The sequence below is a fragment of the Hordeum vulgare genome, chromosome 7H, assembly GCF_904849725.1.
Source record: "Hordeum vulgare subsp. vulgare chromosome 7H, MorexV3_pseudomolecules_assembly, whole genome shotgun sequence".
In the NCBI taxonomy this organism is placed as follows: Eukaryota; Viridiplantae; Streptophyta; class Magnoliopsida; order Poales; family Poaceae; genus Hordeum; species Hordeum vulgare.
Window position 1 is genome coordinate 376,795,427 of NC_058524.1, and position 72,089 is coordinate 376,867,515.

A 72,089-nucleotide genomic window follows, 5' to 3' on the forward strand; every position below is an offset into this window, starting at 1 on the left:
GATTAAACTAATTATGCAAAAGACTGTCAACAGGTCTAGAAAGAATTGGTCTAAGAAGCTCGATGATGCATTGTGGGCTTATAGGACTGCCTATAAGAATCCCATTGGCATTTCTCCATACAAAATGGTGTACGGTAAAGCATGTAATTTACCTCTTGAGCTAGAGCATAAAGCTTATTGGGCAATCAAAGAGCTCAACTTTGATTTCAAACTTGCCGGTGAGAAGAGGTTATTTGATATTAGCTCGCTTGATGAATGGAGAACTCAGGCATATGAGAATGCTAAGTTGTTCAAAGATAAAGTTAATAGGTGGCATGATAAGAGGATACAAAAGCGTGAGTTCAATGTAGGTGATTATGTCTTGCTATATAACTCTCGTTTAAGATTCTTTGCAGGGAAGCTTCTCTCTAAATGGGAAGGTCCCTATGTTGTTGAGAAAGTATATCGTTCCGGTGCTATCAAGATCAACAACACGGAAGGTAATTGTCCGAGAGCTGTAAATGTGCAAAGAATCAAGCATTATATCTCAGGTACTCCCATAAATGTTGAAAGCAATATCATCAATACCATAACTCCGGAGGAATACCTAAGGGATGTTTATCAGCCTGTTTCAAACTCCGAAAATGAAGAGGTGTGTGATTCGGTAAGAAAACAGACTCCAAAAAATTTCTAGTAGGAAATTTTCTCTATTTTGGAATATTTGAAAAATAAAAAAATTGGAAGTAGTCCGGAAAGTGCGAGGAGGCGACAAGCCTGCCCGGCGCGGGCCCACCCCGTGGCCGCGCCGGGAGGGCTTGTGGCCACCTCGTGCGCCTCCCGGACTCCGTTTTCGTGCGGGGTACTCCTTCTGGTCTGAAAAAAATCAATATATATACTCCCATTTGGTCTGACCCCTGCATCACGTAGATCTCCTTTGTTTCTCATTTCGAGCCTGTTTCTGTTGCAGATCTAGATCACTATGACTTCCCCAAAAGCTCCGAAGGACAAGATCTTCGAGAAGGTCATCAACCCTTACCTCACGGGAGTGCTGCAACACCCTCAATCTATCGAGATGCGTGAGGGGATGTTGCACATCCGTGATGTTGAAGGGCCCAAGAAGACCGGAAGCCTGGAGGCGAGGCTCGAAGCAATGGAGCAACAAGTCTTAAAGTGTCAGGGCATGGTGGAGCATGGACTCAACGCCAACCACATGATGATCACGGAGTTCACCAACAAGCACAGGATTGATGCCAATGACATTGCGAAGCACCTCTCCAGGCTCTATGACAGGATTGATCAACTCCAGGCCCAGATCTATGACCTGCAGAACCAAAACTGTGAGTATGAGTATAGATTTAAATCAATAAGGTTGGCTGCAGATTTGAGGATTCTGGAGACTCGTTCATCTTTCCATGATGGAGCACCTATGCCTTGGAATACGGAGGATCAAACCCAGGTTGCAACAACTCCACCACCATCACCACCAAAGGAAGACAACTGAGCATGGGTATGAGCAATCCCCTTGGCTTGTGCCAAGCTTGGGGGAGTTGCCCCGATATCGTATCACCATCACATCTTTTGCCTTTACCTTTGTTTTAGTTTGTTCCTTTTTAGTTTTCTTTTTTCCTAGTAGTTTAGAAGTCTTAGTGTTTTATCTTGAGTTTTTCTTTGTGTCACCCCCGTGTATTCGAGCTCGTGAGCCATATAATAAAGAGTGTCTTAGTTGAAGGGCTTTGCCTCTTGCCATGACCAAAAGAGTGAGAAAAGAACAAAAGCATGAAATATCATGTAATGATCTTATGGGAAGTGATGGCTTCACATGTAGAAAGAATGTTGATTGAAACTTGTTGAGGGTAGACAAACGTAGACCTTGGTAATTGTTGCAATTAATAGGAAGTGATAAAGAAGGAGAGGTTCACATATAAATATATCATCTCTGACACCATCTATGATTGTGAACACTCACTAAACTATTACATGCCTAGAAGTAGATGTTGGACAAGGAAGACAACATAATGAATTGTGTTTGCTTGGCTCCGAACAATGTTATATGATTAGAGATCCCTTAGCATGTGATGATTGCTTCCACCTCATATTAGCAAAACCTCCCGCACTAAGTAGAGATACTACTTGTGCATCCATAAACCGTCAACCCAGTTTTGCCATGAGAGTCCACCATACCTACCTATGGATTGAATAATATCCCTCAAGTAAGTGCTCATCAGTGCAACCAATAAAAATTGCTCTCTAATATGTATGATCTATTAGTGCGTGGAAAATAAGCTTTATACGAACCTGTGATGAGGAAGACATAAAAGCGACAAACTGCATAATAAAGTTCTTTATCACAGGAGGCAATATAAAGTGACGTTCCTCCGCACTAAGAGGACACGCATCCAAACCTCAAAAGCGCATGACAACCTCTGCTTCCCTCTGCGAAGGGCCTATCTTGTACCTTTAGTTTTTGTCCCTGAAAGGGTCATGGTGATCTTCACCAATTCCTTGTTTCGCCTTTATCTTGGCTAACGTCATATGCTAGGGAAAGATCTATATTCATATGTCAACTTGGAGGTAGGCATTCATGAATTATTATTGTTGACATTACCCTTGAGGTAAGTAGTTGGGAGGCAAAACTGTAAGCCCTAATCTTTCTCTATGTCCAGCTGAAACTTTGATCTCATGAGTACCACGTGAGTTGTAGCAATTGTAGAGAACAAAAGAATGATTGAGTATGTGGATTTGCTTTACAAGCTCTTATTTGACTCTTTCTGATGTTGTGATAAATTGCAATTGCTTCAATGACTAAAGTCTATCGGTTGTTACTTCTCGGTAAGGTTCTTGATCCATGCTTTACTTTGTGAAGGAATTATCACTTTAGCATGAGAGATTATATGTTGGTATGGCTATTCTGATCATGATCATGATGCATGCATGTTCGTATCTTGTTTTGTCGACACATCTCTCCCTAAACATGTGGTCATATTTATTGAGCTAGGCTTTCGCTTGAGGACAAGCGAGGTCTAAGCTTGGGGGCGTTGATACGTCCATTTTGCATCATGTTTTCATGTTGATATTTATCGCTTCTTGGGCTGTTATTTCACTTCATGGTACAATACTTATGCCTTTTCTCTCTTATTTTGCAAGGTTTACATGAAGAGGGAGAATGCCAGCAGCTTCAATTCTGGCCAGAAAGAGGAGCAAAGTTGAGATACCAACGAGGATTTTTTGCCGGATTTATAAAAAATACAGGGCCGAAGAAGCGCGAGAGGGGCGCCAGCAGGTGGCCACAAGCCTACACAGTGAGGCCACCCCCCAGGCCGCGCCAAGGGGGCTTGTGGGCAGCCTGCTGGCCCACTGGCCCCCTCTTCTGCTATATGAAGGGTTTCGCCTGGAAAAAAATCAAGGAGGAGTTTTTTCGTGGATTCACCGCCGCCACGAGGCGGAACTTGAGCAGAACCAATCTAGAGCTCCGGCAGGACGGTCCTGCCGGGGAAACTTCTCTCCCGGAGGGGGAAACCGTGGCCATCGTCATCACCAACACTCCTCTCATCGGAGGGGACTCGTCACCATCAACATCTTCATCAGCACCATCTCATCTCCAAACCCTAGTTCATCACTTGTAACCAATCTCCGTCTCGCGACTCCGATTGGTACTTGTAAGGTTGCTAGTAGTGTTGATTACTCTTTGTAGTTGATGCTAGTTGGATTATTTGGTGGAAGAGTTTATGTTTAGATCCTTGATGCTACTCATTACCTCTCAGGTCATGAATATGATTATGCTTTGTGAGTAGTTACTTTTGTTCCTGAGGACATGGGATAAGTCATGCTAATAATAGTCATGTGAATTTGGTATTCGTTCGGTAATTTGATGTGTTGTATGTTGTTTTTCCTCTAGTGGTGTTATGTGAACGTCGACTACATAACACTTCACCATTATTTTGGCCTAGAGGAAGGCATTGGGAAGTATTAAGTAGATGATGGGTTGCTAGAGTGACAGAAGCTTAAACCCTAATTTATGTGTTGCTTCGTAAGGGGCTGATTTGGATCCACTAGTTTAATGTTATGGTTAGACTTTGTCTTAATTCTTCTTTCGTAGTTGCGGATGCTTGCGAGAGCGGTTAATCATAAGTGGGATGCTTGTCCAAGTAAGGGCAGTACCCAAGCGCTGGTCCACCCACATATCAAACTATCAAAGTAACGAACGCGAATCATATGAACATGATGAAACTAGCATGACAGAAATTCCTGTGTGTCCTCGGGAGCGTTTTTCCTCCTATAAGACTTTGTCCAGGCTTGTCCCTTGCTACAAAAGGGATTGTGCCACTTTTCTGCACAATTGCTACTTTTGTTACTTGTTGCTTGCTACGAATCATCTCATCACATAATCACTTGTTATCGATAATTTCAGTGCTTGCAGATATTTCCTTGCTGAAAACCACTTGTCAGATCCTTCTGCTCCTCGTTGGGTTCGACACTCTTACTTATCGAAAGGACTTGGATTGATCCCCTATACTTGTGGTTCATCAGGTGACACGGTGATTTTAGCGACTTCGGGCCTCTCATGGTAGAGATAACAGCCCTACGTCTCGTGCTCCGGAGAGGCTTTGTTTTATCTGTCATGGACATGAGTTACATGGTATAGAGAGAGCCAGAGCTCTACGGAAAGAATGAGCCCGCATGGGAAGAAGAAGTTCGTCCCTAACTATGTGGAGGGGGTGGCTTATATAGAGTGTGCCACCCCTCTCCTCTTATGTTACAAGAAGGGGCATTGATGCCACAATGTCAGCCCGGTACACAACCTCCCCTATTGTTCGAATGCCTTGCCGACTGTTGGTATTTGCATACCCGAGTGAGTCATATGGTCGAGTGGTTGACTATCATCCGAGTCGATGTAATGTACTTGTCCGAGTGGATGTAATGTACTTGTCCGAGTGGATGTAATGTACTTGTCCGAGTGGATCCGTACCGAGTGGATTAGATGTTGTCGTGATCCAATCGGATTTTCCCTGGTAATCCTTAAACTAATAATGACGTGCCCTTGGGTAGGACGTATAGGTCAAGTCTATGACCCTACCCTAAGGCTATATCACCGTCATTAGCCCCCGAATTGATCAGGGTCTGAGTGGTGAAGGTGTCGATGTAAATCTTATAGCAGCAGACCAAACTTGAACGTGCTTCAGGGCCTTGCAGAATTATGTGTCGGTTTAAGTCTTCATCATTTGCCCTAATCGATTCCGTTGGTATTTGGTTGGAATCTGTTGAATCTATTGAACTTGAATGTTGTTGCTGGACCTGACCAAGCCGAATGTTTCTTTTTTGTATTTCTCTTCCAGTGGGGGGCACGCTCAGTGCACCCACAGGGTGTAGTCCCCGAGCCTTTGTCGGACTAGATGAGTTCGGCAGAAGGTTTAAGTCTTCCCGTGCTCGTCATGTTGAATCTGCATTATATGATTTCTAGATCAAAGTCAAGTCTCCGAGTGTATTTTTTAACTTAGGCAATACGGGGTCGCAGCTAAGTCCCCGTGTATTGGGGATATTAACTACGGTGTGACCCGCCCTATTAGGCCGGGTCACGTAAACGACGACTCTACATTCATGATCAAGATAAGCCTTGGCCCAGGGTCTGAGATGTACCGGGAGACCTTGACAAAGGGCTACCAGGCCCCATGAGCTGGATGGCAGTTCAAGGTTAAGAGAGAAGATAAGTTGCCAAGGAGGTTTCCTAGCTTGGAAGACACGACGACTTAGAGATATGGAAAGCCATGGTTTGTAACGTGGCCAGGACTTTGTAAACCCTAGGGCCTCGACCTGTATATAAAGGCGAGTCTCTAGGGCAGATAGGTTAAGTTAGAATCCATCGAGAGCTAGGTCAGGCGAGTCACGCCCTCCTTGTAATCAAATTCAGCATCAATATACACAAAGCATGACGTAGGCTTTTACCTCCACCGGAGGGGCCGAACCTGGGTAAACCTGAGTCTTGCTTTCGCTCACCTTTTTGAGTCGCCACCAAGGTGCAATGGCTTCATCACTAAGTCCTTTCATGAGGACATATACCATGAAAAAACTACGATAGCTGGCGCCCACCGTGGGGCCTGCGCACGGTGGAGTTGAGTTCTCAAAGGGAGCCCTTCCAGGGTCAAGAAGCTACGCGGTCGGCATCATGACAAAGAGCCGCCGCAGGAAGTACTACATCAACAACTCTCAGTGGGGGCCTGAGGCCGATTCAACCGAATCTGGATAGAGGGTACCCTTCGTCAAGATTCACGTCTTCATTGGCAAGATTCGGGCTCTTGTACCTGAGCCGGACACCTCCACTGACATTGTTGAGCCGGCCCGGTGCGCCCATCCCGCCAAACATCAGGTCAGGAAACACCACGCTTTCATTGGTTTTACGCAAGGAACCGACCTACCGGACGGGCCGGTGATCCAGGAGATCACCCTAGTCAATTCGAACGACGAGTCGTCCATGGGCGACACATATTCAATCTACCCTCTCCACGAAGGACAGCTCGGGGGGTTGCGCGAAGCAGCGATCTTCGAGGATGTTGAAGGACCCCACCGTGAAGTCGCCGTCTACATGGCAGGAGGAGCGACCCCTCAGCCAAACACGGCTGGTAACAACGAAACCAGCTTATCAGGAAAGACTCCAGATCAAGCTATGGCGGATCTGGTAGCAGAGATGGCAAACTCACGGCGATCACCGTGATGGCGGCGGATCAGGAAGAGGTCAACGCCGAGTTAGCAAAACTAAGGGAAGAGATGGCCAAAATCCAGCGTGACATAGAAGGAGAAGCCGCCAGGATGGCAACACAGTGGGCCCAGATCGCCACCGAGACAGAGCGGCTGAATTTGAGGGATGGCGGCTTGAAAGACAATAGCGCGCCTCCGATGCTATTCACCAGAGAAGCCAACACAACCGTTTGTCGGTCGATCTGAACCCAACTCGACTCTTTGACAGTCCACAAACCACCGGGATCGAGCCCGACCGGCCTTGGCAAGTCGCTCCGCGGGGTGATCCGGCGCAGCCGCCGCCCAACCCACAGGCGCCTTAGCCGGCGGCGGCTCATGCACCCCGCTTCCAGACATCACGGGGTCACTTCTCAAACCCCGTTGACAACGTATTAGCAACAACCCGCAACCTTGAATCTCTCCCCATTCACAAAAACTCCCCGGCTGAGGTAGAGGCAAGGAACGCCATTGAGATGCTGAAAATAGCGATACTCCAACAGGCAGAGTACTCATATAGCCGCGAGCGGCTACACTCCACGCCCCAAGCAAGTCACACTAGGAGTCGTCATGATGACCCGCCCGCAGTGTCCAGCGAACGACGACGGCTACCACAAATCAATCCGCCCGGAATACCCGACACACGGGCTCAAGAACTTGTGGATGTGGCACGAGCCGCCCGCCTGATGGAGACGCCGGCCGCGGCGGGTCAAGGTTACCCGGCTTATGCATTGCCTTCCCTCACACGGGCCGAGTCAGGTGGCAGGAACATTGGGATACCTTGTCTAACACCTGCCCTCCGCAACGAGCGTATGCCGAAAGATTTCAAAGGCTCACGTAAAGTTCCCAATTACACGCCAGATCTAGAGCCAGGGGCACGGATTGAAAGCTACGAGCTTGCGATGGATATGCTCGATGTGAGTGAGGTGGTGTGTGCCAAGTATTTTACAATGATGCTTGAAGGGACAACGCGCACTTGGCTGAAGAACCTACCGCCCAACTCCAACAACACCTGGGCCGAGTTGAAGGAACATTTTGTTAAAATTTTCAGAGGGACTTGCAAGCGCCCGATGACCATCGTCGACTTACAACACTGTGTTCAGCGCCCAGATGAATTGGCCCACCACTAAACGCGGCGAGTCGCAGAAGGCGGCTCAGGCCGTGCTGATCTTGGAGAAAAACTGTCACTATGAGCTTTTGGTGTTGAAACTTGGGCGACTTAAACGTAAGGTGCAAGACATGGGGGAATTGATGGACACTCTGACTACGTATGCCGAATCAGATGATACCAAAGATCCCGGGGAGGATAACGACAAAGTCAGCACCACCACAAGGGGCGAGTCATCCAAAGGCCACCCTAAGTTCCAGGGGCGAGGCAACCACAACCACGCGGGACAAGGTAAAAAGAGGCAGCAGGAAGGCGTCACCGATTTCGTTGCCAATACTAACGCTGGGAACGGGAACCATCGTTAGAAGAAAAGGGGATTTAGCGGGAAAAAGCCATGCAACTATCATGAGATGCTGAAGGGCCCCTGCCCACAGCACGCTACCGCGAAAGGTCCATCTACCCATTCTTGGGAATATTGTTATGTGATGCAGGAGTTCAGTGCCGAAGCACTCAAAACTGGCAAGGAGGCAGCCATGGTAGACACCCGAATAAATTCGGCGCGGGCAGCTCACACAGAAACCCATTCGGTGGTTTTCCTAACCCGGGCCCACAGGGCGGGTCACAGGCTAATGCCGGGCAGTATCAGGTCCAGAACAGTGAGCAATATAATGCGCAGGGTATTTTTCAGCAGCAGCCTCCGCAAGGCGGCTCCCAGCAGCAGAATGACAACGGCGGCTTCCAGAATAATCCTAAGCAGTTAAACGGCGGGCAATACCATGTGTTCACCAGCAGTATTTGCAAAAGGGACCAAAAGGTGGGGCACGGAGCCTTCAGCGTTATCGAGCCGGCGCTCCCTAGGTACCTCAACTGGTCTGAGCAACCCATTGTTTGGAGTAGGGAGCATCACCCGGCCTGGGTTGATAACCCTGCCGACTTAGCTTTGGTCGTGGCGCCCCAGGTTGGGGGCTATACCCTCTCCAAGGTCCTTATGGATGGAGGCAGTACCATCAACATCTTATATTTTGATACTTTTCGACGGATGAATTTCTCGGAAGGCGATTTGATGCCATCCTCCACGGTCTTCCACGACATTGTCCCGGGTAAGTCAGCGTACCCTGTTGGACAGATCAAGCTTAATGTGGCCTTTGGCACAGAGTCTAACTACAGGAGCAAGTCCCTCATGTTTGAGGTGGTCAAGATCAAGAGTCCTTACCACGCACTTTTCGATCGGCCGGCTTACGCCCGTTTCATGGCCCTCCCATGTTATGTCTACCTTAAGCTCAAGATGTCGGGCCCTAAAGGAACTATCACGATCAACGGATACTGGAGGATAGCTCAAGAATGCGAGGAGGGAGACACAGCTTATGCTGAGTTGACTTGTGCAGCTGAGGAACTCAAGTTTCATCAGGCTAATATTGACCCGACGGATATGACACCGCTCAAGAAGCCCACAATCGATTCAGATCCGCCCCTCAAGTTTAAGCCAACAGATGACACAAAGTTGGTAGATTTTGTGCCCGGCGACTCCTCTAAGCAATTCACCATTCGGCCGGGTTTGGATCCCAAATAGGAAAGCGCGCTCATCAAATTCATCTGAGAGAATTGGGACATCTTCTCATGGAAACCATCTGACATGCCGGGTGTACCGAGAGAATTCGCTAAGCACCACCTTAACATTGACCCTAAGATGAAGCCGGTTTGATAGTATCTTCACCGGTTTAACGAAGAAAGGCGTAAAGCGATTGGGGAGGAAGTCGTCCAGCTCTTGGCCGCTGGATTCATTGTCGAGGTTTTTCATCCCGAGTGGTTGGACAATCCGGTTTTGGTACTCAAGAAGAACGGTACCTTCTGCATGTGCATTGACTACACCGACCTCAACAGGGCCTGCCCAAAGGATCCTTTGGCCCTCCCTCGTATTGATCAAATCATTGACTCTACGGCGGTTTGCGAGCGACTGTGTTTCCTGGATGCTTACTCAGGATATCACCAGATCAAGATGGCTTTGGAGGATCAAGAGAAGACATCGTTTATAGCTCCCTTTGGAGCCTTTTGCTATGTGTCTATGCCGTTCGGTCTCAAGAGCGCGGGGGCGACTTGTCAACGCTGCATCCAGAATTTCCTGCACAGTCAAATTGGGCGCAATGTTCATGCCTATGTTGATGACATAGTGGTAAAATCCCAGACGAAAGAGTCACTCTTGGAGGACTGAAAGTGCGTTATATCGACTAGAGGGGGGTGAATAGGAGATTTTTAGAATTTCATCACTGAGGAAATTCCTTTTGAGAAAATTCCTCACTGATGACTAACTTACATCGGAAACAGTAAAGGATCAGGAGTGCAAAGTTTCACTACAGCAGTTTTTTAGGATGAAGAATATGAAAATAGTTTGCACAGTGTGCAGGCGCGCAGAAAACAGTTGAGGATTAACTTGCGTGAAGAATTTGGGGTTGAGGAATTTCAGAGAAAGTCTTCAGCAAATTCTTCAAACAGTGATAGTGAAAATCATCAACACACAATCTGAAGAATATAAAGAGTTGAGGAAATAGAACTCGTTTCACAGTGAAGACAGTGGTTGATGACCCAGTTCCAACTGCTGTGACAGTTGTACTTCTGGTTTCGAGCGGCTTGGTATTGAAACCAAAAGACACACATTCCTACCGTATTCTCCTTGGGCTAAGAACACACAGTCCTCGCCCAACACTAGTGGTAAGTCTTTAGGGAAGATTTCCAAACCCTCACAAACTTGGTCACCTGGTGATCCACAATTGACTGCTGGATTGCTCTAGACAATGACGCCTAACCGTCTAGAGGATACACAGTCCTCAAAGGTAAAAAGCCTTCAGTCCCACACAGGAACAACTTATTCAGTGATGCTCAATCACTTGGTATCGGTTTGTGGTTTGGTGTTTGGGGTATTTCCTCACTGATGAATTACTCTTGAAGACTCTGAGGAATTTGGGTTGCTCTTATGACAAGTGTCAGTTTCTAACGGAGCAGCCAACCAGCTAATGGTTGTGGGGGGGCTATTTATAGCCGGGAGCATCCCGACATGATTTGACATTAATGCCCTTAAATAATATGACCGTTGGTGTGGATAAGACCAATGATGTGGCGTGGCTATCGATAACGGTCGGAACCCTCAACTGTGAGAGTCCTCATGTCTCTCATATTCCTCACTTGAGGCTTTTGGTAGGATTAGGCTTGGGTTGAGTATCATGAGGAAATTCATTCCAATGTGTTAGCTCGACCCCCTTTAACAGTACGGTGTTCCTATTACTCAAGTGTGAAGAAAATAAAACAGAAAGGATAAATCTTCATGCTTCAAAATCTTCAGATTGATTTTCTTCAGGACACACCGAATTCCTCAATTTCAATATCTTCATGAGGAATATAAATTAAACGCAAATTCTTCGCGATTCAATTCTTCAGATTCAAACCAATTTCTTCAACCGAAGATATACATTTTCAGGGGTCGATATTCATCGAATATTTCAAACTCCTCAGCGACTTATAGATCATGTGTACACTCAAAAACACATTAGATACTTAACCTATAAGTCTTCAAACCACCAAAATCACTAAGGGGCACTAGATGGACTTACAATCTCCCCCTTTTTGGTGGTTAATGACAATTAGGTTAAGTCTTCAACGGGAATAAAAAAAATGAAGTGTAAATACTCATTTTAGGAATTTGAAATCAAGATTCAGAGAGACTCCCCCTGAAGATGTGCATATCTTGAGGATTTTGCTTTTCACAGCAAATGCACATTGATGATTTATATCATGGAGATCTCCCCGTGAGTCTTGTAAATCATGCATACATACGACATATAGTATGAAGAAATTGAGGATGTATGATGAAAAATGGTATCTGGCGAATTCCAGCATGCGTGCATTAAAATTTGGAGGAATAAGCATGCAGAGAAAAACGTTCAAAAGCGTCAGAGTACCATCGGGCTTAAGTTACAACTCATTACATAAACACTTCAGAAGAGCAAAGAGTTTGTAACTTAAATAAAGTTTATAAGCCCCCAAAATATCCCGCGTGAAGACTAACTCTCAAGTTTCTCCCCCTTTGTCATCAAGTGACAAAAAGGGACAAACTGAGGACGAACGCCCGTGAAGACTTTCACGGGTTGGCAGTTGATGAAGACGCGTGAGGATTCTTGGGAGCAGTCTTCCTCCTTGGACCGGTGGCAGTGTCTTGTTGTTCTTCATCGGATTCAGCAGTGCGGAATGAAGAAAAAGAACTGTTCTCAAGGTCTGGAACTGGAATTGGCCTGAATTTCTTCTTTGGTGGCCACGACCAGTCGAAGTCTCGCACAAACTCCAATTCTTCAAGTTCTGCTGGAGTCTTCAAATGAGCCAGTGTAGCCCAGGTGCGATCAAAAACCTCATGAAGATAATAATGGTTAAGCTTCATAGCATTCTACATTTCATTGAGGGTTTTCACAATGACGTTGAACTGGCGTTTGACCCACTTGTGATTCCGATCCACCTTCTGGTGAAGACTGAGAAGAATCTCTCTGGTATTCATCAGCCAAGGAGCAGCAGGACTTGGAGGATGAGTCTCAGTGTCATCCCATGAAGAATAAGCTTCGGGCTCTCTGAACTGACCATCAAGGGGCCGACTGCCTTCATCAATGACGGACTTGCCTTTTCCTTCAACAGGCTCGAAAGTCCTCTCGTTGACCCTTATAGGAGGCATATAACCAACATGGTTGTTGAAATCAGCGTGATAATTGATGCTTGACCTTGTTCTGATGAATCTCATGATCCATGGAGCATATATCTTGTGGTCAAAAGGAGACATTGCATTTTCAGCCAAAGTCCTCAAGAAGAAATCATGAATGTTGATGGGAATAACATGTATGATGTTGAAGAGGATATTCTTCATGATACCTACGACATCTTCTTCATCATCATGGCCCTTGATTGGCGCAAGAACGCTGCAGAGGATTCTGTAAACCGTCCTGGGTTCATATTTGAGCTCATGGATCAGGAACGTTGTTCTTGGTGGCTGCCCCTTATCCAAAGGCTTCATGAGGACATCCATCAGCCTATTAGGTAGCTCACGTTCATCATAAAGCTTCACGACCTTCTCTGAGGGAATTGATATTGGTAGTTCATGAAGTAGCTCATTGGTAGGAGCCTTGAAGTGTGTGGTTCGCGTCATCCAGTCTAGCACCCATGTGTTGTTGTCTGTTGGATCTCCTGAGATGTGAAGAGTTGCATAAAATTGAAGAATAAGCTCACTGTTCCAATCACAGATATCCGAGCACATTGGGAGGAGTCCAGCTTCAAAAAGGACGTTGAGGACTGGATCAAAGCATGGTATTTCTTCAAGCTCAACATGAGGAATATGCGTGTACTGGAAAATCTTGTTTCTCCACACAGCATAGAGACATAGTAGTTGAGTTGTGTCCTTGTCCAAAACTTCAGATGCCTGATGCGAGACTTGTCATATGAATTTTCTCCGATGAAGAACATGTGTTCTTAAAAGAAGGACTCCTTTTGAAACTTTGCCCGCTTGGAGAACGGCTGACGCTACATTGGCTGAAGGTTTTGCGGCTGGACTTGAGGGGAGACAACTATTGCAGATTCTGGGTTGAGGACGACAAAGGCATTGTCTGGGTCTGGTGCATTTTCCTCAGCATGGTCCTCAGGGTGAGTAATTTCATCAGCTTGAGCTTCAGGCTGAGGAACATGCACTGGTTAAGCTTCAGGATGAGGAATGTGGTCTGGTTGAGCTTCAGGCTGAGGAATGTCGTCAACTGGAGCATCATGTTAGGGGTTTTGCTCAGGAGGAGGAGGAGTTGGGTCAGCCTGATCCTCAGGTTGAGGATTTTGCTCAGGACTGTAACTTTCATCAGGCTGAGGATTTTCACTTTATTCTTCCTCAGCTTCCTTGGTGATGGAGCCAGATTCATCGGCTGGTGCAGCTGATCCTTGTGAAGTTTCTTCATGACGAATGGAAGGCTGAGGACTGTCATCAATGCGAATTTCCTCATCAGTATGTTCCTCAGATTCAGCATTCTTCATTTCCTCATCTGCCCCTTGCTCCTGGTCTTCGCTTGCGAAGGGAATTATCTCATAAGATGGAGCGTTGTTAAGAGGCACAGGATCCAGAGGAGCATTTTCTTCAAGTGCTTTGAGGCGCTTGGCCTCAGCGTCTCATGCAGACGGAGTCATTTTCTTGGTGATTTCCTTTTCAGCAGCCCTGGTCTTTTTCACGTCTGATGTAGACGGAGTCATTTTCTTCACCTTTGAAGCTTTTGGTGAAGGTGTTTTCTCATCAGAGACATTTTCATCAGCTGGCTTTGAGGCAACAGCTGGAGCAGAGTCATCAGCTGGCTTTGAAGCATCAACTGGAGCAGGGTCAGTCTCACCAGCTGGAGCAGAGTTATCAGCTGGATTTTCCTTGGTGATTTCCTCAATCGCCGGTTCATCCACACGTCTTCCTTGAGGGATTTCCTCAGCATGAGTAGTTTCATCAACTGGTTCTTCAATCAGAGGCTGAGGAGTTGGTACAGGAGGGGCAGCCTTCTTGTTGTAGTCATCAACAGCTTTAGTGGCAAATTTGATGAAGTTGCTTTTGAGACTTAGACGGTCAGAGAGTTTAGAGTACTTATCTGTCTAAGTCTTCAGTTCAACCTGTGTTGACACAAGTGCATCCGGCGTCGGGTTGAGGAGATTCTGCCTGAGGAATTTCTCCTTTTTGAGCTTGGCAACCTTGCCCTGTTTCGCTTGCTGCTCCTTCCACTTGGCCTCGTTGATGAATGTGGCCACCATGTGGCTGATGCCTGGGGGAAGCTTCAAATCATCAAGTGGAGTGTTGGGGTCCTCATACCAGATGTTGATGTAATCGAGGACTTTTGGGTCCATGGCCAGAGAAATGGAGCTACCAGAAGCTTGAGATACCCTCTCTTGCTTGTTTCTGATGATGGCTTGCAGAGTGTCATCATCAAATTCATCACTACCTTCTGATGCAGAAGGAACCATGATGATTTTGCTTGGGCTTGGTCTTGTTCCTCTCCCAGCAGACACCTTAGTCTTCAGAGGAGTCGGTGAAGACTTTGTCTCGGAGGTTGTAGCAGATGGGACTGAGGAGCTGGAGACAGTAGGCAATTTCTGCACTATCGGCTTATGTTCAGGCTTTGAAGCCTTTGGAGCTGAGGGTTTTGGTGCTGAAGGTTTTGGTGCTGATGCTGGTGCTGGTGCAGTTTTCTCTTGAGGCTTTGAAGCCTTTGGTTTTGGTGGCACAGACTTTAGTTGAGGAATTGTCGTACCAGAAGTCTCAGTTGCAGAGGAAGTGGCGGCCGTTGCAGCAGCAGCAGATTCTTCATTGAACTTCCTCACAGCAGCCTCTGCTTGCTTCTGAAGCTTTGACAAGTGTTTAGACATTTCCTAAGGATAGTCATCAATTGTCTTGAGGCTTGAGGGATGTGCTTCATGATAGTCCTCAAGTGGAGCCCGTTTTCCAGGAGGCTTCAGAGCGAATTTCTTCGCATATTTGGGAGTGACGAATCTGTACTCCTTCCACTCCTTAGCCCATCGGCATTCTATCTTTTGAAGACGGATCTTTCTCTTGGGCATATATTCATGTTGATCAGGAGTGTAGTAATCCAGGTATATATCCTCAGGGATATCTGCGACAGTGTTCTGCTCAAGTTTCTTGCCTCCCTTTTGCTTTCTTTCATCCTCCATTTTCTTCAGCTGAGGCTTTTGCTGATGAGATTGAACTCTTGAGGATTCTGGTGAGACTTGCAGATTTTCTTCAAGAAACGCTACAAATGAGTTAATTTGATGAGAACCGAGAGATTCATCAGCTGACATGTGTGTACCTGTGAACAGAGTATAGTTGCAAGGAATTTGGAGAGGTCATATGCATTCTCAGATTTGATGAAACGAAATTTTTTGACAGTTGAGGAATTTGACTAGTGGTTGAGGAATTCGTCTAAGCATACTGTTCTTGGGTTCCAAAGTTGTACAGATCCAAAAATTCACACAACTGAGGAATCTCGTGAAAATCTTAGATGCTTAGTGAAGTTCATCAATAGTTTGGTGATAGGTAGTGTTTGAGGAAAAGAAACTGATGGATTCTTGAGGAAAAACAGATTTCACATCTCAAAGGTAAAATAGTAGATCAAACCGGCTGTAAAAATAGGGTTTTTATTTATCCTAGATGGCACGCACGAAGAACAGAGAAGGGGCAGCAGTAGATGCTCTTTCGGTGCGAGTCCAATGCGTCCTAACTTGGTAGCAGAAGACGGCTACGGCGGCGGCGGATGAAGATCGTCCGGTTCCGGCGTGGTTTTGACGATGGAGAGGTCGAGGCAGTCAAGCTCTTCTTCGCCGGCGCCGAGACTTCTAGCGATGACGCTAGGGCTTGGAGCTTTGCTGTAGCAGGAGGGCGATGGAACGAAGAAGATTTTCCCGAGGGAGATGGGGACATCTATACTTATACTAATCATAGACTCCCTATAAATTCTCACATTAATTAGAAATTATGAGCCATTTATTTAGGTGGGACCAAATTATTACGGTGTAGATCTATTATTAAGTTTTCATGTTGGAAAAAATACCTAAAAATTTTGAGACGTCAGATGAAGTAGTAGAACTGAAGATCGTTATAAAAAATAGATATGAAGATTGAAGATGCGTTTTGCCTCTCTCCTAACATCACACGCCTCTCCTCCCTTTCTCACCCAGCCAAACAAAGAAAACTCAGGTAGTAAAAAATGACAGGAAGCAGTTCCGCTTCCCCATTATCTCATGACTCCCTCCTCTATGTCAGCAGAAGAAAAGAAAAAAAAATCTGATCTCACGGATGATTTGCAAGTGTTGTGCTGTAATAACCAGGGAACCTGCAGACTGTTCATTGTTGTTCCATGATGCTCGCTGACTTAACTGATATGCTGATAAGCGAATTGTTGTCTCACAAGGTGAACTATTGAGGATTAGAAGCTAATCATGACAGGACATTGGATCTTAGATATTACTCACCGGCGATAGGCAACTCCATCACTGTACTTGTCGGAGTATGCATGCACCTGACTGGTTGCATCCTGTACCACCGTTCTTGCCTCCGCATGCAGAAAAATTAAGGTAATTAAGTAAGATGGGCTTGATCTGTTATTTGTGCTATATGAGAGAATGTGTTATTTCAATTAATCTCTTCCTTTAGCAAGCATATGGCTGATGAATGGTGATGAATTAATATTTTAGAAAATCATATAGGGTGGTGTGTTGCTCAATCACCTCCGTGTAATATGTTGACTGATCATCTGATCGATTGAGGTGACAAACAGGGATGTGCGTAGTATTGTATGCTAGATGATGGGAGGCTAGATTGCGTCTCGCTTCCGCATGGACAGGTGAAAGAATTTGCACTACAGTTGCATCCAATATTTATTATTGAAAATATTGGCTCATATGATTTGCTACGACATTGGAATGTTGAAACTTTGACGCATACTGGTATAACTACAGCCGACACATTCTCATTTAATCCACGGAAATATAAGAAAATAGAAAAATGTTTCTTCTGATGCAATATATGTGTCCTTAATACCACATCCACGCTCCAACAACTCTTTGAATTTCCCCCCTTTTTGACCAAGCGAATGCCCTCCTATAATTCTTATAGAGAACACTTCTACATGAATCTTTTTCCATATTAATTTCTTCCTTTAGCACTCATATGGCTGATCACTCATATGGCTGATGAATGGTGAGGAATTAATATTTAAGAAAATCCTGTAGCGTGGTGCATTTCTCAATCACCTCCGCTTAATACATTGACTGCTCGTATGATCAACTTAGGTGACAGACATGGATGTGTGTAGTTCCGCATGCTAGATGAAGGGCGGACAGATTGTGCCGCGCTTCTGCATGGACACGTAATACGGGCTAGAGTTGTGTCAATATCTATTATTGGAAACATTGGTTCATATGATTTGCTCTGACATTGCAATACTGATACTTTAACGCATACTGGTATAACTATAGCAGACACATGTCTTATTTAATCCACGGAAATATATAAGAAAAAAGAAAAAAGATTATTTTGGTGCGATATAGTTGTCCTCAATACCACATCCTTCCTCTAAGAACTCTTTGAATTTTCTCTCTTTTTCACCAAGCGAAAATGAATGTCAACATATAATTCTTATAAAACACTTCTACATGAATATTTTCCATATTAGGGGCGCTTTTACCAATCATAACATAACATTCAGTTCATGTAAATATACTGAGTTCACGTCAGGGTCTACATAACTCATATGCATAAAAGCAACAAGAAGTTTACACACACATATCCTAAAGGCAAAACTTAGAGCCATGAAACAAACTAAGCACCATAGGGAATGGAGGGCCAATGACTTGCTCCATATGCACACACACCATTATTAGTAGCAGTCTAAGAAATTTATTTTTTAAAAAACTAAATCATTAGGGAAATCAATTAAACCAGTATGATAGATCATGTGTCCAACAATTACTAACAAATTGATGGTAAATAGTAGTACAAACTCATTTTTTCAATGTCCCATATAAGAATGTTGGATTCCGAATATTTTGGATTCCGAATATGTTTGATTCTTTATACCATGGAAATTAGGATATTTGAATAATCTGAAATAATAACTATAAACATATAAAATTTTCAATATTTACTATTTTATGCGCGCAAAATGTATAAGTCTATTTTTTACAAGACAATGAGTAAACATAGATAAAGTATCTAGCCCGTGCAGGTGCACGGGTTGACGACTAGTATTTATAGCTAGGCGGTAACTGTTGGTGCGAAAATATCGGACCAAATAGCCCTTGTCTCTATGTCTCCGCACGACACGTGTAGCCCACGACCGAAGCGGTGGATATCATGGAGATCGTGCTTATCCAAACGAGGAAAGTGGGGTTCAGTTACTGTGTATTAAAAAACATTTTTGAAGATTTGAGGATTTTGTTGCAAAATCATCAGCTGACAAGGACGCAGTGAGGATTTCGAACAAAGTTTCAAGTAGAACGTATATGAAGAATTGAATAGACTGAGTGAGAGTAGCATAGAGGGAAAGTAGGGTCCGATCACATTCACTTAGATGAAATATCAAATTGAAGAAATAGCTATAAGTGAATGTTGTTGAGGACTTGAAATCACAATCTATCTAGGTAAACGAAAATCATCAAGTGTTTTCGAAGATTTTGAATAATTTGAGGATTTTTGTGACAAAGCGTCATCATGATGAATTTCAGTTTAAAAAACGATGTTGAAGAACAACTGTTTTGAAGAAAATCAAATTTTGAAGAAATTCAGCTTTGAAGAAATTCAACTTGAGGGATTTCACGTTGGGTGGTGGCGTGACCCACCATATAAGAATGTTGATTACAGACGCCGCGTACAATTGTCGTAGGGCCCTGAGAATCAATTTCTTCGTTGATTTCTTCACAGTCAGAGTGATATTCTTCATTAGTTGAAGAAAATCGATTCATCATGTGTTGCACATCTAAGTCATCAATTTTGCATAAGTGTTAGGATGTGTGCATGTTTTTACAAAACATTTGAGGAGTCTAAGATAGTTAGCTCACACCGCAACTTGCAAAACCTTTTCTCATCCAAGGGCTTAGTGAATATATATGCCAGTTGATCATCAGTCTTCACATGGTCGATGAGGATATTGCCCTTGAGGACATAGTCCCGAAGAAAATGATGACGAATCTGGATGTGCTTGGTCTTCGAGTGATGTACTGGGTTGTATGCAATCTTGATTGCACTCTCATTGTCGGAGTAGAGAGGCACATTCTTCATGTTGATGCCGTAGTCCTTGAGGGTTTGCTTCATCCATTGCAATTGAGCACAACATGAACCAGCAGCAATGTACTCAGCTTCGGCAGTGGAGAGTGAAACGCAGTTTTGCTTCTTTGAGGACCAGCAAACAAGTGATCTTCCGAGGAAATGACATGTGCCAGAGGTTGACTTGCGATCCACACGGTCACCAGCATAGTCAGAATCAGAATATCCCACAAGATGAAGAATTGAGCCCTTGGGGTACCATAATCCTAGTGTTGGTGTGTGAGCTAAGTATCGAAGAATATGCTTCACAGCCTTATGGTGTGATCCCTTCAGTTTTGCTTGAAAACGTGCACACATGCAAACACTAAGCATTATATCTGGCCTAGATGCACATAAATACAATAAAGAGCCAATCATAGAGCGATATACCTGCTGATCGAATTCTTTACCATTTTCGTCAGTGCAGAGGTGGTCGTTGGTAGGCATTGGAGTCTTGGCACCTTTGCATTCATGCATGTCAAATTTCCTCACAACATCCTTGAGGTATTTCTCCTGTGATATGAAGATTCCATTGCATTGTTGACGAATTTGAAGACCTAAGAAGAATTTCAGCTCCCCCATCATAGACATCTGATATTCTTCACTCATAATGTAAGAAAATTCATCACTGTATCGTTTGTCACTACAGCCAAATATGATGTCATCGACATATATCTGGCACACAAATAGCTCATTATCATAGGATTTAGTGAAAAGAGTCGGATCGAGTGAACCAGGTTTGAAGCCTTTCTTCATGAGGAATTCCTTCAATGTATCATACCATGCCCGAGGGGCTTGCTTGAGACCATAGTGCGCCTTTTTGAGTCTGAAGACTTTGTCTGGATTCTTTGGATCCTCAAAACCTGGGGGCTGAGCCACATATACTTCTTCCTCAAGCTTACCATTGAGGAATGCACTTTTCACATCCATTTGATATAAGATGATGTTATGATGATTAGCATAAGCAAGTAGTATTCGAATAGCTTCAAGTCTAGCAACAGGTGCAAAAGTTTCATCGAAATCTATTCCTTCAACATGTGTGTAGCCTTGGGGTACAAATCGTGCCTTATTCCTCACCACTTGACCATCCTCATCGTGCTTGTTTCGGAAAATCCACTTGATTCCAATGATATTGTGCTTGCGAGGATCTGGTGGTTTGACGAGCTCCCATACGTCATTCAGCTTGAATTGAAGAAGTTTGTCTTGCATAGCTTGGATCCACTCCGGTTCCAGGAAAGCCTCGGCAACTTTTGAGGGTTCTGTGATAGATACAAAGGAGAAATGCCCACAAAAGTTAACAAAGTGTGAAGCTTTTGAGCGAGTGAGAGGACCTGGCGCGTTGATGTCATTGAGGATTTTGTCAAGTTCCACTTCATTTGCAATCCTCGGATGAACTGGTTGAGGATTTCGTCTGGGCTGAGGAATTGGTTCTGGAGCAATATCCTCAGGAGCATCTTCTTGATTTTCATCAGTGATGGGAATGATTTCTTCATCAATTTCCTCAGTGGGAACAATGTCTTCAGTAGCATTGAGCTTTATTGCTTCCTCAGGAGATAGCTTATCTGGATCAGAAGGCATATGCTCTCTTTGCGAGCCATTAGTTTCACCGAACTGCACATCTACAGTCTCAACAACTTTGTTGTGATAGTTGTTGAAAACTCTGTAAGTGTGCGACTCTTTTCCATAACCGAGCATAAAACCCTCATGTGCCTTAGGTGCAAATTTTGAGCTGTGGTGAGGATCTCTAATCCAACATTTTGCACCGAAGACTTTGAAATAACTTACATTGGGTTTCTTGTCTGTGAGGAGTTCATATGAGGTTTTCTTGAGGAATTTGTGAAGATATACCATGTTGATGATATGGCATGCAGTGTTGATTGCTTCAGGCCAAAAGCGACGAGGAGTGCGATATTCTTCAAGCATGGTTCTTGCCATCTCAACTAGAGTCATGTTCTTCCTTTCGACGACAGCATTCTGTTGAGGAGTATAAGGAGCAGATAATTCGTGAGTAATACCAAGTTCATCAAGATAATTATCAAGACCAGTGTTTTTGAACTCTGTTCCATTATCACTCCTGATATGTTTGATCTTGATGCCGAAGTTCGTTGAGGCCCTTGAAGAAAACCGTTTGAAGATTTCCTGCACTTCAGTTTTATATAGGATGATATGCACCCATGTATATCTGGAATAATCATCAACTATGACGAAGCCATATAAAGATGTTGCATTTGTTAGTGTGGCATAATGAGTAGGTCCAAATAGATCCATGTGAAGCAATTCAAATGGACGAGTAGTGGTCATGATAATCTTCGAGGGATGCTTGGATCCGGTCATTTTCCCAGATTCACATGCACCACAGAGGTGATCCTTGAGGAATTTGACTGATTCGATGCCGATGACATGCTTCTTCTTCGCGAGCGTGTGCAAATTCCTCATGCCTGCATGACCGAGTCTTCGATGCCACAGCCACCCTTCTGAGGTTTTTGCTAGGAAGCAAGTGGCTGGTTGAGGACCTGTAGAGAAATCAACAATGTACAAATCCCCTCTTCTGACACCTTCGAAGACTTTGGATCTGTCAGATTCCATGATGACAACACATCTATATCTACCAAAGATAACAATCATATCAACATCAGAAAGCATCGAGACTGACATGAGGTTAAATCCAAGGGATTCAACAAGCATCACGGTGTCCATGTGCCTATCCTTGGAAATAGCCACTTTGCCATGTCCAATACCTTGCTTTTAGCTTTGTCAGCATATGTGATTTTCTTCAGAGGTGATGGAGTTAGTGGCATATTCATCACAAAGTTTTTATCACCAGCCATGTGATGTGTGCAGCCACTATCAAGAACCCACTCAGTACTCTTGGGTTTGTCATCCTGCAGAAGAATTAGTCCAGCTTACCATCTCATATGCTTCAGACTTGAAGAATATGATATCAATTTCATCATATAGGAATTTCATCATAACAGAATTATAAGGACATGTGAAATATTTCTATTTCATCAATATTAGCTTGCGTCCTATCAAGCATTTCCTCAGGTCTCCAGCAACTTCTTCAGATGATGATTTTCATCTGGAGACCTGACCTGCAGAAGTGATTAGTTCAATTTCTTCACCACCCACATCTGAAGGGGTGGTAAAGCATTCATCATCCTCCGAGCACCATATGAGAAAGGGGGCATTGAAGCTAATGCACTTCTCTTAACAGTAGGGGGGTTAAAGTACTCATATGAATATGCAGAGAACTTGTTTGAGGATTTATGAACATAATGATTTGAAGAATAACGCTCATATTTGTTGGGGAACGTCGCATGGGAAACAAAAAATTTCCTATGCGCACGAAGACCTATCATGGTGATGTCCATCTACGAGAGGGGATGAGTGATCTACGTACCCTTGTAGACCGTACAGCAGAAGCATTAGTGAACGCGGTTGATGTAGTGGAACGTCCTCACGTCCCTCGATCCGCCCCGCGAACAATCCCGTGATCAGTCCCACGATCTAGTACCGAACGGACGGCACCTCCGCGTTCAGCACACGTACAGCTCGACGATGATCTCGGCCTTCTTGATCCAGCAAGAGAGACGGAGAGGTAGAAGAGTTCTCCGGCAGCGTGACGGCGCTCCGGAGGTTGGTGATGACCTTGTCTCAGCAGGGCTCCGCCCGAGCTCCGCAGAAACGCGATCTAGAGGAAAAACCGTGGAGGTACGTGGTCGGGCTGCCGTGGAAAAGTCGTCTCAAATCAGCCCTAAAACCTCCATATATATAGGTGGGAGGGAGGGGACCTTGCATTGGGGCTCAAGGAGACCCAAGGGGGTCGGCCGAGTCCAAGGGGGAAGGTTCCCCCCCCCCCCAAACCGAGTTGGACTTGGTTTGGTGGGAGGGAGTCCTTCCTTCTCTTCCCACCTCCTCTTTTTTTTCTCCTTGATTTTCTTCTCTAGGCGCATAGGGCCCTCTTGGGCTTGTGCACCACCCTCATGGCCTATGGGCTTCCCCGGGGTGGGTTGCCCCCCCCCCCCCCCCCGGTGAACTCCCGGAACCCATTCGTCATTCCCGGCACATTCCCGGTAACTCCGAAAACCTTCCGGTAATCAAATGAGGTCATCCTATATATCAATCTTCGTTTCCGGACCATTCCGGAAACCTTTGTGACGTCCGTGATCTCATCCGGGACTTCGAACAACATTCGGTAACCAACCATATAACTCAAATACGCATAAAACAACGTCGAACCTTAAGTGTGCACACCCTGCGGGTTCGAGAACTATGTAGACATGACCCAAGAGACTCCTCGGTCAATATCCAATAGCGGGACCTGGATGCCCATATTGGATCCTACATATTCTACGAAGATCTTATCGTTTGAACCTCAGTGCCAAGGATTCGTATAATCCCGTATGTCATTCCCTTTGTCCTTCGGTATGTTACTTGCCCGAGATTCGATCGTCAGTATCCGTATACCTATTTCAATCTCGTTTACCGGCAAGTCTCTTTACTCGTTCCGTAATACAAGATCCCGCAACTTACACTAAGTCACATTGCTTGCAAGGCTTGTGTGTGATGTTGTATTACCGAGTGGGCCCCGAGATACCTCTCCGTCACACGGAGTGACAAATCCCAGTCTTGATCCATACTAACTCAACTAACACCTTCGGAGATACCTGTAGAGCATCTTTATAGTCACCCAGTTACGTTGCGACGTTTGATACACACAAAGCATTCCTCCGGTGTCAGTGAGTTATATGATCTCATGGTCATAGGAATAAATACTTGACACGCAGAAAACAGTAGCAACAAAATGACACGATCAACATGCTACGTCTATTAGTTTGGGTCTAGTCCATCACGTGATTCTCCTAATGACGTGATCCAGTTATCAAGCAACAACACTTTGTTCGTAATCAGAAGACACTGACTATCTTTGATCAACTGGATAGCCAACTAGAGGCTTGCTAGGGACGGTGTTTTGTCTATGTATCCACACATGTAAATAAGTCTTCATTCAATACAATTATAGCATGGATAATAAACGATTATCTTGATACAGGAATTATAATAATAACTATATTTATTATTGCCTCTAGGGCATAATTCCAACAGTCTCCCACTTGCACTAGAGTCAATAATCTAGCCCTCACATCATCATGCGAATTACATTGTAATAAATCTAACACCCATACAGTTCTGGTGTTGATCATGCTTTGGCCATTGAAGAGGTTTAGTCAGCGGGTCTGCTACATTCAGATCCGTGTGCACTTTGCATATATTTACGTCCTCTCCCTTGATGTAGTCGTGGATGAGGTTGAAGCGTCGTTTGATGTGTCTGGTCTTCTTGTGAAACCGTGGTTCCTTTGCTAAGGCAATGGCACCCGTGTTGTCACAGAACAAGGTTATTGGATTCAGTGCGCTTGGCACCACTCCAAGATCCGTCATGAACTGCTTCATCCAGACACCCTCCTTAGCCGCTTCCGAGGCAGCCATGTATTCCGCTTCACATGTAGAATCTGCTACGACGCTTTGCTTGGAACTGCACCAGCTTACCGCACCCCCATTAAGAATAAATACGTATCCGGTTTGCGACTTAGAGTCGTCCAGATCTGTGTCAAAGCTTGCATCGACGTAACCTTTTACGGCGAGCTCTTCGTCACCTCCATACACGAGAAACATCTCCTTAGTCCTTTTCAGGTACTTCAGGATATTCTTGACCGTTGTCCAGTGATCCACTCCTGGATTACTCTGGAACCTACCCGCCATACTTATGGCAATCTAACATCCGGTCTAGTGCACAACATTGCATACATGATAGAACCTATGGCTGAAGCATAGGGGACAGAGCGCATATGCTTTCTATCTTCATCAGTTGCTGGGCACTGAGTCTTACTCAATTTCGTACCTTGTAAAACTGGCAAGAACCCTTTCTTCGACTGTTCCATTTTGAACCTCTTCAAAACTTTATCAACGTATGTGCTTTGTGAAAGTCCTATCAGGCGTTTTGATCTATCCATATAGATCTTAATGCCTAGAATGTAAGCAGCTTCTCCTAGGTCCTTCATAGAGAAACTTTTATTCAAGTAATCCTTTATGCTCTCCAAAAACTCCACGTTGTTTCCAATCAGCAATATGTCATCCACATATAATATTAGAAACGCCACAGAGCTCCCACTCACTTTCTTGTAAATACAAGATTCTCCAACCACTTGTATAAACCCAAATGCTTTGATCACCTCATCAAAATGTTTGTTCCAACTCCGAGATGCTTGCACCAGTCCATAAATGGATCGCTGGAGCTTGCACACCTTGTTACCATTCTTAGGATCGACAAAACCTTCGGGTTGTATCATATACAACTCTTCCGTAAGGAAACCGTTAAGGAACGCCGTTTTGACATCCATCTGCCAGATTTCATAATCGAAAAATGCAGCTATTGCTAACATGATTCTGATGGACTTAAGCATCGCTACGGGTGAGAATGTCTCATCGTAGTCAACTCCTTGAACTTGTGAAAAACCCTTTGCCACAAGTCGAGCTTTATAAACGGTCACATTGCCGTCAGCGTCCGTCTTCCTCTTAAAGATCCATTTGTTCTGAATAGCCTTGCGGCCCTCAGGTAGTACCTCCAAAGTCCACACTTTGTTCTCATACATGGATCCTATCTCGGACTTCATGGCTTCTAGCCATTTGTTGGAATCTGGGCCCACCATTGCTTCTTCATAATTTGCAGGTTCATTGTTGTCTAACAACATGATTGATAAGACGGGATTACCGTACCACTCTGGAGCAGCACGTGGTCTCGTCGACCTGCGTGGTTCGACAGAAACTTGAACCGGAGTTTCATGATCATCATCATTAACTTCCTCCTCAACCGGCGTTGCAACGATATAGGTTTCCCCTTGCCCTGCGCCACCATCCAGAGGGATGAGAGGTTCGACAACCTCGTCAAGTTCTATCTTCCTCCCACTCAATTCTCTCGAGAGAAACTCCTTCTCGAGAAAAGCTCCGTTTTTAGCAACAAACACTTTGCCCTCGGATTTGAGATAGAAGGTGTACCCAACAGTCTCTTTTGGGTAACCTATGAAGACGCACCTTTCCGCTTTGGGTTCCAGCTTTTCACGCTGAAGCTTTTTGACATAAGCATCACATCCCCAAACTTTAAGAAACGACAATTTTGGCCTTTTGCCATACCACAGTTCGTATGGTGTCATCTCAACGGATTTTGATGGTGCCCTATTTAAAGTGAATGCAGCTGTTTCTAATGCATAACCCGAAAACGATAATGGCAAATCAGTAAGAGACATCATAGATCGCACCATCTCTAATAGAGTATGATTACGACGTTCGGACACACCATTACGCTGTGGTGTTCCAGGCGGTGTTAACTGTGAAACAATTCCACACTGTCTTAAGTGAGTACCAAACTCGAAACTCAGATATTCACCCCCACGATCAGACCACAGGAACTTGATCTTCTTGTTACGATGATTTTCCACTTCACTCTGAAATTGCTTGAACTTTTCAAATGTTTCAGACTTGTGTTTCATCAAGTAGACATAACCATATCTACTCAAATCGTCAGTGAAGGTGAGAAAATAACGATATCCGCCGCGTGCCTCTACGCTCATCGGACCACACACATCGGTATGTATGATTTCCAATAAGTCACTTCCACACTCCATTGTTCCGGAGAACGGAGTCTTAGTCATCTTGCCCATGAGGCATGGTTCGCATGTGTCAAGTGAATCAAAGTCAAGTGACTCCAAAAGTCCATCAGCATGGAGTTTCTTCATGCGCTTTACACCAATATGACCTAATCGGCAGTGCCACAAAAATATGGCGCTATCATTGTTAACTCTAACTCTTTTGGCCTCAATGTTATGTATATGCGTATCGCTATCAAGATTCAATATGAACAATCCTCTCACATTAGGTGCATGACCATAAAAGATGTTACTCATAGAAATAGAACAACCATTATTCTCTGACTTAAAAGAGTAACCGTCTCGCAATAAACAAGATCCAGATATAATGTTCATGCTCAACGCATGCACTAAATAACAATGATTTAAGTTCATCACTAATCCTGATGGTAACTGAAGTGAAACTGTGCCGACGGCGATTGCATGAACCTTGGAACCATTTCCTACGCGCATCGTCACTTCATCTTTCGCCAGCCTTCATCTATTCCGCGGTTCGTGTTTCGAGTTGCAAATATGAGCAACAGAACCGGTATCGAATACCCAGGCACTACTACGAGAGCCGGTTAAGTACACATCAATAACATGTATATCAAATATACCTGATTTTTCTTTGGCCGCCTTCTTATCTGCCAGATACTTGGGGCAATTGCGCTTCCAGTGACCCATACCCTTGCAATAGTAACACTTCGTTTCAGGCTTAGGTCCAGCTTTGGGTTTCTTCGTCGGATTGGCAATAGGCTTGACGCTCTTCTTCGAATTACCCTTCTTGCCTTTGCCATTTCTCTTGAAACTAGTGGTCTTATTCACCATCAACACTTGATGCTCTTTACGGAGTTCAGACTCTGCGACTTTCAGCATCGCAAACAACTCGCCGGGAGACTTGTTCATCCCTTGCATGTTGTAGTTCAACACAAATCCTTTATAGCTTGGCGGCAGTGATAGAAGGATTCTGTCAGTGATAGCCTCTTGCGGGAGTTCAATTCCCGGCTCAGCTAGACGGTTTGAGTACCCAGACATTTTGAGCACATGTTCACTGACAGACGAGTTTTCCTCCATCTTGCAAGCATAGAATTTATCAGAGGTCTCATACCTCTCGATCCGGGCGTTCTTCTGAAAGATAAACTTCAACTCCTGGAACATCTCAAATGCTCCATGACGCTCAAAGCGACGTTGAAGTCCCGGTTCTAAGCCATACAAGACTGCACATTGAACTATTGAGTAGTCCTCCTTACGTGCTAACCAAGCGTTCTTAACATCCTGATCAGCCGTAGCGGGTGGTTCATCTCCTAGCGCAGCATTAAGGACATAATCCTTCTTCCCAGCTTGTAAGATTAGCTTAAGATTACGAGCCCAGTCTACAAAGTTGCTTCCATCATCTTTCAACTTAGCTTTCTCTAGGAACGTATTAAAATTCAGGGTGACTGGCGCGTGAGCCATGATCTACAACACAAATATATTCAAAGTGGACTTAGACTATGTTCAAGACAATTAGAGTTTAACTTAATCAAATTATTTGCTAAACTCCCACTCAAAAAGTACATCTCTCTAGTCATTTGAGTGGTTCATGATCCACTTACACTAGCTCAAGTCCGATCATCACGTGAGTTGAGTATAGTTTCAGTGGTAAGCATCCCTATGCTAATCATATCATCTATATGATTCATGATCGACCTTTCGGTCTCATGTGTTCCGAGGCCATGTATGCACATGCTAGGGTCGTCAAGCTTAACCCGAGTGTTCCGCGTGCGCAACTGTTTTGCACCCGTTGTATGTGAACGTTGAGTCTATCATACCCGATCATCACGTGGTGTCTCGAAACGACGAACTGTAGCAACGGTGCACAGTCGGGGAGAACACAATTTCGTCTTGAAATTTTAGTGAGATATCACCTCATAATGGTACCGTCGTTCTAAGCAAAATAAGGTGCATAAAAGGATTAACATCACATGCAATTCATAAGTGACATGATATGGCCATCATCACGTGCTTCTTGATCTCCATCACCAAAGCACCGGCACGATCTTCTTGTCACCGGCGCCACACCATGATCTCCATCAACGTGTTGCCATCGGGGTTGTCGTGCTACTCATGCTATTACTACTAAAGCTACATCCTAGCAAAATAGTAAACGCATCTGCAAGCACAAACGTTAGTATAAAGACAACCCTATGGCTCCTGCCGGTTGCCGTACCATCGACGTGCAAGTCGATATTTTCTGTTACAACATGATCATCTCATACATCCAATATATCACATCACATCGTTGCCCATATAACATCACAAGCATACCCTGCAAAAACAAGTTAGACGTCCTCTAATTTTGTTCTTGCATGTTTTACGTGGTGACCATGGGTATCTAGTAGGATCGCATCTTACTTACGCAAACACCACAACGGAGATATATGAGTTGCTATTTAACCTCATCCAAGGACCTCCTTGGTCAAACCCGATTCAACTAAAGTTGGAGAAACCGACACTTGCCAGTCATCTTTGAGCAACGGAGTTACTCGTAACGATGAAACCAGTCTCTCGTAAGCGTACGAGTAATGTCGGTCCAAGCCGCTTCAATCCAACAATACCGCAGAATCAAGAAAAGACTAAGGAGGGCAGCAAAACGCACATCACTGCCCACAAAAACTTTTGTGTTCTACTCGAGAAGACATCTACGCATGAACCTATCTCATGATGCCACTATTGGGGAATGTCGCATGGGAAACAAAAAATTTCCTACGCGCACGAAGACCTATCATGGTGATGTCCATCTACGAGAGGGGATGAGTGATCTACGTACCCTTGTAGAATGTACAGCAGAAGCGTTACTGAACGCGGTTGATGTAGTGGAACGTCCTCACGTCCCTCGATCCACCCCGCGAACAATCCCGCGATCAGTCCCACGATCTAGTACCGAACGGACGGCACCTCCGCGTTCAGCACACATACAGCTCGACGATGATCTCGGCCTTCTTGATCCAGCAAGAGAGACGGAGAGGTAGAAGAGTTCTCCGGCAGCTTGACGGTGCTCCGGAGGTTGGTGATGACCTTGTCTCATCAGGGCTTCGCCCGAGCTCCGTAGAAACGCGATCTAGAGGAAAAACCGTGGAGGTATGTGGTCGGGCTGCCGTGGAAAAGTCGTCTCAAATCAGCCCTAAAACCTCCATATATACAGGTGGGAGGGAGGGGACCTTGCCTTGGGGCTCAAGGAGCCCCAAGGGGGTCGGCCGAGTCCAAGGGGGGAGGTTCCCCCCCCCCAAACCGAGTTGGACTTGGTTTGGTGGGAGGGAGTCCTTCCTTCTCTTCCCACCTCCTCTTTTTTTTCTTTTCTCCTTGATTTTCTTCTCTAGGCGCATAGGGCCCTCTTGGGCTGTCCCACCAGCCCACTAAGGGCTGGTGCGCCACCCTCATGGCCTATGGGCTTCCCCGGGGTGGGTTGCCCCCCCCCCCCCCGGTGAACTCCCGGAACCCATTCGTCATTCCCGGCACATTCCCGGTAACTCCGAAAACCTTCCGGTAATCAAATGAGGTCATCCTATATATCAATCTTCATTTCCGGACCATTCCGGAAACCCTCGTGACGTTCGTGATCTCATCCGGGACTCCGAACAACATTCGGTAACCAACCATATAACTCAAATACGCATAAAACAACGTTGAACCTTAAGTGTGCAGACCCTGCGGGTTCGAGAACTATGTAGACATGACCCAAGAGACTCCTCGGTCAATATCCAATAGCGGGACCTGGATGCCCATATTGGATCCTACATATTCTATGAAGATCTTATCGTTTGAACCTCAGTGCCAAGGATTCATATAATCCCGTATGTCATTCCCTTTGTCCTTCGGTATGTTACTTGCCCGAGATTCGATCGTCAGTATCCGTATACCTATTTCAATCTCGTTTACCGGCAAGTCTCTTTACTCGTTCTGTAATACAAGATCCCGCAACTTACACTAAGTCACATTGCTTGCAAGGCTTGTGTGTGATGTTGTATTACCGAGTGGGCCCCGAGATACCTCTCCGTCACACGGAGTGACAAATCCCAGTCTTGATCCATACTAACTCAACTAACACCTTAGGAGATACCTGTGGAGCATCTTTATAGTCACCCAGTTACGTTGCGACGTTTTATACACACAAAGCATTCCTCCGGTGTCAGTGAGTTATATGATCTCATGGTCATAGGAATAAATACTTGACACGCAGAAAACAGTAGCAACAAAATGACACGATCAACATGCTACGTCTATTAGTTTGGGTCTAGTCCATCACGTGATTCTCCTAATGACGTGATCCAGTTATCAAGCAACAACACTTTGTTCATAATCAGAAGACACTGACTATCTTTGATCAACTGGCTAGCCAACTAGAGGCTTGCTAGAGACGTTGTTTTGTCTATGTATCCACACATGTAAATAAGTCTTCATTCAATACAATTATAGCATGGATAATAAACGATTATCTTGATACAGGAATTATAATAATAACTATATTTATTATTGCCTCTAGGGCATAATTCCAACAATATTCATATTCCTTGTAGTTTCCCTGTTAGAAGCAATAGCACGGGTACGAGCATAGTTTTGACCAGTTGAGGATTTTGATCCTCTTCAAATCTTTGGTCCTCCTGAGGAATTTGATCTGGGTTCAAATTCTTCATCGGTGGTGTCATGAAGACATTCACCTGAAGATTTTCAAGGCAACTTTTGACAACCCAGATTTTCCTCAAGGGAGGGCCATTCCTGCAGTTTGTTCCAACATATCGAGCAAATACTTCACCAGATTGATTTTTGACCAGTTTATAGTTGGAGTCAAATGTCTCATCTGGGGAATAGGATATATCACATGACAAGCCAGTTAGATTGGATGTTTCAAAAGGAGGCCCAGTAGGAGCAACCCATGAGTTTTTGGGATACTGCTCAGGTTTCCAATAAGATCCATCAGCATTCAATTTCCTCTCAAAGGCAATTCCTTCTTTCCTCGGGTTCCTGTTCAAGATCTACTTTTTGAGCACACCACAAAGGGTTTGATGTCCTTTGAGACTTTTGTATATGCCTGTCACATACAATTCCTTCAGCCCTACATTTTCTTTAGTGACATTTGTGTTTTCCTCAAGTGAGGAATTTGACACTACAGGAGCAGTTGAAGAATTTGTAGCAATTGAAGCATTTGAAGATTCTGGTGAAGAATTAGCAGTTTCACGTTCAATGCATTTAAGACATGGAGGAATGAATTCAGCTTGAGCAGCGTTGATCTGTTGAGCTAGTAATTAATCATTTTTCATTCGAAGATCATCATGAGAAATCCACAACTTCTCTAGATCAAGCTTCCTTTGAAGAAATTCATAGGAAAGTTTCTCATGATCAGCGAGGAGTGTAACATGACGATCTTGAAGATTATCAAATCTAGACTGAAGACTTTTCATATCATCAGTGAGGATTTGGGTAAGATTCATTTCATCATTCAACATATCATCGCTTCTATCTAGCAGTTTCTGAAGCTTTTCTAGGGCAGTTTGTTGTTTAGTGGCAATGATAGCAAGTTTACTATAACTGGGTTTTTTATAATCATCAGGTTCACAGTCACCTGAATCAGAGGAGGAAGCATCATTCGGTACCTTTGAACCTTTTGCCATGAAGCAATAGGTTGGAGCGAAGTCATCAGTATAGTCATCAGTGTGGATGGTGTTATCATCTTCTTCAAGGTTGAAGATTGACTTGCTGACGAATGTGGTTGCAAGTGCAAGACTAGCCTGTCCGGATTCTCAGTCATCATCAGAACCCTCCTCTTCATCACATTCCTTTGATTCTGCCTCGAAATCCATTTCCTTGCCAGTAAGTGCCCGAGCCTTTCTGAAACTAGTCTTCTTATGCGATGAGTACTTTGAAGATGAGGATTTTGAAGATTTCTTCTTTTTCTTCGAGTCATCGGAACTGTCATCCTTGTATTTCTTCTTCTGTGATTCCTCTCCCCAACGAGGACAATCTGCAATGTAGTGACCTGATTTCTTGCATTTGTGGCAGGTTCTTTTCTTGTAGTCCTTAGATGAAGATTCTGATTTCCTCATATCTCTTCTTGAAGATTTACCGAACTGGCCACGTTGTGTAAACCTCTGGAAATTCCTCACGAGCATTGCAAGCTCATGTCGAAATTCTTCAGGATCACCAATGCTACCATCCGAGTCTTCTTCTTCAGACGAGGAAATTGCTTTAGCCTTCAGTGCACGTGGTCTAGAATAGCTTGGTCCATATATATCTCTCTTTTCTTCTTGTTGGAATTCATGACTATTGAGTCTTTCGAGTATATCAGCTGGATCAAGCATCTTGTAGTCTGGTCTTTCTTGAATCATCAGAACTAAAGTATCAAATGAAGAATCCAAAGATCTTAGCAGTTTCTTCACAACTTCGTGATCAGTAATGTCTCGAGCTCCCAGTGCTTGCAGTTCATTTGATATGTCAGTGAGGCGATCAAAGGTATCTTGGCAGCTTTCATTACCAAACCTCTTGAAACGATTGAAGAGATTGCGAAGAACATCAACACGAGAATCACGCTGGGTTGATACTCCTTCATTAACTTTGGACAGTCTTTGCGAGATAAGTTTCGCTAAGCCCAAAGCACTCACTCTGCCATACTGGCCTTTGCTCAGATGGCCACAGATGATATTCTTCGCTTGAGAATCAAGTTGCTTGAATTTCTTCACATCAGCAGCAGAGATACTAGCAGAGATGATGGGGACGCCATGTTCCACAATATACAAGAGATCATTGTCAATAGCTTGTAGATGCATCTGCATCTTGGTCTTCCCGAAGGGAAAGTCCTTTCCTTCGAAAGTAGGACATGCTGCAGTAACCTTAATCATTCCTGCAGTCGACATAACTAAAACTCCAGGTGGTTAAACAAAAATCACACAGAACAAGGGAGTACCTTGCTTTGATACCAATTGAAAGTGTGTTATATCGACTAGAGGGGGGTGAATAGGAGATTTTTAGAATTTCATCACTCAGGAAATTCCTTTTGAGGAAATTCCTCACTGATGACTAACTTACAGCAGAAACAGTAAAGGATGAGGAGTGCAAAGTTTCACTACAACAGTTTTTCAGGATGAAGAATATGAAAACAGTTTGCGCAGTGTGCAGGCACGCAGAAAACATATGAGGATTAACTTGCGTGAAGAATTTGGGGTTGAGGAATTTCAGAGAAAGTCTTTAGCAAATTCTTGAAACAGTGAAAGTGAAAATCATCAACACACAATCTGAAGAATATGAAGAGTTGAGGAAATAGAACCCGTTTCACAGTGAAGACAGTGGTTGATGACCCAGTTCCAACTGCTGTGACAGTTGTACATCTGGTTTGGAGCGGCTTGGTATTGAAACCAAAAGACACATAGTCTCGTGACACACAGTCCCTACCGTATTCTCCTGGGGCTAAGAACACACAGTCGTCACCCGACACTCGTGGTAAGTGTTCAGGGCAGACTTCCAAACCCTCACTAACTTGGTCACCTGGCGATCCCCAATTGACTGCTAGTTTGCTCTAGACCATGACGCCTAACCGTTTGGAGGATGCACAGTCCTCAAAGGTAAAAGGCTTCAGTTCCACAGAGGAACAACTTCTTCAGTGATGCTCAATCACTTGGTTTTCGGTTTGTGGTTTGGTGTTTGGGGTATTTCCTCACTCATGAATTACTCTCGAAGACTCTGAGGAATTTGAGTTGCTCTTATGACAAGTGTCAGTTTCTAACGGAGCAGCCAACCAGCTAATGGTTGTGGGGGCGGCTATTTATAACCTGGGAGGATCCCGACATGATTTGACATTAATGCCCTCAAATAACATGACCGTTGGTGTGGATAAGACCAATGATGTGGCGTGGCTATCGATAACGGTCGGGACCCTCAACTGTGAGAGTCCTCATGTCTCTCATATTCCTAACTTGAGGATTTTGGTAGGATTAGGCTTGGGTTCAGCATCATGAGGAAATTCATTCCAATGTGTTACCTCGACCCGCTTTAACAGTACGGTGTTCCTATTACTCAAGTGTGAAGAAAATAAAACAGAAAGGATAAATCTTCATGCTTCAAGATCTTCAGATTTATTTTCTTCAGGACACACCGAATTCCTCAATTTCAATATCTTCATGAAGAATATCAATTTCAACGCAAATTCTTCGCGATTCAGTTCTTCGGCTTCAGACCAATTTCTTCAACCGAAGATATACATTTTTAGGGGTCGATATTCATCGAATATTTTAAACTCCTCAGCGACTTATAGATCCTATGTACACCCAAGAACACATTAGATACTTAACCTATAAGTCTTCAAACCACCAAAATCACTAAGGGGCACTAGATGCACTTACAAGGACCTCAATGAGACATTTGACAATTTGCGCGTGTATCAGATGAGGCTTAACCTGACCAAGTGTGTTTTCGGCGTTCCTGCAGGAAAGTTATTGGGCTTCTTGGTGTCAGAACGAGGCATCGAGGCTAACCCGGATAAAATCAAAGCAATTACTTCACTTGGCAAGCCGGCCAACGTCAACCAAGTTCAGCGCATGGAAGGTCGTATTGCGGCTCTAAGCCGTTTCATAAGTCGCCTTGGGGAGAAGGCCATCCCTCTTTATCAGTTGCTCAACTAAATAGATCGTTTTGTCTCGACGGATGAAGCCAATGAAGCTTTCGAGGCCTTGAAGAGACAACTGGCTGAGCCGCTTGTCCTAGCTGCTCCAATGGACAAAGAGCCTATGCTCCTGTACATTGCTGCCAACTCTAATGCAGTAAGCGTAGCAGTGGTCGTCGAGCACAAAGAAGAAGGGAAGGAATACCTGGTTCAAAGACCGGTCTACTTTGTCAGCGAAGTCTTGACCCTCTCCAATCAGCGTTATTCGCACTAGCAGAAGCTAGTTTTTGGGATCTTCATGGCAAGTCGGAAATTAAAACACTACTTTCAGGAGCATCCAATCACGGTTGTTAGTTCAACACCGCTCGGTGATATTATACAAAATCGTGAAGCAACTGGGTGGATTGCTAAGTGGGCCATTGAGCTTGGTCCCCATCATGTGAAATATACCCCTCGCACGGACATTAAGTCTCAGGCCTTAGTGGACTTCATCAACGATTGGACCGAGTTGCGAATTCCAGAAGACTGAAAGTGCGTTACATCGACTAGAGGGGGTGAATAGGAGATTTTTAGAATTTCATCACTGAGGAAATTCCTTTTGAGGAAATTCCTCACTGATGACTAACTTACAGCAGAAACAGTAAAGGATCAGGAGTGCAAAGTTTCACTACAGCAGTTTTTCAGGAAGAAGAATATGAAAACAGTTTGCACAGCATGCAGGCACGCAGAAAACAGATGAGGATTAACTTGCAGGAAGAATTTGGGGTTGACGAATTTCAGAGAAGTCTTCAGCAAATTCTTCAAACAGTGACAGTGAAAATCATCAACACACAATCTGAGGAATATAAAGAGTTGAGGAAATAGAACCCGTTTCACAGTGAAGACAGTGGTTGATGACCCAGTTCCAACTGCTGTGACAGTTGTACATCTGGTTTGGAGCGGCTTGGTATTTAAACCAAGAGACACACAGTCCCTACCGTATTCTCCTTGGGCTAAGAACACACAGTCCTCGCCCAACACTCGTGGTAAATCTTCAGGGCAGACTACCAAACCCTCACAAACTTGGTCACCTGGCGATCCACAATTGACTGCTGGATTGCTCTAGACCATGACGCCTAACCGTCTGGAGGATGCACAGTCCTCAAAGGTAAAATGCTTCAGTTCCACACAGGAACAACTTCTTCAGTGATGCTCAATCACTTGGTTTTCGGTTTATGGTTTGGTGTTTGGGGTATTTCCTCACTGATGAATTACTCTCGAAGACTATGAGGAATTTGGGTTGCTCTTATGATAAGTGTCGGTTTCTAACGGAGCAGCCAACAAGCTAATGGTTGTGGGGGGGCAACTATTTATAGCCTGGGAGCATCCCGACATGATTTGACATTAATGCCCTTAAATAATATGACCATTGGTGTGGATAAGACCAATGATGTGGCATGGCTATCGATAACGGTCGGGACCCTCAACTGTGAGAGTCATCATGTCTCTCATATTCCTCACTTGAGGCTTTTGGTAGGATTAGGCTTGGGTTGAGCATCATGAGGAAATTCATTCCAATGTGTTACCTCGACCCCCTTTAACAATACGGTGTTCCTGTTACTCAAGTGTGAAGAAAATAAAACAGAAAGGATAAATCTTCATGCTTTAAAATCTTGAGATTGATTTTCTTCAAGAGACACCGAGTTCCTCAATTTCAATATCTTCATGAGGAATATCAATTTCATCGCAAAATTCTTCGCGATTCAATTCTTCAGCTTCAGACCAATTTCTTCAACCGAAGATATACATTTTTAGGGGTCGATATTCATCGATTATTTCAAACTCCTCAGCGACTTATAGATCCTGTGTACACTCAAGAACACATTAGATACTTAACCTATAAGTCCTCACACCACCAAAATCACTAAGGGGCACTAGATGCACTTACAATTTCCCCCTTTTTGGTGGTTGATGACAATTAGGTTAAGTCTTCAATAGGGATAAAAATATGAAGTGTAAATACTCATTTGAGGAATTTGAAATCAAGATTCAGAGAGACTCCCCCTGAAGATGTGCATATCTTCAGGATTTTGCTTTTCACAGCAAATGCACATTCATGATTTATATCATGGAGATCTCCCCTGAGTCTTGTAAATCATGCATACATACGACATATAGTATGAAGAAATTGAGGATACATGATGACAAATGGTATCTGACGAATTCCAGCATGCGTGCATTAGAATTTTGAGGAATAAGCATGCGAAGAAAAACGTTCAAAAGCGTCAGAGTACCATTGGGCTTAAGTTACAACTCATTACATAAAACACTTCAGAAGAGCCAAGAGTTTGTAACTTAAATATAGTTTATAAGCCCCCAAAATATCCCACATGAAGACTAACTCTCAAGTTTCTCCCCCTTTGTCATCAAGTGACAAAAAGGGACAAACTGAGGACTAACGCCCGTGAAGACTTTCACTCCTTGGCAGTTGATGAAGACGTGTGAGGATTTTTGGGAGCAGACTTCCTCCTTGGACCGGTGGCAGTGTCTTATTGTTCTTCATCAGATTCGGCAGTGCGGAATGAAGAAAATGAACTGTCCTCAAGGTTTGGAACTGGAATTGGCCAGAATTTCTTCTTTGGTGGCCACGACCAGTCGAGGTCCCGCACAAACTCCAATTCTTCAAGTTCTGCCAGAGTCTTCAAATGAGCCAGTGTGGCCCAGGTGCGATCAAAAACCTCATGAAGATAATGATGGTTAAGCTTCACAACATTCTACGTTTCATTGAGGGTTTTCACAATGGCGCCGAATTGGCGTTTGACCCACTTGTGATTTCGATCCACCTTCTGGTGAAGACTGAGAAGAAACTCTCTGGTATTCATCACCCTAGGAGCAACAGGACTTGGAGGATGGGTTTCAATGTCATCCCATGAAGAATAAGCTTCGGGCTCTCTGAACTGGCCATCAAGGGGCCAACTGCCTTCATCAATGACAGACTTGCCTTTTCCTTCAACAGGCTCGAAAGTCTTCTTTTTGACCCTTATAGGAGGCATATAACCGACATGGTTGTTGAAATCAGCGTGATAATTGATGCCTGACCTTGTTCTGATGAATCTCATGATCCATGGAGCATATATCTTGTGGTCAAAAGGAGACATTGCATTCTCGACCAAAGTCCTCAAGAAGAAATCATGAATGTTGATTGGAATACCATGTATGATGTTGAAGAGGATATTCTTCATGATGCCTACGACATCTTCTTCATCATCATGGCCCTTGATTGGCGCAAGAACGCTGCAGAGGATTCTGTAAACCGTCCTCGGTTCATATTTGAGCTCATTGATCAGGAAGGTTGTTCTTGGTGGTTGCCCCTTAGCCAAAGGCTTCATGAGGACATCCATCAGCTTGTTAGGCAGCTCACGTTCATCATAAAGCTTCACGACCTTCTCTGAGGGAATTGATATTGGTAGTTCATGAAGTAGCTCAATGGCAGGAGCCTTGAAGTGTGTGGTTTGCGTGATCCAGTCTAGCACCCATGTGTTGATGTCTGTTCGATCTCCTAAGATGTGAAGAGTTGCATAAAATTGAAGAATAAGCTCAGTATTCCAATCACAGATATCCGAGCACATTGGGAGGAGTCCAGCTTCAAAAAGGACGTTGAGAACTGGAGCAAAGCATGGTATTTCTTTAAGCTCAACGTGAGGAATATGCCTGTGCTGGAAAATCTTGTTTCTTCCACACAGTACAGAGGCATAGTAGTTGAGTTGTGTCCTTGTCCAAAACTTCAGATGCCTGATGTGAGGCTTGTCATAGGGATTTTCTCCGATGAAGAACATGCGTTCTTCAAAGAAGGAATCCTTTTGAAACTTTGGCCGTTGGAGAACGGCTGACGCTGCATTGGCTGATGATTTTGCGGCTGGACTTGAGGGGAGACAACTATTGCAGACTCTGGGTTGAGGACGACAAATGCATTGTCTGGGTCTGGTGCATTTTCCTCAGCATGGTCCTCAGGGTGAGGAATTTCATCAGCTTGAGCTTCAGGCTGAGGAACATGCTCTGGTTGCGCTTCACGCTGAGGAATGTGTTCTGGTTGAGCTTCAGGCTGAGGAATGTCGTCAACTGGAGCATCCTGTTAGGGGTTTTGCTCTGGAGGAGTAATAGGTTCATCCTGAGCCTCAGCTTGAGGGTTTTTCTCAGGAGGAGGAGGAGTTGTGTAAGCTTGATCCTCAGGTTGAGGATTTTTCTCAGGAATGTGACTTTCATCACGCTGAGGATTTTCACTTTGTTCTTCCTCGGCTTGCTTGGTGACGGAGCCAGATTCATCAGCTGGTGCAGCTGATCCTTGTGCAGTTTCTTCATGAGGAATGGAGGGCTGAGGACTGTCATCAATGCGAATTTCCTCTTCAGTATGCTCCTCAGATTCAGCATTCTTCGTTTCCTCCTCTGCCCCTTGCTCCTGGTCTTCGCTTGCGAAGGGAACCATCTCATAATATGGAGCGCTGTTAAGAGGCACAGGATCCAGAGGAGCATTTTCTTCAAGTGCTTTGAGGCGCTTGGCCTCAGTGTGTTCTTCTGCTGATGAAGCTTTTCTCTTCTTGGCTTCCTTTTCAGCAGCCCTGGTCTTTTTCACGTCTGATGCAGACGGAGTCATTTTCCACACCTTCGGAGCTTTTGGTGAAGGTGTTTTCTCAACAAAGACATTTTCATCAGCTGGATTTGAGGCACCAGCTGGAGCAGAGTCATCACGTGGCTTTGAAGCATCAGCTGGAGCAGGGTCAGTCTCACCAGCTGGAGCAGAGTCATCAGCTGGATTTTCCATGGTGATTTCCTCAATAGCCGGTTCATCCACATGGCTTCCTCAAGGGATTTCCTCAGCATGAGCAGTTTCGTCAGCTGGTTCTTCAATCAGAGGCTGAGGAGTTGGTACTGTAGGGGCAGCCTTCTTGTTGTAGTTGTCAACAGCTTCAGTGGCAAATTTGATGAAACTGCTTTTGAGACTTTGACGGTCAGAAAGCTTGGAGTACTTATCTGTCAAAGTCTTCAATTCAGCCTGTGTTGACACAAGTGCATCAGGCGTCAGGTTGAGGAGATTCTGCCTGAGGAATTTCTCCTTTTTGAGCTTGGCAACCTTGGCCAGTTTGGCTTGCTGCACCTTCCACTTGGCCTCGTTGATGAATGTGTCCACCATGTGGTTGATGCCTAGGGGGAGCTTCAAATCATCAAGTGGAGTGTTCGGGTCCTCATACCAGATGTTGATGTAGTCGAGGAGGACTTTTGGGTCCATGGCCAGAGGAATGGAGCTGCCAGAAGCTTGAGCTACCCTCTCCTGCTTGTTTCTGATGATGGCTTGCAGAGTGTCATCATCAAATTCATCACTATCTTCTGATGCAGAAGGGACCTTGATGATTTTGCTAGGGCTTGGTCTTGGTCCTCTCCCATCACTCACTTTAGTCTTCATAGGAGTTGGTGAAGACTTTGTCTCCGAGCTTTTTGCAGATGGGACTGATGAGCTGGAGACAGTGGGCGGTGGCTTCACTATCGGCTTCTATTCAGGCTTTGAACCCTTTGGAGCTGAGGGTTTTTGTGCTGAAGGTTTTGGTGCTGATGCTGGAGCAGTTTTCTCTTGAGGCTTTGAAGCCTTTGGTTTTGGTGGCACAGACTTCAGTTGAGGAATTGTCGTACCAGAAGTCTCAGCTGTAGAGGAAGTAGCAGCAGTTGCGGCAGCAGCAGATTCTTCATTGAACTTTCTCACAGCAGCCTCTGCTTGCTTCTAAAGCTTTGACAAGTGTTTAGACTTTTCCTCGGGATAGTCATCAATTGTCTTGAGGCTTGAGGGGTGTGCTTCATGATAATCCTCAAGTGGAGCCCCTTTGCGAGGAGGCTTCAGAGCGAATTTCTTCGCGTATTTGGGAGTGACGAATCTTTACTCCTTCCACTCCTTAGCCCATCGGCATTCTATCTTTTGAAGCCTGATCTTTCTCTTGGGCATAGTTTCATGTTCATCAGGAGTGCAGTAATCCAGGTATATATCCTCAGGGATATCTGCGGCAGTGTTCTGCTCAAGTTTCTTGCCTCCCTTTTGCTTCCTTTCATCCTCCATTTTCTTCAGCTGAGGCTTTTGGTGATGAGATTGAACTCTTGAGGATTCTGATGAGACTTGCAGATTTTCTTCAAGAAACGCTACAAATGAGTTAATTTGATGAGAACCGAGAGATTCATCAACTTACATGTGTGTACCTGTGAACAGAGTATAGTTGCGAGGAATTTGGAGAGGTCATATGCGTTCTCAGATTCGATGAAATGAAAATTTTTGACAGTTGAGGCATTTTGACCAGTGGTTGAGGAATTCGTCTAAGCATACTGTTCTTGGGTTCCAGAGTTGTACAGATCCGAAAATTCGCACAACTAAGGAATCTCGTGAAAATATTAGATGCTTAGTGAAGTTCATCAATAGTTTGGTGATAGGCAGTGTTTGAGGAAAAGAAACTGATGGATTCTTGAGGAAAAACAGATTTCACATCTCAAAGGTAAAATAGTAGATCAAACTGGATGTAAAAATAGGGTTTTTATTTACCCTAGATGGCGTGCACGAAAAACAGAGAAGAGGTAGCAGTAGATGCTCTTTCTGTGCGAGTCCAATGCGCCCTAACTCGACAGCAGAGGACAGCTATGGCGGCGACAGACGAAGATGGTCCGATTCCGGCATGGTTTCGACGACGGAGAGGTCGAGGCAGTCAAGATCTTCTTCGCTGGCGTCGAGACTTCTAGCGGTGGCGCTAGGGCTTGGAGCTTTGCTGTAGAAGGAGGGCGATGGAATGAAGAAGATTTTACCGAGGGACATGGGGACATATTTATAGCCAGGCGGTAACTGTTGGCGCAAAAATATCGGACCAAATAGCCCCTGTCTCTACGTCTCCGGAGGACACGTGTAGCTCACGAGAGAAGCGGTGGAGATCGTGGAGATCGTGGTTATCCAAACTAGGAAAGTGGGGTTCAGTTACTGTGTAAAAAACGATTTTGAAGATTTGAGGATTTTGTTACAAAATCATCAGCTGACAAGGACGCAGTGAGGATTTTGAACAAAGTTTCAAGTAGAACGCATATGAAGAATTGAATAGACTGGGTGAGAGTAGCATAGAGGGAAAGTAGGGTCCGATCACATTCACTTAGATGAAATATCAAATTGAAGAAATAGCTATAAGTGAATGTTGTTGAGGCCTTGAAATCACAGTCTATCTAGGTAAACGAAAATCATCAAGTGTTTTTGAATATTTTAATGACTTGAGGATTTTGTGATAAAGCGTCATAATGATGAATTTCAGTTTTTGAATAAAAACGATTTTGAAGAGCAACTGTTTTGAAGAAAAACAAATTTTGAAGAAATGCAGCTTTGAAGGAATTCAACTTGAGGAATTTCACGTTGGGCGGTGGCGTGACCCACCATATAAGAATGTTGATTACACACGCCGCGTACAATTGCCGTAGGGCCCTGAGAATCAATTTCTTCGTTGATTTCTTCACACTCAGAGTGATATTCTTCATTAGTTGAAGAAAATCGATTCATCATGTGTTGCACATCTAAGTCGTCAATTTTGCAAAAGTGTTAGGATGTGTGCATAACATTTGAAGATTCTAAGATATTTAGCTCACACCGCAACTTGCAAAACCTTTTCTCATCCAAGGGCTTAGTGAAGATATCTGCCAGTTGATCATCAGTCTTCACATGGTCGATGAGGATATTGCCCTGGAGGACATGGTCCCGAAGAAAATGATGACGAATCTGGATGTGCTTGGTCTTTGAGTGTTGTACTGGGTTGTATGCAATCTTGATTGCACTCTCATTGTCGCAGTAGATAGGCACATTTTCATGTTGATGTCGTAGTCCTTGAGGGTTTGCTTCATCCATAGCAATTGAGCACAGCAGCAATGTACTCAGCTTCGGTAGTGGAGAGTGATACGCAGTTCTGCTTCTTTGAGGACCAGCAGACTAGTGATCTTCCGAGGAAATGACATGTGCCAGAGGTTGACTTGCGATGCACACGGTCACCAGCATAGTCAGAATTAGAATATCCCACAAGATGAAGATTTGAGCCCTTGGGGTACCATAATCCTAGTGTTTGTGTGTGAGCTAAGTATCGAAGAATATGCTTCACAACCTTATGGTGTGATTCCTTCGGTTTTGCTTTAAAACGTGCACACATGCAAACACTAAGCATTATATCTGGCCTAGATGCACATAAGTACAATAAAGAGCCAATCATAGAGCGATATACCCGTTGATCGAATTCTTTACCATTTTCGTCAGTGCAGAGGTGGCCGTTGGTAGGCATTGGAGTCTTGGCACCTTTGCATTCATGCATGTCGAATTTCCTCAGAACATCCTTGAGGTATTTCTCATGTGATATTAAGATTCCATTGCGTTGTTGACGAATTTGAAGACCTAAGAAGAAGTTCAACTCCCCCATCATAGACATTTGATATTCTTCACTCATCATGTAAGCAAATTCATCACTGTATCGTTTGTCAGTAGAGCCAAATATGATGTCATTGACATATATCTGGCACACAAATAGCTGATTATCATAGGATTTAGTGAAAAGAGTCGGATCGAGTGAACCAGGTTTGAAGCCTTTCTTCATGAGGAATTCCTTCAATGTATCATACCATGCCCGAGGGGCTTGCTTGAGACCATAGTGCGCCTTTTTGAGTCTGAAGACTTTGTCTGGATTATTTGGATCCTCAAAACCTGGGGGCTGAGCAACATATACATCTTCCTCAAGCTTACCATTGAGGAATGCACTTTTCACATCCATTTGATATAAGATGATGTTATGATGATTAGCATAAGCAATTAGTATTCGAATAGCTTCAAGTCTGGCAACAGGTGCAAAAGTTTCATCGAAATCTATTCCTTCAACCTGTGTGTAGCCTTGGGCTACAAGTCATGCCTTATTCCTCACCACTTCACCATTCTCATCTTGCTTGTTTCGGAAAATCCACTTGGTTCCGATGATATTGTGCTTGCGAGGATCTGGTCGTTTGACGAGCTCCCATACGTCATTCAGCTTGAATTGAAGAAGTTCGTCTTGCATAGCTTGGATCCACTCCGGTTCCAGGAAAGCCTCGGCAACTTTTGAAGGTTCTATGAGAGATACAAAGGAGAAATGCCCACAAAAGTTAACTAAGTGTGAAGCTTTTGAGCGAGTGAGAGGACCTGGCGCGTTGATGTCATTGAGGATTTTGTCAAGTTCCACTTCATTTGCAATCCTCGGATGAGCTGGTTGAGGATTTCGTCTAGGTTGAGGAATTGGTTCTGGAGCAATTTCCTCAGGAGCATCTTCTTGATTTTCATCAGTGATGGGAATGATTTCTTCATCAATTTCCTCAGTGGCAACAATGTCTTCAGTAGCTTTGAGCTTTATTGCTTCCTCAGAAGACAACTTATCTGGATCAGAAGGCAATTGCTCTCTTTGTGAGCCATTAGTTTCATCAAACCGCACATCTATAGTCTCAACAACCTTGTTGTGATAGTTGTTGAAGACTCTGTAGGTGTGCGAGTCCTTTCCATAACTGAGCATAAAACCCTCATGTGCCTTAGGTGCAAATTTGGAGCTATGGTGAGGATCTCCAATCTAGCATTTTGCACCGAAGACTCTGAAATAACTTACATTGGGTTTCTTGTCAGTGAGGAGTTCATATGAGGTTTTCTTGAGGAATTTGTGAAGATATACCCAGTTGATGATATGGCATGCAGTGTTGATTGCTTCAGGCCAAAAGTGACGAGGAGTCTGATATTCTTCAAGCATGGTTCTTGCCATCTCAACCAGAGTCCTGTACTTCCTTTCGACGACACCATTCTGTTGAGGAGTATAGGGAGCATACAATTTGTGAGTAATACCAAGTCCAGTGTTTTTGAACTCTGTTCCATTATCACTCCTGATGTGTTTGATCTTGATGCCAAAGTTCGTCGAAGCCCTTGAAGAAAATCGTTTAACTTCCTGCACTTTAGTTTTATAAAAGATGATATGCTCCCATGTATATCTGGAATAATCATCAACTATGATGAAGCCATATAAAGATGTTGCATTTGTTAGTGTGGCATAATAAGTAGGTCCAAATAGATCCATGTGAAGCAATTCAAATGGACAAGTAGTGGTCATGATAGTCTTCGAGGGATGCTTGGATCTGGTCATTTTCCCAGATTCACATGCACCATAGAGGTGATCCTTGAGGAATTTGACTGATTCGATGCCGATGACATGCTTCTTCTTCGCGAGCGTGTGCAAATTCCTCATGCATGTATGACCGAGTCTTCGATGCCACAGCCACCCTTCTGAAGTTTTTGCTAGTAAGCAAGTGGCTGGTTGAGGACATGTAGAGAAATCAACAATGTACAAATCCATATGCCTATCCTTGGAAATAGCCACTTTGCCAAGTCCCAATACCTTGCTTTTACCTTTGTCAGCATATATGATTTTCTTCAGGGGTGATGGAGTTAGTGGCATAGTCATCGGCAAGCTTTTATCACCAGTCATGTGATGTGTGCAGCCACTATCAAGAACCCACTCAGTACTCTTGGGTTTTTCATCCTGCAGATGAATTAGTACAGCTTACCATCTCATATGCTTCAGACTTGAAGAATATGATATCAATTTCATAAGATAGGAATTTCATCATAACAGAATTATAAGGACATGTGAAATATTTCTATTTCATCAGTATTAGCTTGCGTCCTATCAAGCATTTTCCTCAGGTCTCCAGCAAATTCTTCAGATGATGATTTTCTTGTCGAGACCTGGCCTGCATAAGTGATTAGTTCAATTTCTTCACCATCCACATCTGAAGGGGTGGTAAAGCATTCATCATCATGCGAGCACCATATGAGAAAGGGGGCATTGAAGCTAATGCACTTCTATTAACAGTAGGGGGGTTAAAGTACTCGTATGAATATGCAGAGAACTGGTTTGGGGATTTATGAACATAATGATTTGAATAATAACGCTCATATTCATATTCCTTGTAGTTTCCCTACATGTTACAAGCATTAGCACGGGTACGAGCATAGTTTTGACCAGTTGAGGATTTTGATGCTCTTGAAGACTTTGGTCCTCCTAAGGAATTTGATCTGGGGTTCAAATTCTTCAACGGTGGTGTCATGAGGACATTCACCTGAAGATTTTCAAGACAACTTTTGGGAACCCAGAATTTCCACAGGGGACGGCCATTCCTGCAGTTAGTTCCAACATATCGAGCAAATACTTCACCAGCTTGATTTTTGAACAGTTTATAGTTGGAGTCAAATGACTCATCTGAGGAATAGGATAATTCACATGAAAAGCCTGTTAGATTGGATGGATCAAAAGGAGGCGCAGTAGCAGCAACCCATGAAAAGTTTATAGTTTGGGATACTGCTCAGGTTTCCAATAAGATCCATCAGCATTCAATTTCCTCTCAAAGGCAATTCCTTCTTTCCTCGGGTTCCTGTTCAAGATCTGCTTTTTGAGCACATCACAAAGGGTTTGATGTCCTTTGATACTTTTGTATATGCCTGTCACATACAATTCCTTCAGCCCTGCATTTTCATCAGTGACATTTGTGTTTTTCTCAAGTGAGGAATTTGACACTACAGGAGCAGTTGAAGAATTTGTAGCAATTGAAGCATTTGATGATTCTGGTGAAGAATTAGCAGTTTCACGTTCAATGAATTTAAGACATGGAGAAATGAATTCAGCTTGAGCAGCGCTGATCTATTGAGCTAGTAATGAATCATTTTCCATACGAAGATCATCATGAGAAATCCTCAACTTCTCTAGATCAAGCTTCCTTTGAAGAAATTCATAGGAAAGTTTCTCATGATCAGCGAGGAGTGTATCATGACGATCTTGAAGATTATCAAATCTAGACTGAAGACTTTTCACATCTTCAGTGAGGATTTGGGTAAGATTCATTTCATCATTCAACAGATCATCGCTTCTATCTAGCTGTTTCTGAAGCTTTTCCAATGCAGTTTTTTGTTTAGTGGCAATGAGAGGAAGTTTACTGTAACTGGGTTTTTTATAATCATCGGGTTCACAGTCACTTGAGTCAGAGGAGGAAGCATCATTCGGTACCTTTGAACCTTTTGCCATGAAGCAATAGGTTGGAGCGAAGTTATCAGTGTGGATGGTGTTATCATTTTCTTCAAGGTTGAAGATTGACTTGCTGACGAATGTGGTTGCAAGTGCAAGACTAGCCTGTCCGGATTCCGAGTCTTCATCAGAACCCTCCTCTTCATCACATTCCTCGGATTCTGCCTCGGAATCCATTTCCTTGCAAATAAGTGTCGAGCCTTTCTGAAACTATTCTTCTTGTGTGATGAGGACTTTGATGATGAGGATTTTGAAGGTTTCTTCTTTTTCTTCGAGTCATCAGAACTTTCATCCTCGTATTTCTTCTTATTTGATTCCTTCCCCCAACGAGGACAGTCTGCAATGTAGTGACCTGATTTCTTGCATTTGTGGCAGGTTCTTTTCTTGTAGTCCTCAGATGAAGATTCTGATTTCCTCATATCTCTTCTTGAAGATTTACCGAACTGGCCACGTGTGCAAACCTTTGGAATTTCCTCACGAGCATTGCAAGCTCCTGTCCAAATTCTGTAGGATCACCAATGCTACCATCTGAGTCTTCTTCTTCAGATGAGGAAATTGCTTTGGCCTTCAGTGCACGTGGTCTATAATAGCTTAGTCCATATAGATCTTAGCAGTTTCTTCACAACTTCATGATCAGTAATGTCTCGAGCTCCCAGTGCTTGCAGTTCATTTGATATGCCAGTGAGGCGATCAAAGGTATCTTGGCAGCTTTCATTGCCAAACCTCTTGAAGCGATTGAAGAGATTGTGAAGAACATCAACACAAGAATCACGCTGGGTTGATACTCCTTCATTAACTTTGGACAGCCTTTGCCAGATAACTTTCACTGAGCCCAAAGCACTCACTCTACCATACTGGCCCTTGCTCAGATGGCCACGGATGATATTCTTCGCTTGAGAATCAAGTTGCTTAAATTTCTTCACATCAGCAGCAAAGATAGAAGCACAGATGATGGAGACGCCATGTTCCAAATATACCAGAGATCATTGTCAATAGCTTGTAGATGCATATGCATCTTGGTCTTCTAGAAGGGAAAGTCCTTTCCTTCGAAAGTATGACATGCTGCAGTAACCTTAATCATGCCTGCAGTCGACATAACTAAAACTCCAGGTGGTTAAACCAAAATCACACAGAACAAGGGAGTGCCTTGCTGTGATACCAATTGAAAGTGCGTTATATCGACTAGAGGGGGTGAATAGGAGATTTTTAGAATTTCATCATTGAGGAAATTCCTCACTAATGACTAACTTATAGCGAAAACAGTAAAGGATCAGGAGTGCAAAGTTTCACTACAGCAGTTTTTCAGAATGAAGAATATGAAAATAGTTTGCACAGCATGCAGGCATGCAGAAAACAGATGAGGATTAACTTGCGTGAAGAATTTGGGGTTGAGGAATTTCAGAGAAAGTCTTCAGCAAATTCTTCAAACAGTGATAGTGAAAATCATCAACACACAATCTGAGGAATATAAAGAGTTGAGGAAATAGAACCCGTTTCACAGTGAAGACAATGGTTGATGACCCAGTTCCAACTGCTGTGACAGTTGTACATCTGGTTTGGAGCGGCTCGGTATTGGAACCAAGAGACACACAGTCCCGGGACACACAGTCCCTACCGTATTCTCCTTGGGCTAAGAACACACAGTCCTCGCCCAACACTCGTGGTAAGTATTCAGGGCGGACTTCCAAACCCTCACAAACTTGGTCACCTGGCGATCCACAATTGACTGCTGGATTGCTCTAGACCATGACGGCTAACTGTCTAGAGGATGCATAGTCCTCAAAGGTAAAAGGCTTCAGTTCCACACAGGAACAACTTCTTCAGTGATGCTCAATCACTTGGTTTTCGGTTTGTGGTTTGGTGTTTGGGGTATTTCCTCACTAATGAATTACTCTCGAAGACTCTGAGGAATTTGGGTTGCTCTTATGACAAGTGTCAGTTTCTAACGGAGCAGCCAACCAGCTAATGGTTGTTGGGGGCGGCTATTTATAGCCTGGGAGCATCCCGACATGATTTGACATTAATGCCCTTAAATAATATGACCGTTGGTGTGGATAAGACCAATGATGTGGCGTGGCTATCGATAACGGTCGGGACCCTCAACTGTGAGAGTCCTCATGTCTCTCATATTCCTCACTTGAGGCTTTTGGTAGGATTAGGCTTGGGTTGAGTATCATGAGGAAATTCATTCCAATGTGTTAGCTAGACCCCCTTTAACAGTACGGTGTTCCTATTACTCAAGTGTGAAGAAAATAAAACAGAAAGGATAAATCTTCATGCTTCAAAATCTTCAGATTGATTTTCTTCAGGACACACCGAATTCCTCAATTTCAATATCTTCATGAGGAATATCAATTTCGTCGCAAATTCTTCGCGATTCAATTCTTCAGCTTCAGACCAATTTCTTCAACCGAAGATATACATTTTGTGGGGTCGATATTCATCGATTATTTCAAACTCCTCAGCGACATATAAATCCTGTGTACACTCATGAACACATTAGATACTTAACCTATAAGTCTTCACACCACCAAAATCACTAAGAGGCACTAGATGCACTTACAAAGACACACCTGACCACACGTATTGGACTATCTATTTCGACGGGTCTAGACAGCTGGAAGGCTCGGGGGCTGGCGTGGTACTAATCCAACCTCAGGGTGACAAATTTTGCTATGTCCTCCGACTCATGTTCCCGTGTACGAACAATGCGGCGGAGTATGAGGCTTTGCTCCATGGCTTAGAATTAACAAAGAGATGAATCTCAGTCGAGTCATATGCTTGGGAGACTCAGATCTGGTGGCACAGCAAGTCTCTGGCACGTGGGATTCCAAAGACCCTTTGATGGCGGCTTACAGGCGTGCCGTGTCAGATGTGGCGGGTCTCTTTCATGGTTATGAGGTTGATCATATTGATCATCGACTCAACGAGGCAGCTGATGCTCTGTCACGACTCATATCACAGCGTAAGCCGGTTCCCCCTAACGTCTTTTTGGATGTGTTGCACAACCCATCAATGAAATTGCCTTCAGAACAGGATTTAGCGCTTCCTGACCGAGAATCTCAACTTGTGGCGGCTCTCCGCGCTACCCTGGATTGGGCGGTCCATTACATGGCGTATCTAGCGCACGGGGAGTTACCTGCTAATGAGTTGTTGGCCCGCCAAATTATCCGGCGATGCAAATCCATGGTTATACATAAAGGCAAGTTGCACAAGCGTAGCACTTCTGGAATCTTTCAAAGGTGCGTTTCGTATGAAGAAGGATGTGCGATTCTTAACGAAATACACGCGGGTGATTGTGGTCATCACGTCGGGTCACTCTCTTTGGTATCCAAAGCCTTTAGGCATGGATTTTACTCGTTAACAGCCCATGCCGCTGAGGACATAGAGCGCAGATGTGATGGATGCCAAATATTTGGGCGTCAGATGCATGTGCCGGCTCGGGAATTGCGGATGATCCCAATTACATGGCCTTTTGTGGTTTGGGGACTGGACATGGTTGGCCCCTTCAAGATGTCATCTAACAAAAAGACCCACTTATTGGTGGTGGTTGACAAGTTTACCAAGTGGATTGAAGCAAAGCCGGTCAGCAGTTGCGACGCAGACACGGTCGTCAAGTTCCTCAAGAAGTTGATTTTTTGCTTCGGCTATCCTCATAGTATTATTACTGATAATGATACTAATTTATCCAAATGCGCCATGCAAGAATTTTGCGAGAAGGAGCACACCCCCAATTTAACGGATAGGCGGAGAGGGAGAATCAATAAATATTGCGGGGGATCAAACACCGGCTTATGGTGCCTCTGGAACGTACTCCGGGATGTTGGGTTGAAGAGCTGCCTTCGGTTTTATGGAGCATCAGGACCACCCCAAATCGGTCTACTGGTTACACGCCCTTCTTCTTGGTCTATGGAGCTGAGTCGGTATTACCAAGTGACATTAGGCACGACTCACCACGAGTTGCCGCTTATGTAGAGCAAGACAACGAGTTGGCGCGTCAAGATTCTTTGGACGCCTTGGAGGAGGAACGCGACTTGGCAGCATCACGATCAGCGATTTATCAACAAGACTTGCGACGCTATCATAGTCGCCGAGTCAAAATCCGAGTCTCTCAGGAGGGCGACTTAGTGCTCCAGTTGATTCAGGATCATACTTGTATGCATAAGTTATCCCCTCGGTTGGAAGGACCTTTTGTCATCAACAAGAATCTTCACAATGGTTCCTACTACCTCGTGGATCTCCGCCCAGATAGGCCAACAATGGAGGTTGGGACAACCCGTCCATGGAACATTGCCCACTTACGGCCTTACTATACTTAGAGCCACTGGCTCCTTATCTGTGTACAGAATTTAGTCATTGTAATCTATTTTCATATATATAAAGCAATAAACCCGGCACCCACGAACTTCGGGGTTTATGTCGTTTCAGCTTCTTGAGAGCATGAGTCTTTATTGTTTCACAAGTCATCCAAGCATGGACGCTATCAGCATCAAAGAGCATAAGTCGCCATGTTGCGCTTATTTCAAAACTGGATGCTGGTACGCCAAAGAGGACCAAAGTTGCCATGTTGCACGGTTCAAACATAGGCACCCTATATGGTTTTGAGAATTAAGTCGGCTTACTTGGGGGCTACTAGTTCCCAAGTCATTTTGCAGTAAGAACGTACACGCGTCTGTAATCCTATGTCTGTCTTTTCCCTAATCATAGGTCACTTGGGGGCTTCTGATCATTGAGTTCAGCATGAATACCCTCTTGGCTAGCGAAAAATTAACGCATTACAATGGTTATACTGGACTATGTGTTCGGCGACTCGCCCTATGGTCCCATGTACTCTTGGCGAGTCAATCCACTTTTTGGACCCTGAACTTGCCTAGGTTAAATCATGAAGGGTGCTAGCGGGATCCGGCACATGGAAAATAGACAAACCATGGGTTCACTGAACCTGCTTCACTGAAGCTTGACTCGCACCTGATCAACCGGTCTAAACAACTCAGGTTGTTACAAAAACCTTCCTGGGGTAGCACTAGAGTCTTCCAAACTCGTCCTACCCTGTCGTGACTCATTGAGCCGACAAACTTTATGATTACAAGTATCTTTGTAGCATAGCCCAAGAGTTTCATAAAAACTCCATTATAAACTGTCGCGACTCATTGAGCCGGCTTATTTTTCCTCTGATAAACATGGAAAGAGTTTTTTTCTTGTCAGACATGGCAAAAGCACTTGGCAAGGCGATTCACATTAATAAAGGGTGAGACTTTAACGCCATCACAAGGTACAATTATAATATTGTTTTCAAAATTCTAGACTATTACATGGCTCAAAAGGCCATACCAGGAGACATAACCCGGCCGTAGAGGATCAAAGTGATCTCCTCGGGTGATCTTCATGTTATTCTTGACTCAAGCCGCCAACGGGTTATCCTGACTCGAGCTCTCTCCATCTTGGATATGTAAGTCGCCCAATTTCGAATTGCAATTGGTCAAGGCGTGGAACTCATCCTCCCCAGTCAAGATGGTGGACAGATCGGCATCAGAGTCAAAAGGATGCTTACGGCGATGCGGAGTCAGGACGGTGATTTCATACGAAGGAGGAGTAACCTGTTTGTTGTGCTCATCATAAGACGCCTCATATTTTCCTAAATCCAGGCCAGACGCTAGTTGAGTCGCCGCAAAGCGAGATTCTTTTACACAACGGTGGTAATCCTTTTCGGTGAACTCTGACCCTTCGTCTTTCAGCTCCGAAAATCCCCTAGTTATTTCTTCCGGCTTAAGCTCTGGAGCATAGGCCAAGCACCGGCTTAAGGCAGTTAGCGCTCCTTTGCGGGCGGCTGACCTCTTCAGCTCCTCTATCTGGGGTGGCAGTGTTGACAAACAGCCCACCATATGCTTGACGGATTTTACGGGTTCTTTGTTGCCGATGACGGCCTTCATAGTCATCACACCACCGGTGTACAGCTGCTCCGTCAAAGTATAGATCACATTCAGCTTCAAAATACAATCATTCTGAAGAGTGGCGGATCGAGTACCTGCAGGAAAGAAGCAGGATCATAAGTCGCTGCAAGGTCGTACAATACACTTTTCAGAAGGAAGTAATTGATACTTACCAAACACAGCCTGGGCCATCTTTTAGATGTGATGTTTTAATCCGGAGAGCTCTTGCACGGCGGCTTTCAGTTTTTCTTTGGCTTGTTCCGTCCTTTTCAGAACGGCAGCGTGCTCAGCATGAGCTTTATCTTCAAATTTTTTGTGCTCTGCCTTCATTTTCGCCATGTCAGCCAGAGCAAGGCGAAGCTTCTCTTGAAATCTAGCCCGGGCATCCTGTTGTTCAGCCAGGCTTTGTTTCAAGCCGGCCACAGTTGAGTCGGCTCGAGTCAATGATTCCTGCAAAAACGTCGAGGAAAACAAGTTTTAGCACCATTGCAAGCAACACCCCTGACACTTGGGGGCTGATGTACGATTCAGTTTTCCTAAACTGATATACCCGTCTCATCTTCACAAAGATGAGCCGGCCCTTCGGGCTACAGGTTCAAGCTTTTCTTCAGGTTATAAACAAAAAGACCCGGCTCATCTCCACAAATATGACCCGGCCCTTGGGGGCTACAGGTTGAAGTTTTTATTCCAAGTTATAAACTAGAAGACTCGGCTCATCTTTCAAAAGATGACCCGGCCCTTGGGGGCTACAGGTTGAAGCTTTTCTTCAGGTTATAAACTAAAAGACCCGGCTCATCTTTAAAAAGATGACCCGAACCTTGGGGGCTACAGGTTGAAGCGTCTATTCCAAGTTATAAATTAAAGACCCGGCTCATCTTTACAAAGATGACCCGGCCCTTGGGGCTACACGTTGAAAGATAACACAAACGCACGATTCGTCATGGATGACTCGCCCTTTGGAGGGATAATGGGAGGACATGTCAAGAAGGTTAAAATATATCACACCTCATGTTTTATTCGCATCATGTTGGCCAAGCTCTTTTGCATTTCATGGCTCATCTCCAGGCGGCTCAGAAAACTAGAGTACGGTTCATCAAACTCCATTTTTTCATAATTGGGGACCTTCAGCTTGGTGATATCGTTTTCTGCAAAGACTTGGGCATCTTTTCGTGCGTGTTTGGTTAAAACCACGGTTGCTGGCTTAGAATAGCCGGTACCAGTGACGACGACTGAATCCGGGTCTTCAGGCGCCTTATGAGGACTCGGTGGGTTGATGTCTTTAGTTACTTCCTTTTGAGGGCTTGGAAGGTTGACCCGGATGTCAGGGAAATCATCAAAGATATCGTCATGAGTCTCAGCTGGTTTTTCTTGAGCCTCTGGGATGGAGGTACTCATGCCAAACACTTCAGACGCTTTGGGAACAGAAGATGACTCGCCGGTTTTCCTCTTTTTTGCTTGAGCCCTAAGGAACGATGGTACCAATGTTAAAACAGAAAAATTGACACCCGAAGAAATATATTAATGAAGGAAGTTACCCCTGAAGACGGAGCAAAGGGGGAAGAGTTGTGGCGGCTGACTCACCAGATGAAGGAGGTGAAACCTGATGGGTGAAGGATTCAAAAATTGGGTAAATCACGAGAACAGTTTTCACACGAAGAAAGATGTTTATAGCAATGTACCTCGCTTTGACATTTGCAACCGGTTGTTTTCTCGGGTAAGCCGGACAAGAGATCCCAGAGTTGCTTCGAGTATGACGCTTAGGCGTAAAACTCGCCTTCTTCAAAAGGAAATTGGGATCCAGATAAGCATCCGGGTGAGACAAGGGAACTTTCCTACAGATTTGCCTGGCCGGCTTGGGAGGAGAAGAGTTTGAGTCGAAACAAATGGAAATTACCTCGACATCTTCATCTTGGCTCTCCAAGTCATTATCCTATAAACATAGGCAGCAAAGCATGAGTACAAGTCAAATTACAACAATAAAGACAAGAGAGCATTACCTCTGATTGTTCGTCGGTGGCCCGAGACTCCCCCACAACGGATGACTCCTTTGAAGTGGCCTTGCCTTTGTTTTTCTTCTTCTTCGCGGCGGGTTTGGTCATTTTCTTGACGCTAGTCTTGGGCCTTCGGTTCCAAAAGGTCGAATTCCTCTGATTGACAGGATTAAAGCTCAGATCAGAAACAAGCATGAATATATTAAAAAGCTAGAAAGGCGACTTGGGATGTTTTACCTCTGGAGCCGGATTAGAAACGCAGAAAGGTCTAAGCCCGATTTTGGTGCAGTTCTCAACAGGCTCGCCACTTAGCTTCTTCACAATATCAACAATGTCTTCTTCTTTAAGCCTCACGTTATAGAAGCATTAGGGTGGTCTAAGTCACCATTGAATTCGCACATCAAGCTTTCCGGCGGCTCAAGGGAAGGATTCTCTACTCCACCCAGCATCGGATCAGATCGATCCTAGTAAGACCATTGACAGTGAGAGCCCTGAGCTTTGCGAAGATAGGGACAAATGTAGCTTCCTCTTCTTCGGTTAGCTTTTCAGGCAACTTGAAATCCATGGGTAGACGTTCCTCCCTGAAACCTGGTAAAGGGTTCTCGTTGGGTGGAGATGTGTCGCAGCAGTAGAACCAAGTCTTTGCCCAACCCTTGGGGTGACTGGGCAATGTAACAGCCGAAAACTCGCAAACTCGCCGCCGCTGGATGTTGACTCCCCCAAGTTCTAGGCAGGGCCCGTTGGCAAACTCTGTTTTGTGTTCAGATAAAAGAACTTCCTAAACAAGAGAACGGTAGGCTCTATTTGCAGATAAGCCTCGCAGAACACTTGGAACTGGAAGAAGGTTGCTGATGGAGTTCAACCCTAAATCTTGGGGTTGGAGTTTGAAGAAATGCAAGGCATCCCTGAAGAACTTTTGAGACGGGCGGCATGAAGCCTCGTTCGAGATGATCAGCAAAAATGACTACTTCCCCTTCGACGGGTTGTGGACATTGCTCTCCAAAGGCGGTTCGCTAGCCGATCGTTTCTTTGGGCGCGAGATTGCCCACTTTCACAAATTCGCAAGATAGGCGTCATTGACTTCAGTTGGCAGCCAGTTACATTTGGAGATGGAACTCATGATTACGAGTCTAAAAAGAGAGGGATGAAGGTCTGCATAAAAAGGATTGGAGGGTCATCAGGACCTACAAAATGGTAACTCGCCGACCGGTTGCTGAGTGCATGTCTAAAGGGGGGTTGCGACTCGCCACAACATTGAGGGCGGGTTGCGATTCTAAAAATTTTCCTTAGGACATTCTTAATCAAGGACAAACATGTTTACAATTCCAAGGAATAATTTACCGATCTACGGGTAATTCTATTGAGGAAAATAACGCTTGCCAAAATTCAAGTGGTAAGAACAAAAAAATAATGCGGAAACAGTGTGGTGGTCCTATAGAACAATGGGGAAAAATAAATTTGCTGAGGATTGTGATGGGACTACTGCAGTTTATTGCCAAAAGGAAAGATCTAAGGACCGTACCTATACGGATCAATGGCGCGATAAACTGACAGTCATCGACTTTCGGTGCTACCATAAGAACTATGGGGGTTCGAGATGTAGGTCTAATGAAGAAGAGGAAGTTTACCTGCAGAGGGAAGACGACGAAGGAAGAAGGCCGCGGAGGTTTGCACCGAAGATCGTGCCCTCGATCAGCCTGCGGAGCAGCTGGTCCGCAGCAGGGGTTTGGTGATGGCATGGTGTTTGTGGCACGAGCTCGAGGAAGAAGACGCAGCGAAGGAGATGGAATAGAGGTAGGTGGGATAACCCCTCCCCCTGCAGCTATTTAAAGACCTAGGGCATAATCAAAACGGCAGGCGCAGGAATCGAGGAGCCACATTGAAAACCAGAAATGATGGCGTCTAGATTTTCGGGATGACAGGATGAGACAAAATATCCGTTGTAAGTGATGTCATCAAGATCCCAGGAATAGTGGAGAAGATGACATCACCAATAAAGGACGTGGCGACTCAGACAATTCATAAGGTTTGACGGCTCGTTACTTATTGAAGAAAGGTCAGAGGTCGGGTATGAGTCGCCAAAGATAAGCGTGAAGGTTTATTGGCGTGAACAAATTCAAGTCAATCTGGGGCCTAATGTTGGGGATATTACCTACGGTATGACCTGCCCTATTGGGTCGGGTCAGGTAAACGGCGACTCTACATTCACGATCAAGATAAGCCTTGGCCCAGGGTCTGAGATGCGCCAGGAGACCTTGACAAAGGGCTGCCACGCCCCATGAGCTGGATGGCGGTTCAAGGTTAAGAGAGAAGATAAGTCGCCAAGGAGGTTTCCTATCTTGGAAGACACGGCGACTTAGAGATACGGAAAGCCATGGTTTGTAACGTGTCCAGGACTTTGCAAACCCTAGGGCCTCGACCTGTATATAAAGGCGAGTCTCTAGGGAAGATATGTTAAGTTAGAATCCATCGAGAGCTAGGTCAGGCGAGTTACGCCCTCCTTGTAATCAAATCCACCATCAATATACACAAAGCAGGACATAGGCTTTTACCTCCACCGGAGGGGCCGAACGTGGGTAAACATGAGTCTCGCTTCCGCTCACCCTCTTTAAGTCGCCACCAAGGTGCGATGGCTTCATCACTAAGTCCTTTCACGAGGACATCTATCGTGACAAAACCACGACACCGAGTGTGGAGCGTGTCCGTACTCAGAGTAGTTTTTAACTTTAGGCCATACGGAGTCGCAGCTAAGCCCCCGAGTGTGGAGCGTGTCCATACTCGGAGTAGTTTTTAACTTAGGCGATATGGAGTCGCAGATAAGACCCCGAATGTGGAGCGTGTCCATACTCGGAGTAGTTTTTAACTTAGGCGATACGGAGTCGCAGCTAAGCCCCCGAGTGTGGAGCGTGTCCATACTCGGAGTAGTTTTTAACTTAGGCGATACGGAGTCGCAGCTAAGCCCCCGAGTGTGGAGCGTGTCCATACTCGGAGTAGTTTTTAACTTAGGCGATACAGAGTCGCAACTAAGTCCCCGAGTGTGGAGCATGTCCGCACTCGGAGTTGTTTTTAACTTAGGTGATACGGAGTCGCAGCTGAGTTCCAAAGTGTGGAGCGTGTCCGTACTTGCAGTAGTTTTAACTTGGGCGATGCAGAGTCGCAGCTAAGTTCCCGAGTGTGGAGCGTGTCCGTACTCAGAGTATTTTTAACTTAGGCGATACAGAATCGCAGCTAAGCCGAGCGGTGGCGCGCGGGGCGGCCGAGTGATGAAGACGTGCCACATGGAGTGGCGATGCGTGGGGCATCCGAGTGAGGTAGACGAGTCCGGCTGAGTGGCAACGCGCGGGGTGGCCAAGTGATGAAGATGTACCACACGGAGTGGCGATGCGCGGGGCATCCGAGTGAGGTAGACGAGTCTGGCTCAGTGGCAAAGCGCGGGGCAGCCAAGTGATGTAAGTCGAGGAAGCGTCTGACCCACTGACGGCACGCGGGGTGGCCGTGTCCACTACGTCATCGAAGGGGTTCCGAACACGTGAAAACACACGAATGATCGTTGCGGCGACTGATCCTGAGTAGAGACGAGGATGGCGCACGGATGCGTCGAGTGATTGCGTAACCTATGTATGAAATATAGCACAAGCTAGCATAAAAATTTATCAAAGTAATTTGACCTTTTCTGAAATTGTTTGTGTAAATAACACCCATAGACACCCAGTGGGTGTACCAGGTACTTGTACTTGTGCAGGATCCGGCTGTACTTATGCAAGTGAAGGATCCGACTGAACTCGTTTGAGTACTAGACCCAAATGAAGCGGGGTGAAGTGTTCCCACATAAAAATAAACAACCAAGCGCAAAGGTACACTCGGAGGCATGGCCTCCGAGTGAACGTCATGTGCGACTTCCTCGACACTCGGTGATGCGGAAACAACCATTTAATTGAATGTAGCATATGAAGAATGACTTAGCTGTCTGATGGCACATGAGTGGCCAAGTGATGAAGGAGTGACCAACAGAGTAATGGTGCGCGGAGCGGCGGAGTGACGAAGGAGCGTCCAGTTGAGCGACGGCGCGCGTAGCGATCGAGTGACGAAGGAGCGTCCGGTCGAGTGACGGTGTGTGGGGCGACCGAGTGTCGAAGGAGCATCCGGTCGAGTGACGGCGCGCGGGGCGACCGAGTGTCGAAGGAGGATCCAGTCGAGCGACGGCGAGGAGCTGCCGAGTGACGAAGGGGCGTCCAGTTGAGTGACGGCGCGTGGGGCGACCGAGTGACGAATGAGTGTCCAGTTGAGCGACGGCGCGGAGCTGCCGAGTGAAGAAGGGGCGTCCAGTTGAGTGACGGTGCGTGGGGCGACCGAGTGGCGAAGGAGCCTCTCGCCGAGTCACGGCGCGAAGGAGTGTCTCGCCGAGTGATGGTGCGCGGAGTGGCCAAGTAACGGCGCACGGGGCAGCCGAGTCGAGAATGCTGTCGTGGTGGCGCCCGACCAAGTGACGGCGCGCGGAACGATCGAGTTTAGCATGTCGTCGAGAATGACGCACAAAGGCATCCAGGTAACCTGTGTATGAAATATAACAGAAGCTACCATAAAAAATTCTCGAAGTAATCTAATGTTTGTTGAAATGATTCGTGTAAATTGCACCCATAGACGCCCACTTGGTGCCAGGTACTTGTTGGTCAAAACCAACAAGAATCTAAAGGGTGAAGGATCCGACTGAACTTGTGAAAGTGAAGGATCCGATATGAAGATAAAGAACCGAGCGCAGAAGTACATTCGGTGGCGTGGCCTCCGAGTGAACATCATATGTGACTTACTTGGCACTCGGTAATGCATAAATAATTATTTAACTGAATGCAGTGTGCGAAGAATGACTTAGCTGGCTAATGACGTGCCGGGCGGTCGAGTGACGAAGGAGCCTCCAGTTGAGCGACGGCGCGCGGAGCAATCGAGTGAAAGTGGGGTGTCTCGCCGAGTGGTGACGTGTGGGGCGATCGAGTGACGAAGGAGCGTCCGGTCGAGTGATGGTGCATGGAGCGACCGAGTGACGAAGGAGCGTCCAGTCGGGCGGCGATTCGCGGAGCTGCCTAGTGATGACGACGCGTCCGGTAGAGTGACGACGCGCGAGACGGCCGAGTGATGATGGAGCGTCCGACTGAGTGGCGATGCGCGGAGCTGCCAAGTGACGAAGACGTGTCTCGCCGAGTGGCAATGCGCGGAGCTGCCGAGGGATGACGACGCGTCCAGTAGAGTGACGGCGCGGGGCAGCCAGGTGATGATGGAGCGTCCGGCTGAGTGGCAATGCACGAAGCTGCCAAGTGACGAAGACGCGTCCAGTAGAGTGACGTCGCGCGGGGCGGCCGAGTGACGATGGAGCATCTGGCCGAGTGACGATGCATGGTGCTGCTGAGTGATCTGCATGTTGATCGTCTGAACGGAAATTTTATCTGCATGTCATCGTGTTTGTAGCTTGAACGGAATGTCCGTCCGAGTAAACTGTTATTCGGAGATGACGACAAACGAGTGACCCTGCAAGTTAGTTGCAAGCATAGCTATGAATATTTTGGGTGGATTAAGTGTTATGTACAGATGTTAAATTGCAAGGAATAAAGACCACGGATGGTTATACTTGCATGCATGCAATATTAACCACTCGTGAGAACAATGTGATGGAAGTTTTGCAAGCAGCAATTACGAAATTGATGCGATCATACCTCACCTTATGAGCCATTTAAGGAGGCCATTACGAGGCATTGAACGGCCAAGTCGTACCGTTACCATTTTTCCTGCATGAGGTTACTTAATCAAGTAAAAGACCCACGTAATGCATGCACTTACGAGGCATTGAACGGCCACCCGTTACAGGTCAAGGCTGATTCGTAGGTTGTCATCACAGCACGCCTCGACTGAGGAGACCCTTGCCGACGACCGGTGCCGGAGGAAGGAGCGCTGCGTGCCTGCGCCGTGTCGGCCCTGAGCCTCAACCGCGAAGGTCGCCGCCGAGTAGCCGATAACACGAGGTCGGAGTCAACGACGAGACGAACGGCATTGACGGCCGTGTGTGTGCTCAACAACAACGAAGTTGGAGAAAACGATGAGGCAGACGGTGCCGAAGGCCGCGCGTGGTAACGATGAAGCAGCCGGCGCCGGAGGCCGCGCGTGGCGACGAGGAAGCAGTGCGTGCCAGAGCCGCGCATGGCGACGATGAAGCGGCCGACGCCGGAGGCCGCGCGTGGCGACGATGAAGCGGACGCCGGCGGCGGCCCTAAAGGTCGATAATTTTCCTTGTATGTGATCGGATGGATGTCTGCTTCCTTTCTGTTTGCGACTCTTTGTTTGTGGTGAGGATGAACAATATAAAAAATGTGTTAAGCATGAAGATGAAATCGAATAGAGGGAACCAACAGAAATCGATCTGCCGCTGGTGGTTGAAGAAATAACCATATGCATCATGACTCAATAGACGCTATGCCCCACGGTGGGCGCCAACTGTCGTGGTAACGATTCGGACAATAGAGTTTATGCTCCCAAAGCTTATCTAGTACAAGACGAAGATGTTCGACATGATCTTCTTTATTCTTCGAATATACCAGAATATCATCCAGATATACCACGACGAATTTGTCGAGTAGTCCATGAATATATAATTCATTAACCGAGAGAAGGTTGCCAGTGCATTGGTTAAGCCGAAGGACGTGACGGTGTACTCGTATGATCCATAGCAAGTAACAAAGGCGTTATTTGGGATATCCTATTTGCGAACACGGATCTAGTAGTATCCCAACCTCAAGTCGAGCTTAGAGAAAACTGAGGAACTATCAAGTTGATCATACAGATCATTTATCCGACGAAGAGGATATTTTTTTTGAATAGTGGCCTCATTGATAGGACGGTAGTCTTGAACCAAACGATTTGTTCCATCCTTAAGAGAGAAGGTGCTCCCCAAGCATAGGAACTCGGACGAATGAAACCCAGACGAAGCGAATTGTCAATTTATTGCTTAAGTTCAAGAAGTTCATGCGGTGCCATTTTATAAGGACGCTTGGCTATAGGAGTGGTACTGGGTACCAAGTCGATGACAAACTCGATAGCTCGAGCAGGGGGAATCCCTGGAAGTTCTTCTGTAAAGACATCTTGGAATTCCCGGACAATTGGTATGTTTTCGATCCCTTCAAGAGGCAATGCATTTAATGCATTCAAGACATATAGGTGTGCCTCAGCATCTCGGACAAGATGAGCATGATAGCTTATTAGTTCATTTGAAGGGTGTGGCAGGTGGATAGTTTTGGTGGCACAAACAATTGAAGCCGTATGAGCCTTCAATCAGCCCATTCCTAGTATAAGGTCAATGTTGGAAGACTTCAGTAAAATGGGAGCTACAAGGAATTCTAATCCTTCGGTTTCTACAAGAACATTGGGGCAAACCATAAAGGTTCGACATTGGCCCACAGGGGTGTTTACCACTATCGGAAGGTTCATATCTTCGCTTCTAATGTCATGCATGTATGCAAAAAAATTCTGACATAAAGGAACGTGATGCTCCTGTATCAAACAAATAGAAGCAAGTACTAAGTTAACGAGAACTGTACCCATCAGGGTAGCAGGCTGGTCCTGATCCTGACCCATCTCAATGTTGTTGGCCTAACCACGAACATAAGCAGGCTTCGCATTGTTGTTGCGGTTATGGTTGTTGCCACTTCTAGTTGAGGGAAGTGCCGGCTGGTTCGGATTCTGCATGCAGTCTCTAGTACGGTGACCTAGACGGCCACACTTGAAGCACAACTCGTCCTCAAGACGAGAAAGAGGAACTCGAGGTGGTGGAGCTGGAAGCCTCGGGTGCCTAGGTGGTGAAGGAGGCAGACGAGGTGCAACATAGGACAACCTTGGAGCAGGAGCAGGTGCATGGTACATGTTGTGTGGAATCTAGATCTTCCTCTTCTGAGCAAATGAGCCCGAAGATGAGCCCATGTCAAGGTTGCGCTTGCTACTATCCTTGTATTCCTGCAGACCAGTCTCAACCTGAATGGCCTTGTTCACCAGGGTGGCGAAACCAGCATAGTCCTGAATAAGGAGCGACAGCTTGATGTCAGGGTGGAGGCCATCACGTAATTTATCTTGTTTGCGAGCATCAGTTGCAATGTCTTCTTCAGCATAGCGGGATAAGTCCAGAAACTCCCGCTGATAAGCATCCATAGTTTTGTTGCCCTAGACAAGGTTGCGGAACTCGCGCTTCTTACGGTCCATGATTTCCCGAGGAATGTAGCGCGCATGGTAGGCAACCTTGAACTCCGTCCAAGTGATGACAGTTCCAGCGGGCTGAGAGCGCCTGTGACTGTCCCACCATTGAGCAACGGGACCCTTCAGAAAGTAAGCTCCAAAGTTGACATAGCTCGCCAGGGGCACATTGGTAGACTCCAGCTCATAAGCAATGTCACGGAGGCAGTCATCAGCATCAAGGGGTTGAGTTGAGCTGCGGTAGATCTTAGGGTTGAGGTGGAAGAAGTCTTGCAGGGTCACGCCTTGCTGCTGATTCATGTTCGGCCTTTGAAACTGGTCCATGAGCCCTTGCATAAACTGGCGGTTTAGTTCAAACTGTTGGATCATCCTAGCCATATATTCAGGAGGCAGGGGTGGTGGATCGTTTGCGTGGCCACGTGGGCGGCCAGCTGGTCTAACCATCCTCCTAAAATTTAACAGGGGTACTTTAGCCTAAAGTAATTGCAAAGGCATATTAGTCATTCATGAAGCAATCAAGCATGACGAAAGGAAATGTGATAGGTACTTCATAGTAGTCAAGTTCGACATACGGACCCATACATAAGTTCAATTACAAACCATCGATTACAAATTTGAAATTTGGTGATAACCTGGACGCATTAGGCGATAAAGTGGACTCACTAGGTGGCACGCATGCATGTGGTGGAGGGATACAACAACGAGACATAGTAATAATGCTACATCAACGTTGGAGAAAACACTAAATATAGGTAGCTGACGGTGACCCTCATAGGAGAAACTAGGGGCGGGATTCTGCATCCCATTTCGACTCATGTGCTCGTACTGCATTGAATTAATGAGCAGAGGTACAAGTGCAGTGGTACGACCTCCAACAGCAGTGTAACGCCCAACATGCGATCATATCCTTATTTTGGCACGAGGGCCTCGATAGGGATAGAAGCGCATCTCGTCATTTTGTAAGAATGGATATCGTTACAAGTACATGTATTGAAGAGATGAGTATATGGAATTGGCTTACACTCGCCACAAGCTACATCTGAGTCACAACACAATCATCATGTAGAAGAGCAGGATCCGTCTATGGACGAAAAAATGATAAAAGAACGACGTCCATCCTTTCTATCCCAGGCTGCCGGCCTGGAACCCATCCTAGATCGACAAAGAAGAAAGAGAAACTCCAAATGAACAATCATCGCGCTCTCGTCTTCATATCACTTTTCCTGTACCTGCAACTGATGTTGTAGTAATCTGTGAGCCACAGGGGACTCAGCAATCTTATTTCCAAAGGTATCAAGACCAGCAAAGCTTAATAGGTGAGGTATGGTTAAGTGGTGAGGCTGCAGCAAGCGACTAAGCATTCATTTAGTGGCTAACTTACGAGTACAAAAATAAAGAGGGGGATGATCTACGCATAGCGTACGTGAAGTACTGATGTTCAAATGAATGATCCTGAACACCTATTTACGTCTGACATAACCCCAGCGTGTCCTCGATCGGAGATGGAGCTGACGAAAGAGACAGTCACGGTTACGCACTCAGTTGGCATGTTTTAATTAAGCTTACTTCAAGTTATCTAGAACCGGATGTTAAAAAAAGTTTCCACGTTGCCTAATAACCGCAGGCACGACTTTCCGAAAGATTTAACCCTGCAGGGGTGCTCCAACTAGTCCATCATAAATTACCACAAGCCGCATAGAAATCCTTGATCACGAAACTCGCGATCTCGTCGGACTCCTTACTGGAAAACCTCAACTCTGAGATTACCCAAAGCATCACCGGAATCCCGATGCACAACACATTCGTCAAAGGTAAAACTAATCTAGCAAGGCCATCCAGTGTGTCGACGAACCCGATAGGAGCAGCGTATCTCGTTCTCACGACACAACCGCCTATGTATTGTGGACGATAGCCAAACGCTCGAGTTGCCCCGAGGTGGCACCGCAGACTGCTAGGTGGGTGGACCAACACTCATGCAGAGCACTCACCCGGGGGTTGATTAATTATCCGCGGGTGCTGGCGGGTCCCTATGCTATTTATTAGTTATTAGGCAAATGTAGAACCAAAGTTGGGCCTTGCCAGACCAGTTTTAATCTAAGATGAATATCAAGGCGGACCCCGTAACACCCCCGATCGTGTTAGGAGCGCTCAATTATGAAATATAACACCGGTAGCCGAAACTAAGGCGACAAAGGTGGAACAAAACAGCAGGCTAGAAAGGCCGAGCCTTCCACCTTTTACCAACTATATAGGTGCATTAATTTAAATAGCATTAATATGGTGATATAACAAGGAACCCATGTTATCACATGGAAGCAACTTCACCTATAACTAGCAACGCTAACACATGGTTAAGCAAGCGGTAACATAGCCAATCAGTGGTTTGCTAGGCTGTAGAAGATTGAAGGTTTCATGGCAATGTTGAGAGGCTGATATTTAACAGGTCGTAGGCAGCGTGACATAATGATAGATACAAAACACTAGTATGGCAATGATAGTAATGGTATCTAGGAAAATGATTATCTTGCTTGAGATCCTGCTTGGAAGAAGAATGACTCCGTGAAGCAGACTAATCGATGTAGTCGAACGGGTCCTCACATTCTGACACGCTTGCAGAACTCTATCGAGACGAAGCAAACCGGAAACAAGAATCAACACACGATATTCACCACACGATGCACAACACATATGATGCATGAACGGTATCAATTATGCACGGAATTACATGGTAATTCACACAAAGTAAAGTTCAATGTGCAACGAGTTGCATATTGACGAAACTCCACATTTAATTATTTAGTTCACTCCCGTTTATTTTGACGGTCATATTAAATGTTGGTTAAACATGGCAAGAGGTGAAGCGTAATTAAGCTACCTATCTAGGCATTTTAAATGAGGTCAGAAACGACTTATAGCATCTTCGAACTGGCCCCATACGTTAATTTATAATTCTGTCCAGATCTGAACTAACATGTTTTAATATTTGTTAAACAGCAAAATAAAGTGGTTCATGTGATTGTACGCGTCGTTCCAATCAATTTACACATAGAGATCATTTCAAACGGAGCTATGGTTCAAAAGATATGATCACTGCAAGATATGATGCCATGTATGCAATATGTATGCAATGATAGTCACAAGCATTCCTAACTAAGAAGGCAGCAACACAATATGAACCTACACGAGATTCCAAGCAAGTTTCATATATTACACATTCCAAACGGAGCAACGGTTCAACAAATACAAGCTAAACAAGAAATGACTAGAAACTATCCAAAAACAGCAACATGACATTTTCTACACCCCAAAACAACAAGCTACATATTCCTAAAATGCTCAAACAAGACATGATGCAGTAGTGGTCAAGATGCACTACAACATCCTACTAATAACATCTAGCATGGCAGAATGGATCACTAGGAAAAGAAATCGCAAAATGGCATCTCACACATAGTTTCAGACTTAGTGAAAATAACAGTTTTGACATAGCAGTTTCCAACCAGAAGGCATTTGATAGCATCAAAACTATATGCTATGGGGCACCGCATGGCATGAAATTTTACAGCATACTAGAGAATCTTAAGGAATACAATTAACTCCATTGCATCAACCTCAAAGGAGTTGTAGATCACTAGCAAAACTCATGGCAAGAAAGCAACAAATATTACAAATGTCAGACTTGGAAATATTTCACAATCTCCAAATCAGCACTATTTTCTAGCATGTTGGCAACAAGCAAACAACACCTAAACATGGATTTCTATAGCAACCAAAATTACCGCGGGCTAGTCTACATATCCAAGAGCATATCTCTAGTTCACAACTCATGAACATCACGCACGGAATAAATCCCACAAAATAAACAAGAGGGCACATGGCAAAATATCATGCACGCTAACTTACTCAGAAGGCAAAAGTAAATGCACAGTTAAATTCTATGGATTTTCTACCCCGAAAACACATATAATATGTGGGGTTACAAAATAAAACTAATGCCACACATATATGCAAGAATATGTCCTAAACACGACATAGCAAACAATTGACAGCTCCTACATGCAAAAAATGCAAGCAAGTATTCTAAAATACATGGCAAAGGGTCACGGACATTGTGAACATTTTATCTATGAGATTTGAACAAACCAAACGCGCACAAAAACATCTACGCAACAATTAACCTATTAGGACAACACGCAAATCTAAGCAAACGGTTGTTCAAACTACTTCAAATATGCATGCAATTGCAAAATAATGTTCTACGCGAAAAACTACACAAGTTCCATGTATAACTTGTCGCAAACCGACGCACGGACTAAAAGTTACGATCGTTTTAACATCTAGCTTTTTCTGAAATACTAAAATCGCAAAACCTTAAAAAACTAACGGGCGGAAACTGTGCAAACGGGCTAAAATTGGGCATCGCGCGGGATATCAATATTGCAACGGGGGCGAGGGATAACCGGACTCACCAAGCCACTTGGGCCGGCTCTGGGTAGGAGGCAGGCCGACATCCCGACTGGGCCTTTGGCCGAAGGGGCGGCGGAGCTGGGCGTGGCGCACGGAGGCGCTGCTGGGACAGCTGCTGGCCACGTGGGGGCGAGCGCTGGAGGCGCCTCGTCGTGCTCCTCCCGCGCAGAGGAGGCGGCGACGGAGCAGATCTCGTGCTCGAGGCCGCCGGTAGTGGCCGCCTAGGGGGGTCGGTGCTCGGGACGGGCACATCTGGGACGACCGGCTCCATTTCCGGCAATGGAGGCACGACATCGGGGCTCTGGCGACCTGCAGCCATTAGAGAGAGAGAAGGCTTGGGCATGAGGGAGGAAGAAGAACGGGGAGGGGAAGAGAAGTGCCGCACCGGGCTGGCCTGGTTCTCCGGAGGGCGGCACTCCGGCGCCCACGTGCTCGGCGGCGAGGGGCTCCTGCGGGGAGAGGGCGGCTGCGACCAGGAGCGGGAGGAGATCGGGAGGAGCTGGGGCTCGGGGCAGAACGACGCGGCGGCAGCACGATCCAGGCCGAGATGGGCTCAGGCAGGCCCAACCTGGGCTCCGCGGGCCGACGGCTGGAGGAGAGAGGAAGGAGGCTGGCTGTGGCGGTTGGGTGGCGCTGATCCCGTGGTAGGGGCTAGGGTTTCCATTAGGGGTAGGTTAGGGGCATCTATTTATAGGAAGGGCCTAGGGTTTGCGGAATTTCGCACCAATTTCGACCGTAGGATCGAAATCGGACGATCCTGGTCGCGGGTAGGGGCTAGGTGGCTGTGTAGAGAGGCTAGGTGGGGAAGAGAGGAAAAACGGGCCACCCGACAACGATATTTAAAACCCTGAAAACGTGTGACGATAAACCGAAGACGGTGCCGCTATGGTCGACCGCTCGGGTATCAAACGGACTCCGATTGCGACGAAATTTGGCAGGTAGCCTACCTATATTAAAATAAGACAACACGCCAAGTTTCGACTCAATCCGAGAATATTTTTCGGACACTTTTAAAAACAATATTTTATCCATGTCTCGGGCATGGGCGTGTGTGGTTGGTCTCAAAACGCTCAGCGACAAAAACGAAAAGAACCGGCAATTAAAAGCGAACGCATGTTTGAAAACTGGCGGTGCCGATGCAATGCGGATGATGCGATGATGAATGCGACAGACAAACGAACAACACGACGAGAACGGAATAAAAGGGGAATCTTATGGAATGTCGGTCTCGGGCTGTCACAACTCTCCTACACTACAAGAGGATCTCGACCCGAGATCCAAGAATGAAAGGGGGAGAAGATGAGAACGAGGAAGAGGTAAAACTTAGTTGCTTCTTTGACAATGAGCGAAACCAATGACTCTTGGAGGTTGCAAAGAGATGAGAATGATATGAGAAATAAGCAAGAATTCAATCTAAATTTCGGGAGCACTTTGGTAGGAAAATGGGACAAAATTCAATACAATGAAAAGATCTTGAAGATTCACAACAAACTAACTAAATTGAACAAGGGAACAATATGATCTACAAAAGACAAAATGGTAGGTTGAAGAGAGGAACATCACAAAGCCTCCGTTAGAAAAATAGAAACTAGCTCTAGGCAAGAATGAACGAAGAACAAAATGAGAACTACTACCACAAGAATCTTGAAGAACACCTTGAGAATGAAGAGATCTTGAGCCGCCTAATAGAAAACTGAACAAGGAACCAAAATAATTGAGAGAACGAAGAGACAAGAATTAAGAAGAATTTGAGAACGAAAGCTGAAAGTTGAGAACGAAGAAATCTTCTGAAATGATGGCCTTCGGAGGATCAAGAATGAAACAAATCTGAAATGCACCGGATAGATATGGAAGGAATTACTCATGATTGGAAACAGTTCAAGATGATAACACAAAGCTGAAATGATGAATCTTCAAGAGAATGGACCAAGATTTGAGAGAAACACTACTTCGGTCTTCCAAGCTGAGAATGACGAGAAGGGACACCACCAAGAATAACTAAAACACTCCGAAATAATGAAGATTGAAAGGTTGAGCCAAAGATGAGAATTAATTTGAAGCAATCTTGGAGAAGGAATATGACTGATGGAATGCATACTTACGTCATAATTGAAAAGGATTAGAGATCTCCGAGAAAAGATTAGAAGAGCCACGAAAGATTCTAGGAAAGATCCTGTGGGTTATGGGCCCACTCAAAAGAACGCATCGTTGAAAAGATTGCTCAGAAAGAGAGAGATTGCACCGGTACAAAGAAAACTTGATGAGGTTAAGCACCTCAAAATAATTAAAGAATTGAAAAGAAGAAACTTCTGAGATATCTTCAAAGCTCCGGATAGAACAGAGAGGGATGAATGAATACGAAAAGATTGAATCGGAATCTCCAACACACGAATCACCAGATAAGAGAGAAAAGAAAAGATAGCATAAGCAAGAATGAAATGAAATGCACTTGGATGAGAATTGAATCACTGAAGAAAAGGGTGGGAGGGCGGGGAAAACAAAGACAACTTGGGACAGATGAGATGAACTCCGAAAGAAATGGGAGAATGATCTTGCAAAATTGGAGAGGATTGAATTCACTTGAAGAGAAGCACACGTGTTGAAAAAGAATTGAAAAAACAACTTGATTGAGCAAAAGAATTTGCATTCCCAAAAAATATGAGAACACCTCTTAGGAAAGATATGAAATCACCACTTGATATCGAAGCAACTCAAATTACCATATTCCAACAAGAGGAAGGGTGTGGCTTATGAAACAAGCAGAACAAATTTATGACAGAGATTCCATCCAATATTTTCATGGATATGATTGCACGGGCTCGATCCAACAGTAGCCATCATGTAGAAGGCAGTGTACACGACATACGAAGTGTCCCCGAGTCGTAGCAAGCTACAAGGACTCTTTAAGACACAACGAGAATCGCTATAAGACAACCGTGAACAAACGAATCCACTAGATGCCGAACCTCAACCTCACATCATGCATCTGTTGGAAGATTTTCCTATAGGTAGTTACTTGAATTCCCCCGTAATAACTTCCGAAATTTCTGGTCATGCAATCTGGTCCACGGATACAAGGAGAAATTCATCACTCAACTCCTATTCTAACCCATCCAGTGTATCACATCCGTCAACACATAACCAGAAATCTCGGAAACTCATCTATCTCAGATCCTCATAATCACAATGATACTAAGTGTGGAGATACATCCGGATCTATCTGCACCAGTACTGGCGAAGCCGGACTCCTCTCGCCACTACTAGTATTGAAGCAATTTCGAACATCCTTCGTCATGAGATACTAAGAAATTTGAATGATAACGATGTGCTCAAGAATCCCTTGGAGCTTAACTCCCCGGAAAAAATCAAGTCATACAGGAGGCACCAAGAAAGAACTCCGTCACATCG